The following is a 69,358-nucleotide window of genomic DNA, read 5'->3' on the forward strand; positions in this document are numbered from 1 at the left end:
CTGCAGCTGGGGCTTCCGTGATCTGGACTGGGAATTTCTGAAGCACAGGCAAACCCACGTGGTCTGGTTTCTAATGCCCAGCCAAGGGCGGACATAGGACACCCCACAAATGACACATTCATTCCGATCTCCAGAGCTGGGCTGTGTGGGCTGCAACAGCAGAGGAAAGGAGCACTGGGTATCCATCCGTCCCATGAGAAGACGTGTCCAGAGAGGTGCTGCGGACATGGGTGGGGCCGGGGGCCTGCCTCTTTCCTAAACGCTTGCCTGGGTGATCTTCAAGTCTGGTAAAGGCACACACTCTTCATCATGCCCTTCAGTGGAGCTGAGAGCAGACAGCTTCCCCCCACTTAACAATGGGAGATATGGAAAAGAAAAGGCAAGCTTGTGGCCTCGGGGGTTTTTGTTGTTTTTTTTTTTTTTTTTTTTAACCTCAGCTCTTTCTGCTCCAACCTACATCTAAGGGGAAGGGAAACCGTCCTTTGTTGTCACCCAATCTCCCTTAAATTTAAGAACAGCTGGGGATATTTTTCATGATTCATTAAATTCACATCATTCCAAAGAAATCTTCCTGCCGATTTATCTTTGCCTCAGCAGTTGGGGCTCCCAGACTGAGTGCTGCCAGCCTGGGTCCGCTGTTCGGGGCTGAGTCTGTGATCTCTCCTGCTGCAATATCCTTTTTGAGGGTGAAAGGGAAGGGGAAAAGAATTGGGGTATTGAAATGAATCTCTCCAGCCCATGTTTCTCTTTCGGGAGATAAAGAGAAAGTTGTGTGGCTGTCACAGCTAAAGACTAAACTCCTGCTAATGTCCACAGTGGGGGGAGAATAATTAGTAAAGTCTCTAATTAGAATCCGGTTTACATTTCTCTTTTCTTAGAGGCTAATCCTTGTGTTTAAAGAAGATAGCCTGCCTTGATTAAAACCACTGGCTTAAAACAGAGCCTCGGGGGATCCACAATGGTGGGCGCAAGGGGCTTCCTCAACCATTCATTCGGGCAATCATTCATTCATTAAAAGACAACAACAGCCCTAAGACAAACATGATTTCCACCCTATGGACTTGTATCCATCCTTCCCGCCAACTGTCATCTCTCAGAAGAGAGAACATCCAAGGTCACTTCCTAGTTCAAGAGCCCAGAGTTTACCTGGGTTACTGATATCTATTGCGGAGGTAGGAGACCCATTGTTTTATATGCTAAGTTTAAAAATTAAGTTTAAAATGTTTTAAAATTACTATGACAGGCAGTGGTGGTGCACACCTTTAATTCCAGCACATGGGAGACAGAGTCAAGTGGATCTCTGAGTTTGAGGCCAGCCTGGTCTACAAAGAGTTCCGGGACAGCCAGAGCTACACAGAGAAACCCAGGCTCAAATATGTATGTATATGTATATTGATATGCAATTCAAGAGATTGCATGTACTCAATGATAGATAGAAGGTTTCAGTACCAAAGAGAGAAGAGAACCAAAGGAAAGAGGGGAGGGGAGGGGAGGGAGGGGAGGAGGGCAAGAGAGGGGAGGAGGTAGCTGAGCTATTAAACCACAGTTAATTAAAGAACAGTTAATTAGCATATCATGATGGGGGATGTCCTTCTGTGTGCTGTGAATATATGTTTCTCTTATTGGTTGATGAATAAAGCTGTTTTGGCCAATGGACAGGCAGGAAGTATAGGTGGGGCTTCCAGACTAGGAGAATGTTGGGAAGGGAAAGACAAGAGAGTCCCCAGAGAGATGCCATGTAGCCCCCAAAAGGGTAACATACTGGGGCATTACAGGTAGCCACAGCCTCGTGGCAATACATAGTTTAAAAAGAAGTAGGTTAATAATTAAGAGAGAGCTAGCTAATAAGAAGCCTGAGCCACTGGCCAAACAGTTTGTGATTAATATAAGCCTCTGTGTGCTTATTTGGAACTAAATGGCTACAGAACTGGGCAGTAAACAAATTTCAGTCCACAAATGGTGCCCAGTGTGAGGCCCAAACCCACGACCCTGAGACTAAGGATCTCATGCTGTACCGACTAAACTAGCCAAGCTTTTTCTAAATCATTATGACATTTTCTAACAAAATGTAGACAGCTTTAAGCCCTAGGGCCCTAGGGCACAGGTCTCATGTCCATAAAGCCAGCCTAGCAGAGGCTTTCTCCACCATCTTGTGTCCAGAAAGGTCTGTCCCTGTCACACAATACCACATCTCCTCAAGAATCAAGTTATTTTTAAATATAATCACCTGGATTGACAAGCTTAAGAGGTGAATCACTCATGGTAGAGTGTTCAGCTGCTAGGGTGGAGTTCATCATGGCGGAGCTAAAGAACCATGCCAAGATTTCTTCACACACCATTTCTCCTTTAGGGGAAATGTACTACACACATGTGTGTGCATTTCCTGAATTGAGCTTGTTTCTTCTAAACCCATTCTCTCTGTCAGTAAGGTAGACATTATAGCATGAGTATGAGTAGCTCAACATGCCCCCTCCCTGGGGAGGGGCACATTAGCAGAGATTAGAAATCCACCAAAATAGTCTTAAGTGTGTAACTGAAGCATGGACTCTAGACATGCAGACACTCCATCTCTGAAAGACAGACTCCATGTGTTGACAACTCCAGGTGAGTTCAAGCCTGCCTGAGTTGGACCTTCTCAGTCCTGTTGAGCCCTTTAGGGTTGCTTTGGGAAGCTTCCAGATATTGTGAGGCCTGGGGGGGTCCCCACCGGCGGATGCTGAATTTGCAGGCATGTTGCTGGGACGGGGTGGTTGTGTGGTCAGGGAGCACAGCTCTAGGTGACTGTCACGTCGGACACCAGCTCCCACACGGTGAAGCACTGAGGAATACACCACGAGTGGATTGGAGAGTCACAGCCCGCTCGAGAGCTTATTAAGTTAAAGCCAGACTGGAGAGGAGCTTGCTAGCATCTGCCTCATTACAATATCTGAAATATTTGAAAGCAATGAAATCCCTGTGCAAAAGACAGGGCTATAGAGGAAGAGAGACTCGTCTGGCTTAACCCTGGAAGTCATCAATAAAATACACTATTGGTTCCGCCCCTTCCCCAATCCCAGGCTCTGCCGACAACGGCCTGACCCCAATCACTTCCAATCACAGGACACACTCTCTCCCCTCCCTGCAGCTCAGCTGGTGAGTAACTGTTTTCACTCTGGCTGAAAAATTAATTCCTTTTCAGAAATATTCTCATCTTCTTTATTTTTTGCAGCGGGGAGGGGGTGGTTGCTACTGAGTGACAGGATTAGGAAGTGACCCCAGGGTCAGAAGGAGACTTTTCTCTTTCTCATGAAAGAAATCAATACCTGAGTCCAACTCTCTTAAAATAATGTATTCTCGTGGCACACACGCAGCTTTTTTTGATCTGCTATGAAAAGAATAAGAAGTAAAGAGGATCAGAGGTGGCGATGAGATGTTATAATCTGCCGCACTCACACATCAGCCTCCACTAAGTAATTTCAGATAAATTGAGGATTTACATATTTAAGATTAACTGGAGACGAGGTAAGGCAGATACTTACAGAAACACAGTTTCACTCAACAAGTTAACTCTTACAACTTCCCCGAGACTCCATGCTAGCATTTGCTCGACTTCCCAGCTTAATACTGTTAGTGAGTAACCAAGACACTACCTTTCAGATCAACTGCACTCCAACCCACCCTGAATAATTTTTTTTTGCCCTGCCCTCAGAAAATCCCAACTGCCCCGACAAGCAACAGTTAACTGCACACGACCATGTGTAAAAGCAGCAGATGGAAAACGGGAGGCAGCTGGGAGTGTCTCCCTCAGCGCTGTTTTCAACAGCCTGCACACAAATAATGCCTCTCTACCACGGAGATAAAAATAAGACATAAATATTGAGAAGGTCACTGGTCACAGCACAAGAAGCTGTTGCAGACCCGGTTCCCTGCCACACCGATGGCTCTAGATGATCCCCCACTTGGGGGTTCTCAAGAAACCCTGAACAATCAGATTCAGTTTTAGGAGTCTGACTTTACGGGGAGCTCAGCTGCACCCCAAGCTCTGTCCCCGTGCTGCTCTCAAGGGGCAGGCGCCTGACTGGATGACGTCAACAATCACTATTTCTCTAACTTCCCCGAGATCGACTCAGGGCACAGCTCGGCAGAGCAGGGCCTCTCCTGACTTGGATTCGATCCCCAGCACATGGGACTCATCACCCTCCAGATGCTTCGTGAATCCTACCCCAGCCCCTCTGGGGGAAAGAAGGGGCCAGGTTGGGAGGGGGGAAAACAATGAGGGATGACGACAAGCAAACTACAAGACAGAAATGTTTTAAACTGTCATCATGAGTGTACATCATTTTGTACAATGATATGCATGACTTAAAATTTTTAAAGCATTTTGCTATGTGTGGCATATGTATGTGTGTGTGGTGTATGTGGTGTATGTGGTGTGTTGTGGTATAAGTGCATGTGGCATATGTGTGTGCAATATATGTGCATTGTGACACATGTGTGTTGTATATGTATGTGGCATATGTATGTGGTGTGTGTGTATGTGTGTGGTATATGTATCTGGCATGTGTGTGGTGTATGTGCTAGTGACATGTATATGTAGTGTATGTGTGTGTGTGGCATATGTATGTGTGGTGTCTGTGTGCAGCATGTGTGTGCAGCATGTGACATATGTGTGAATGGTATATGTGTGGTATGTGTGGCATGTGTGGCATATGTGTGTCTATATATGAATAAGCATGTGACTTATGTATGTGTGGTATGTGTGGCATATGTGTGTTTATATTTATATATGAATGTGTGGTATCTGTGCATATGACATATGTGTACGTGGTATATGTATGTGGCATGTGTGTGGTATATGTCAATGTGACATGTATGTGATGTATGTGTGTATGGCATATGTATGTATGGTGCGTGTGTATGTATGAATGTGATACATGTGACATATGTATGTGGTGTGTTGATGTGTGCGTAGTGTATGTGCATGTAATATATGTGTGTTTGTCATGTGTGTGGTATATGTGCACATGACATATGTGTATGTGTTGTGGGGGGTGCATGTGTGAGAAAATAGAGAAGATTCAAGTATTCTCGCCTTTCCCTTTGAGGCGGGATCTCTCCCTGAGCCTGGAGCTCATGTTTTCAACGAGGCCGGGAGCCAGCCAACCCCAGAGCGTCTCCTGTCTCTGGCAAGCACAGTGCTACTCAGGGTGCAGCCCCTCCTGAGAACGTACCTGACTTGTGATGTAAGTGTTGGGGCCCAGGCTCAGGTCCTGTGGCTGCACAGAGAGCTCTCTTACACACTGAGCAGTCTCTCAAGTCCCTTAACAAAAACACTTCACATGTGAGACGTGGCTCTTCTATCTAAGGAGGAACCTCTGATAAACTCTCAGTCAGGGAGTGAAGTCTGAACTCTTTGTCCTATGATGATTGTGACCCTAGTCCTTACTCACACCGGAACAACCTTGTCTTCTAATCATTTATCCTTGAAGTAACTGACCAACTCACTGAGTCCAAACCCCTGAAGCAGGTATGGAGAGATGGGGTCTAATACGGTACAGACAACAGGGAATATACAAAATTACCCACATTTTACTTACAGACGTAGATGCTAGTTACTTACTTTCTCTTTATAATCACGTTTTAAGCAGGAGCACTTTTACAGTCTTGTGCTAGTTTTGAAAATTAAAAAATAAATAAATATGCAAAGGAAAACTCACCTGGCAAGGAAGTAATACCAGGAATACAAAGGTGGTCTTCTCAAGGTGAGGTTCATCCATTGCTCTCCAGGTATGCTGACCCCTGTCATTTCCCCAAACGCAGGAGACACAGCTTGAGGCAGTAGTGGCTGCATTTGTCCTATACCCTAAAGATAATTAAGAAAATCATGCAGAAGACTGAGAAAGGAAAAATTAACTCAGCAAATAAGTCTCTAATTTTGTGTGAAGATGATATGGAAAGGGCATCACATAGATAATCACATAGGAAGGGATTGGGGAGACCATCCATAAGATAAATCACTAGAGGGAACGAAAGGTCTACTGGGACCATCAGAAATAGTTTCAAAAGAAGGAAGTCATTGAACTGGATCTTGAAGGACACTTAAGAATTAAGAGTAGAACCATAGCTAATGGACACCAGGCATCACTAGGCATGGAGAGACCCCCCTCAGACAAGCAGAGATGGTTTACAGTGTAGATCGGACCATACAGGGCTAGGATGGAAGACGAAACTCAAAACTGAGGAGTTCAGAGTTTGTCCATGAACAAAGACAAGAGCTGAGATTAGGAAAGCACTTTGTGGGGGGAGGCTAGTGAGTAAAATGCTTGCTGTGGGAGCATGAGGACCTGAGTGCAGATCCCCAGCATTCATGTAAACACCAAGTAGCCATAACAGCCTGCCTGGAAGGCAGACACAGGAGCTTCCTAGAGGCAAGCTGGCTAGCTAGACTATCCAAATCAGTGAGCTGTGGGTGCCAACGAGGAAGCCCACCTCAACATAGGGTGGGGAATGATCAAGGAACACATTCAGCATTGACCCCTGGCTTGCACGCGCGCATGCACACACACACACCATGCACGCATACATATGAAAAAAAATAATGCCTCTAGACTACAAGTGCATTTAGAATTAATTTTGCAGTAATCTAGTGAGTGGGTTAAAATGGACAGAGCATAGCAGCATGAAGACCACGAGGTTATCACAGATTAACCTTGGCTTTGAGAACTTCAAAGTAGGGGAGAGAGGGGTGGCTCTCAGGAGGCTCTTAGAAACTCGGGGGCTTGGGTCCATTTGCCCGGAATCCCTCCTTCACCACAAAGCCTCTCTGCCTTTACTGAAATAAATGTCTCATCAATGCAGCCATTTAACTCTACTCAGACAATCTTCCCACATTCGTTCTGCTCAGCGTGGAAGACAAGCACCTCCCATTTAAAAGAGAAAGCTGTGCCTCTCAGCAGTTACAAGTACAGTTGCCGCGAATGTGACACCACCACAGTCACGGGTGTTCCTCCTCCTGCGTTTAAGTCTGACCTTCCCTTGCCCTTTGTGTCTGGGCATGTAGCTTGCATGGGCATGCTGCTGGTCTTGAGGCAGTTAGACACACCCATCTGTGTCTCCCTCCGGGTTCCCTATGCTTCTGGTCTTGAGGCAGTGTAGACACACCCATCTGTGTCTCCCTCCGGGTTCCCTATGCTTCTGTATAAAAGTTCTGGGTAGTTTCCATTCATTCAAGCTACTGACTATATCTCCTTTACTCTTTTACCTCTGAGTAAAAAAGCCACAATGTCACAAGCATTGGTTTTTCTCTGTCAGGCCCCATCAGCATATGTTAAAAACATGAGCACCTCGAGCCTGTTTGATGTGTTTACTCCTTTAATCTACAAATGAATTGAGCATGCAGAAACCATCTCTACTGATTGCTACCTAAGTAAGCGCTTTCCAGGAGCCCACAAGCATTGCATGTTAGAGCACACAGGCTTCCTTGTTGCTTCTAGTGGATCAGCCCTCCCCGACTGACTCTCAGACTGATACGTCGGATGGCTGACACACGGCTTTTTGTTACCGCTTAATGGTCGGTATCTTTCCTTTACCGACAAGGACAGTTTGAGGATAGACAAGGTTCGAACAGACTCCGTACCAACAGGAAACAATCCTTCTCCCCATGCGGCACAGGTTTGCTCAAGCACCCCACCGACGCGCCATCTTGATGACCAAGGGAAGCTTAGCACCGCTGGCTGGCTGGGAACACAGTGGTAGGTTGGCACACTCAGTTCTCGTGGTTCCTGGTGTATTTACCACGCTACTAGTTTCAGGTGCCATAGCAACAGGCCAGAGATACAGACACAATGAACCCCGGTTCCTCTCCTTGCAGGGCTCAGAGTACTTCCTGCCCTTCAACAAACTAGATGAAAAGTCCTCTTTTAATGTCTGCAGTTGGGGCTGGAGAGGCAGCTCAGGGGTTAAGAGAACTGGTTGCTCTTCCAGAGGACCTGGTTCAATTCCCAGCACCCATGTGGAGGCTCACAACCATCCGAAATTCCAGTTCCAGGGCATCAGACGCCCTCTTCTGAACTGGCACTAGACATGTATACGGTACACATAAACGCATACAAACAAAATTTTAAAATTTAATTTGTTTATGTTTTTGTTTTGTTTTTCAAGGCAGGGTTTCTCTGTAGCTTTGGAGTCTGTCCTGGAACTCACTTTGTAGACCAGGCTGTCCTCAAACGCACAGAGATCTGCCTGTCTCTGGGATTAAAGGCCACTGCTGCCCAGCTAAATTTTAATTTTTTTTTAGAAAGTAAACACCTGCAGAAGATCCAGAGTTGGCTCCAGGACTTGGTAAGATACTGGGGACTCTTTACAGAGAACTCAGTGTGTTGGTGGGAGATGTTGCCTGAGACTGGGGAGCCTGGGTCTTGTCTCCTGCTCTACCTCAGTGAGCTAAGCCACAAACACTGTGAACTGAACCAAGCTTGGCCCGGAACCCTGGTCTAGACCACATGTAGAGAAGTGAGAAAGATGAGGATATGCTGAGTTTTTCACTCAATTTAATTATTTCCTCAAGTGTGCTAACCGCTAATACGTCTACTTCTCTGATAATTAAAAAAAAATAGTAGTATCCTCAGTCAAGGACTATCAGAAGGTATGCTGATTCCATTAAACCATCCCAAGGTGCTTTTGAAAACATATTAAAAAATAAATAAAGAAACATTGGGGCTGGAGACATGGCTCAGTGGGTACCAGAACCTGCTGCTCTTTCCCAGTTTGGTTCCAAGCACCCATGTCTCACTAAAAACTGTAACTCTAGATCCAGATCTGGCACCCTCTTCTGGCCTCCACAGGTACTGCACTCATGTGCAGGTACATGCACATAGGTAGATAATACACACAAGTAAATAAAAAATCATGAAAATTGTCCACGTATGTGTGCATTCAAGTGTGGGAAAGCACATGGAGGTCAGAGGGAAACTTTGGGGAGTTAGTTCTCACCTTTTGCCTGTTGAGTCAGGGCCCCTCTTGTTATTGCTGCTGTATTGCTGGCTGAAATGCTAGTATTTCGGGCTAGCTGGCCCACGAGCTAGGTGTCAAGGCAATCTTCCTGTCCTGTCTCCCATCTCACCACAGGAGTTCTGCAATTACAGATGTGAGCTATCACATCCAGTTTTCCACACAGGTTCCAGGAATTGAACTCGGGTCTTTTGGCTTGTGAGGCTAGTTCTTTTACCAGCTAAGGCAACTCCCCTATTCTCAAAGGTTCTATTAATCCCCCTCAGACTTGATAGTTAACTAACCCAGTGTCAAATGAAAGGCTTAGCCAGTCGGACCCCTAGACTTCTCTCTGCTCTGCATTTTGGAGGGAGACAAGTTAATCTTACAAGGGTTATGTAACCTCAGATAAACTGTCTAGGGACTGAGTGACCTTGGAAAAGAGGATCTAAAGATACCCATCAGAGGTTCATACATATAGGTACACACCTAGATACTTAATGCATAATAGAAGAGATGTTTCAAGAACCATTTAGGTGGAAAAGGAAACTGGTTGGCCCCTCAGGTTGCTAAGGAGAATATTTCTAGGATTAGGAATGGGGGAAACAGTATGTTTTAAAAACATAACTCTTGCATCTAAGACAAAAAGAGGGATACATAAAGATGCAATCGATTCCATTCTATCAGAATCAGATGTATGCCAGCAGCAAGGGTGGGCCCACGTCAGGAAAGAGCAGAGAGTAAACAATGTAGGCATCAACTCTTGTGTACTTCCTTGACCTACACATCTCCAAGTCCCCCTATGCTATGTATATTTTACCACCACTTTAAAAACTAAAATGCGGGGCTGGAGGGAGGGCTCAGCGGTTAAGAGCTCTTGTTGTTCTTGCAGAGGACACGGGTTCAGTTCCCAGCACCCACATGGTGGTTCACAACCATCCACAACTCCAGACTCAGGGGATCTGATGCCTTCTTCTGACTTCTGTGCATGTGGTACACACACACACACACATACACACACACGGTGGGGGGGCAGGGAGAGAGGGAGGGAGAGGGATAAAGAGACAGACAGACACACACACAGAAAGAGAGAGAGACAGACAGAGACAGAGAGAGAGACAGACAGACAGACAGACACAGAGAGACAGAGAGAGATTGGACAAAGTTGCTAAGATTTCATTAACCAGAAAGTTAAGCAGGGTAGTCAAACACCGAATCTTGAGGTCTGTGCCATCCACAGAATATTTACAAAACTGCCAAAGAACAGATGGTGTATATTTTCACAGATGTGTCTTTAGCTATATTCTAAGCATTTCTATTTTCATCGTCATTAAAAATATTTAATTATAATGACGACCTCTAACCTTTTTTTCTTTTCCTTACAAAGCCCCTTCACAGCCACTCACACTGCTTTTCTCGGAGCAACACTGCGGAGGACACAGGATGGAAAGCGCCACCGCCCCCTCCACATAACTGTGCCAGCATCCACAGCACCTCTCCAGTGAGCGGCACACACTGACCACCCAGCGCCCCAGCTGTTTCCCTGAGACCTGCTGAGCTCATCATCTGTGCCTCAGTTTCCCCAGTTGCAAAAGGGCTACTTGGGTTGCTGTGCCCTTAAAAGGGTGCTTGGCATATATGACCCTCATTAGCACTAGCTGGACTTCAACAGGGCGACAACTGGGGAGAGGCCATGACTGTACAAGGGGGAGGGACAACCCGCCCGTAAGGAACACAGGAAGTGAGGACGGCAGAACAGGAAGTGGCTGCGTGCTCGCGCTCGTGAATAAGCACACCCAGACACATGTGGGCAGCTTTCTTGCACTGTGAGAACACATGTCCATGAGGCGGGCAGGACTGAGACCATGGCAACCTTATTTCTCCCTGAAAATCTGTGTCTTGGGCTCAACGTTCGTTTAAATGCAGTGGCTTAAGCAGGGGGGGAGCTGGCCACGGGGCTTGGAACCCCCAACTCGGTCGTTTGATCAGCTAGTCTGCAGTGGCACCAAGAGGGACAAAATTATCTAAAGCAAAGCAAGTAAATAAATCCTCAAGCAGTTAAAACTGCAATGCGAAGGGATGGAATGGAAGCGTGGGGGGGGGCAAGAACGGAGGAAAAGGAGGGAGGGGAGAAGGGAGGGAGACGAAGAAAGGAAAGGGGTAAAGAATTCAAGGAGGGCGGGAGGACTCTAAGAGAAGGGGTCAGGTTGGCAGTCTGCACTGAATTAGGAAACCCTGAAACGCTGAGTGTTGATTTAAAAAATTCCTTCACTGGGGAGACATTATGGATGTCCACCTCTCCTCCAAAGGTGCCAGTGACTACCCAGTGTACGACTCCACCAAAGTTCACACTGGGAACCAGTGAGTCCATTAGGCTCCCTTACAGAGAGAGCAGTGGGAGTGGTGGGCAGAGAATGGGTGGCCTTCGGGTAGTCACACTGGAAGGTCTACATCCAGCGTGGATGATGACTCCCCAAGGGCCACACAGATAACCACCCCCCTTCAAGTCCTCCCCAGCCTATACACCCCTAGCCCCTCCCTGAGGCACATGCGGTCAGGGCAGAACCGCACAGACCTGGCTGGGAGGAGCACTCGGGGGAGGATCTGACTCCTCCCCGCTCTGACAGTGGTCAGCAAACCCAGCTGCGGTGATCTTCTGCAAGCAGACACAGCTGAACTAACGATGATGGTGGCAGCTGGGCTCAGAGACTTGTCCTGTACAACCCCGAGATGTGAACCATCCTGGTGGCCCCACTGAGCTCTGAAATCCATTCCTCACCTGTTCCTGGGTCACCACAAAGGAAGCCTCCTCCTCCACGCCTCAGGTACAGAGACTTAGGGGTAACACCTTGAGTCTTCTGGTGCAGCACGACCCACAATCCCATTCCGATTCTTTGTCTGTTCTTGAGAAGAGCACCTCGCCCTCCACACCCTCCCTAGAGTTCAGAGAGAGCGCAGTGCGTGATGGGCTTTCTTCTCATGAGCAGGAAGCTCGCCTTCAGGAGCTTACACAGTGAAGGCGAAAGACCTCATGCTTGGCCCACTAGATTCGGTATAGGTTGGTTGTTCAGTCTTGAAGGTTTGGGGGTTCTGTTTGCAGCGCTGGAGTTGAACCCAAAGCATCATGCAAACTAAGCAAACAAACCGAAGGCCTCTTTGGTCCCGAAGCGGAAGGTTCATTTGGCGCTATTTAACACACAAAGCAAACCAGCGCATGCGTGGGCTCTTACGTTCTACAGAACATGGGTCCTCAGATCCAGACCGCAGTGCTAAAATATTCTGGAGACCTTCCCATAAGTCAGGGGCGCATGCTCACTCCAATGGGGGCCTCGCAGAGGACCCTACCGGCCCTGTGGCCCGAACCATAGTCTGGGCTCCAAATGGTTGCTCTCTTTACATCTTCACGTTGCATCTGGAAACCAGAAGTAGTCAAGTTTGGAAGTCCCTCCCTGTCCATTGGGTACAGGTGGCAGCCTAGTTTCAGAAGGGTGGAGACAAGCCCCGCCCTCCCGGGCACCCCAGCTCCCAAGCAGAGCCCCAGGGCCAGGCTACATAAAGCAAGCCAAAGGCGGTCCCCTGAATCAGCCCCTAGTCCACCGCCCAACTCTCAACCTCAATGAAACCAACTTGCCGGCGGCTCACAAAGGCTGCCCAGCGTTGAGAGGCGAGTTGGGCTTTTTCTTCAGTGTGCCTGCTTTCATTTCTGACCGTCTTTGATTTGAGCTGAATAAGCCACGGCAGATGGGTCCGGGCTGGGGTTTGAAAAGGCTTTGGTAGGGTGCGGGATACCACGTCTGCCCACGCGGAGTCGCCTAACCAGCAGCCACGTTTCAAGGCTTTCCTGCGCAGTCCAGTTTCTTAGAACTGTCCCACGGCAGCGCAGACTACAGAGGACTTCTGTCCTCCCCTGACCCTGCCGGCCTTCGCAGCTGGGGGACTCTGGGAACCACTTCCGGCACTGAAAAGGTTAATTGTCTCCCGCTGCGAAGTGGAAGCTGAGAAAAGGGTCCAGGGCAGGGGAGGAATTGCGGTAAATGAGATTTTCTTTATAGTGCGGGTTCATTCTCTCCCGAGATGAAAGGGCACTTTCGCTGGAAATTCCAAATCTGCTCAGGAAGCCTTCATTAGGATATTAAACAAGACTTAATAAGTGAAAGTGATTTGCATGGCTGATAATCACGGCCATTAATCAAGACAGCTTCTGTCTCTCTCTCTGCAATATGTTTCATGTTCCACTGAAAAGCCCCCTTAATTCTGGAGGGCTTCTTAAAGGGGAAATATTGCATTTAGCCATTTTTTAAATGATTTACTTAGCAAAGATCACTATAAATAATGGTCTCCCCCATTCACAGCTGTAACGATCAGAATAATTAATACTGGGAGGTTTGTGTCAGAGATGGGGCCAGATGTGTCCCATTTATCAGTCGCCGGCTGCACTTACTCTAATAGGTTCCCCGGCTTTTAAAGAGAACATTAAGTATGACCCAAAAAATGAAACATTCTGTACTCCTACTTCAACCGCCTGCCCAGCCAGGTCCTAGGTCACGGTGGGGGCTGACGCCCTTTCAAGTCAGCTTCTCTGCCTCTCGAATCCTCCGACGTCCAGCAATAAAACAAGACAACCTGTTTGAGGCGGTCAATAAAATTAGAAACAAATAAAAAGAAGGCTATTTAGGAGTGCGGCTGGCCTCCTTCCCTGGCAGCTGCCCCTCTTAAAACCAGTGGCTTAGGCATCCAGACACTTTCATGGGGGGGGGGGCAGGGTGCCTTATATCAATTTAGAAAGGAGAGAAATACGAGTTAATACTTTGGCTCAGGCGAGTAAAACATCAAGGGTTTTTGCTGACTTTTTTCTCTTTTCTCTTTCCTTTTCTTCTCTTTTCTTTTTAATTTCCTAGTTTTCAGCCTTACAAATGAATTATTTCCCAAGGTCTTAGGAACAAAAGATCAAGGCCATCTTATGACTCTTCATGGTTGCAAAATGTGGGGACACCAGGTTTTAGACGTCAGTGAAGTCAAGGGGGGATGGAGGGGTGATGGCCAGGGTTCTCCATCCAGGACTTCTGCCCATGGGGTAGGCCTTTGACTTGACTCCATGACAGTCCCTGCAGCTGCCTGTGGCACGTATGGACATCTGGAGTTTGTATGGAGACACGCTCTCACGCTCCATCAGGAAGGTTCTGTCTGTCAGCGTAAGCCAGTTTCTGCTTTTGCCCTACTTGGGTGACAAAACCAGTATACTGTCCCCTTCCCTGCTGTTCCCATGGCCTCACGTGTTAAGCCTCTGCTAAAATTAACTCACCCCAAACTCTGGAGGCTTGGGAGCTTATTTGGGGATGGCGTTGCTGGTGGTAACGAGGGACAGGATGGTTTCCGTACCCTGGGACTCAGTACACCATTTAATTCCATGCAACAGAGAAGAGCGGAGGAGTCCTGATGGGCAGCGACAGCAATGATGGTGGATGCATCCTACTCCCCAGTCCTTGCTTCACAGACCAGAGGCATTTCTTCCAGAGCTGGGCATCCAGCAGACAGAATTGAATTCCCAGCCATGGGTTCGATTGCTCTCTTTTATTTATTTTTTTATTTAGTTCTTTTCTTCTTCTTCTTCTTCTTCTTCTTCTTCTTCTTCTTCTTCTTCTTCTTCTTCTTAGATCCCTCAACCCCTTACTCCTCTGTATTATTTCTCTAGCTTGCCCTGCTTTACCTCACTGCCTAAGGTGGGTTCATCTTCCTTGTCAATTCGAATGGATTTATAATCACCATGGAAACACACTTGTGGGTATGGACCTCTGTTACGGGGTCTCCAGAAAGGTATGACTGAGAAAGAAGGACCCGTGGCAAATGGATCTCCAGTCCATGGGCTGGATTGCCAAATACAAAGGAAAAAGCTGGTCGCCACCATGGCTTCCCCTGCGTGGGGATGGACTGTGACCCCTCAAACTGTGATCCAGGTCAAACCCTCCCTCCCTGGAGGTCCTTCCTGTCAGGCATTTGCTCACAGTGATGAGAAAGGTAATGAATAAGTTGCCATAAAGACGCAGTGATCACCTCTGCCTGGGCACTTGTGAGGTATCAAAGTGCGGAGCGGCCCCAGGCCTTCTGAGAAAGCAGCAGCATCCTAACATCCAGGGCAGGAAAGGGTCCAAATGTACACAGCCCTGCAATGAGGCCAGATGGAAGTTGACCAGAGTTGTCATGTTCTCCAGATGCCAAACCTCAAACATCTTTTCAAAACCACCCTGTCCCTTGCTACCATGCCGGGCTAGAAAGGATGGCTATGCAGGTGTTAGGAGCTGATGTCATTTCCCTGGGCATCCTCAGTAAGTGCGCAAAGGTCCTCATAATCAGAAGAAAATAAAACCCACACAGCCATAGCCGTGCCCTCTGCCACCACCCCAGAATATACTGCAGCCTCTAACATCTCCTGGCTAATGACCAAGGTTGGCTGACACAAGACACAAGGCTGAGGAAATGGCTCAGTCAGTAAGGTGATTGCTGCATGAGTGAGAGGACCTGAGTTCTATTCCCTAGTGCCCACATAGACAAGCTGATCCCAGCACTGCGAGGGTAGAGACAGGCCATTCCTGGGGGCTAGCAGGCCAGCTAGTCTAGTAAGCTTTAGGTTCAGTGTCTCAAAATTGAGGTGGAGAATGATTGAGAGAGACACATGACATCATAACATCCTCCTCTGGCCTCCACACGGATGGGCACACATCACCCATGTCTAAAAAGCCCCCCACAGACACTCCCACAGTCCAACGTGATGAAGATGATTCCCCAGTGGAAGTTTCCTCTCACCAGGTAGGTCAGGCTGACAACCTACAGTAGTCATCTCAGACTGTGTACATGGACTGGACATCAGCCTCCTTCACGTCTCTGCTAACAGAACAAACTTTTAAAGAAAAATAAACCCATGAGAACAAAGGTTGGAGGGGAAGAAAAAAGCAAAATCTTATTTTAGAATCTTGACAGTTCATAAGTGATAAAAAGTCCTCAGATTTGGGAAAACTACTTTGTCACCGCCCCTGAAAAGTTCAGAGTCCATAAGGACAGACTCCCAGCTTGGTAGCAGCTGGTGCCATGGGAGCAGAGGTGTAGGGGCTAACAGCAGACCTGGGGCAGGGGCATGAATGCCCTGCACAATCCACCAAAGCCAAAGGACCACCCTCCCCATGTGGCCAGCAGGGCGCCTTCCTCTCTGGAGGCCTGGAGACTGGGGCAGGGGCTGGGGCAGGAGCCAGGAGGAACATCCTTGAGATGCAGTGCCAGACTGGAAACTGAACAAGCAGAGAAGGTTCCTATCAAGAATGGTATTCAGAGCCACCCTCATACCTCACCACTATTGTTCCCAGAAAACTGACTGACAGCAAGAAGGTCGAAGTCTCTCAAACAAGGGGTCTGATCAGTCCCCCCTCCCCAAAAAGGGCTGGAGATACCATCACAGTTCACCAAAGCAAAGTCCCGAGTCAACCACCACAAACACAACTGGGCACATACTGCCCACCCAGATGTGTTTTTTGTTTGATTGTTTGACTGCTCTCACTCCCCCCCCAGCTTTTTAAGACAGAGTTTGCTACATATCCCAGGCTAGCCTTAAAATCACCATCTTCTACCTCAGTCTCCCAAGTGCTAGGATTGTAAGAGTGCACGCCACCACATCCAGCTGTCCCACTAGAATCTTGTAGCTATGTTCTATAAAATTTGAGTAGGTAGCTGTTACTGGCATTTGGAAAATTTGTCTAGAATGAAGTCGGAGAACGAAAACGCAACCTTGAAGGTAGTAGAGGCCATGCCAGAAGAAACAACAAGACTAACCAACAGCATTCCCTAGCCCACAGCCATGACTCTTTCCAGAAATGAGAAATCAGAGCAGGACATTCTGAAAAAGGAGCAGTCAGAGAAGAAAAGGGAAAGGAGGACGGGCTAGGGAGATGGCTCAGTGTGGAAAGTCTTGCCAGTCAATCAGTGAGTTCAAATCCCCAGCACCCATGTAAGGTTGGACAATGTAGTTCATGTCTGTAATTACAACACTTCTGTGCCAAGACAGGATGTAGAACAGGAGAAGCCCAGGAAGCCCAGGGCCAGCTACCTGACATGTGCAGAGGCGAAGGTAAGAGACCCTGTCCCAAACAAGGTGGAAGAGGGAAGACAAGGGCCAACACCCGGGCTTGTCTGCTCACCTCCACATAGGCACATGTCGTGCTCTCTCTCTCTCTCTCTCTCTCTCTCTCTCTCTCTCTGTCTCTGTCTCTCTCTGTCTGTCTGTCTGTCTCTCTCTCTGTCTCTGTGTGTGTGTGTGTGTGTGTGTTTCTCTCTCTGTCATGCGCACACACATACACATACACACACACAGAGGGGAGACAGAGAGAAAGGGGGGATGACATCTGGTGGGGGAGGAACCTGAGGCAACAACTCAGAAAAAAAGCCACAAAGACAGACGAATAACAGATTAAGTATAAAATTAGAAGACTAGTATATGAGGCTAAATATCCCTGTAATTGGAGTCCGGAGGTAGAATAAAGGGAGAAGAGATGACAGTGAAATAAATAAAATCTCTCAGACACAAAGACAGCGATTCCCCAGATTTATAGGACCCACTGTGTACCTCCAATAAAGAGTAAAGGGGCACAGCACGTGAAACACCAGCACCATGACAACAAAAAGAGAATGCCTACAACCTTCTAGAGACGACACCAGGTACCCTAGAAGGCGTGAAGCCTGTGGGTAGGACCAGACTTGGACCCAGCAACCCTGGAGGGCTGGGAGGCACTGGAGAAATCGTCTCCAAGTGTTTAAAAGAAAATGATTTCCAGCCTAGACTCAGATGTCCAAGCGAAACTGTAAGTTAGGCATCAAAGTAAAACGAAGACTCCTTCAAACAGACATGCTATCAGTGAATTTATTCCACCTACACCCGGCCCAGGTAATTACCCAAGAATGTTCTAGAATTAAAGTGTCAAAAGGAAAAGGAAGACTGGACTGACTCACTGGGGGCTAGAGAGACAGCTCTGGGGTCCAGTGCACACTGCCCTTGCAGAGGGCTTGACTTATGCTCAGCTCCCGAATCAGGCAGCTCACAAGCACAGTGACTCCAGCTCCAGGGGACCTGACACGCCCCCTCTGGCCTTTGTGGGTACTGCACTCACACATGTACATGCCTCTCCCTAAAAACACTTACATTCACAATTAAACATAAAGTAAACCTTTGCAGAAGTAAAAAGAGTGGACACTGGAAACAGTGTGTCCATCTTTGAAAACAGTGTGTCCATCTCTAAAAACAATGTATCCATCTCTGAAAACAATGTATCCATCTCTGAAAACAGTGTCCACTGCTTGAGGAGATGAGGAGAATAACCAAGGTGATTACAGACAGACAGCTGCCCTCTGATATAGGCCGGAAGCCGCTCGAGAGGAGGAGCTAAAGAGAGTACCTAATGCATTTACAAGTGTGGGCTGGAGATTTTCATAACTGGGGAAAGAGAGGAACTGATGATAAACCCACAAAGCACCTAGCAGGTTTTTTGAAAACCTGTGTGACTATTGCAAGCTGACCCTAGGAAGTCACCCTGTACATCTGCATGGGCCCCTTGCTCCAATTATGCCCTGAACAGCAGGGCACAACGTGGGTCGAGCCCACAGGAACCTGGAATGAACAACAAGACAAGAGACACTAGAGAGACAGACAGCAAGGCAACATGGCTGATCAAGCTGTGTTTATTGAGGGTCCTGTGCAGGCTTATCCAGAGGAACGTGGCATTGGCCATGGGGCGGAGGTCATTAGATGGGAGACCCTAACCCTGAGAAGTGAGAGGCAGGGGGCTGTTAGGGGCAGGGGGTGTTTGATATGCGATGGGCAGGAGATCTCACCAGGGAGTGCAGGTGTTAAGGACTGGTTATCTCTATGGAGCCAGGCCATCTGTGGGAAGGCTCCTGAATTCCGGGAAGTACTTTGGGGCGAGAAATAGAGAATTACAGTGACCTGGTCCTCAACACAATTAGAAAAGAACGCATAATCAATCCCATATGGTGACTGTCAGTCTGGGGACCATGAGTGTGAGTGAGGTGAGGTCATGTTCCAGGGAATGCATGCAAGGGAAGCCTCAAGAGTTGGAGGCTGTGCTCCATGAATTTGTGAGGGGAAATACCTGAAGTCTCAGCTTCAAGAACCGAAGCCAGGGGCTGGGGAGTGAGGTCTTGGGTAAAGGACTCACTGTGCAATCATGAGGACCTGAGTTTGGATCACCAAAGTCCAGGCAATGCAGCACACACCAGTAACTCCAGAGCTGGAGTGAGCGTGCACTGAAACATGTAGCTTCCTGGAATTCACTGGCCCGCCAGCCTAACCAATGGGTGAGCTCCCCGTTCAGTGAGAGACAGACAGACGCTAACTGAAAACAGACGGTGAAGAGTGATAGAACAAGACAACTGATGTTGACATCTGGGCTTTACCAGCTCAGATTCCCCAGGACATTCCCAAACTGCAGATGCCCAAAGTCAACCAGTATGCACAGTTCCAACACTTGGAAATTAGTAAAGCTAGGGGTTTGTCCCCTTTGAAATACCCCCCCCCCCAAGCGGATGCCCAGGGACACACAGAACCAAAGGCAAGAGCCTACTGAACATGGACCAGTGAGCAAGTGCTCGGGTCCCATCAATGTCTTCAGTCAGATGCTCTCTGGGGCAGCTGAAGGAGTCACACAGATGGAATTAAGACAATGTGTCCCCAGATTTAAAAGACCTGATAACTCCCGTCTCATGATAATGCCAAGAAAGCCCAAGTCCACCTTCTAGTTAGTAAGACTTGACCCAAGTTAAGATGAGGGTGCCGGCACAGGCAAACTGCTTACAGCCCTGGCTGCTTGAGTGTACGACGGGTTCCCTGGGCGTGCAGAGCAGGCGATACTTGGCAAGCAGGTGCAGGACCGGGTCCTTGGGGTGTACAGAACAGGCAGGTGGTTCCCATAGGAAAAACAGGCTCACCAGCCTGAGAGTCTCTCTTCCTGCATATGTGGTAGGAACTGTCACCTTCCCATGAGCGAAATGTATTTTATCTGTGAGCAGGCTTTAACCAAACACACAGTGTGTCTGTGCTGGGACGAATCTGGCATGCTCCTTGTTGGCACTGTGGGATGAGCTGGCCTCGGTCCAGCAGGGAGGGCGGTTCATCTTTTTCACGGTGACAAGCAGCCTCTGGGAGTCCCGAGATCGGGCTCAGGAAGCTCGCCGGTGTTAATGTGGAGGATGCTGTTGCTGCTATCCGAGAGCACCATCTTCCCCCAGTGTCACCACGTCCATCACACTGTCACTTGACAAAACTCCACAGCGATCAACCTCGTCTGTCACATCTGTGTCAGCCCAACCCTGCTGGCACATCTGCAGCCAATACCCCCACAACATCACCCTCCACTCCATCATCTCTTTAATCGGAGCTGCCCCCTCCAGAGGCAGGGTCAGCGTATCAACCCCACCGCCCGTGCCCAGACCTTCCTTGTGGGAAGGCACCATCCTAGTGAACTCACCACCACCCCCCAAAAGCCAAGGAAGGCAGCAGCATGAACCTGGACAGCAGGTAACCAGGCTTACGCCCCACCTGGGAGCAAGCTATCTTAAACTCCTGAAACCTGTGTCTTACGGTCTGCAGAGCAGAAGAGGGGCAGCCGCTGGGTGAGATCAGGGCTGGAGGAGAGCAAGGGATCTATTGCCTCACAGAGAGAAGTCAGCACACTTTACCACCTGGGACCTAATGAACCCACCCACTGCGGGGGTCAGCTTTAGTCCCCAGAAGGGATGAGGCTTTGTTCTACTTTCCTTTGTGCTGTAATTAAAATGCCCTAACAAAGAACCGCAAAGGGGAGGAAAGGGTTTATTTGACTTTCAGTTCCAGGCTACAGCCCCTGATTTCCAGGAAATCGGGGCAGGAACTCAGGTAGAAATTCAGAGGTAAGCCTGCATAGCATTACCTCTGACCAAGGAACCTCATTTCACACCCAAGGGTGTGAGACATGGTTTGCCGGGTGACAGGCTTACACTTAGCTAGCTTTCTTATACAGTTCGGGACCACGTGCCTAGGGAATGGTGCCTCCTCAGTGGGCTAGGTCCTCATGCATCAGTTAATAACCAAGACATTCCTCACAGAGACACCGGTGGGCCTGTAATGTAGATGCTTCCTCATGATTGGAGGTCATGGGGAGCTGGCTCAACTCTGCCCTCGGGCAACTCGCTAAGGATTCCAAATGTCCAGAAACAAGGACACTCGCATCCCAGAGGGGGCTCCCCAAAGGAGCTTTGCTCATATTAATGTAGCCCCCTCACCCCCAGCACCTAGCCTCAAGCCCCGCCTACATCTAATCAACCTGGAGGGAAAGCATGCTCTGTCACTGCAGACCTTAAGAGGTCCTCTCAGAACTAAAGTCACAATGTGCCAATCTTCACAGCTTTAGCAAACCTCCTGTCCATGGGATCATGCGGCTCTTTCTCTCCTTCTCCTTCCTCCCCTTCACTAAAACCTAACCCTGTCCAATAGAGACGGCCTACGGAGCAAAGCTGCACTAAAATCTTCCGGGCAACCTGGAGGGAGGCTGCGCCGGGCTCTGGCTGCACGCAGGCTTGTCTCTCCATCTGAATGCAGCACAGAGCATCTCTAGCTGACAAAGCACGCTGACCTTGAACCAGCCACTTCTGTCCTGTCCTCCAGTGGGTGGACGATCAAGGAGGACACTGCGATGGGCTGTCTTTTGGGCAAGAAATCTATTAGGAGAGGAATTAATGCCACGGCACGGCAGCATGGTGGGAGCATTAAGGAAAGTGAGGTGCGCTTGACCAAGTGGGGGTTGGCCTCTTCTTATAGGCGGCAGAGGAAGAGGGGGTTCCGTTCTTCAAGGTTGGGAAAACTTCATAGCATGGCTTGCAGTCGGGACCTCTGATCTCCAGGCAGCAGGGGGAAGGGGTCCTGCATTTGAAGGAAGGAATGTGTGACCTTAAGGGTGTGGGGGAGGTGGAAAGAGAGGCCAATTTAGCTATTTGAAGTGTACCCTCATCTGGGGTGTATCACCAGTAGCCCCTCCTGGCTTGGAGTCTGGAAGCCAGAGGCACCACAGGGGGTAGGGGGGGTTAGGGGTAAGGGGTGAGGAGAGGTGGGGGAAGGGAGCGTGCTATACCCAGAATGAGCCATGAGGCTGAGGCGGGAGAGATGGGCATGGGTTCTAACAGACACACCCCTCTTTCTCTCTGATAGAGTTTGGGGTGGAAACCCCAGGAACTTGAAGAACTGCTGTATCAGATCCCTCCACACCAGCCCCAATAAATACAGCAATTGAACCTAGACCTACTTTTATTTTTTTTTTAAGGGATGTCCTATGTTCTTCAAAGGGGCTTTTCCTTCAAAAACGCATTTCCAACCAGCCGTTCTCCCCACCTCCTTGCGCGCCTCCGAGTTTTCTGTGGGGCAGATTTATCCTCTCCAGATGCTGGGTCGCTATAATTCCACCTGCCACATCTGGCTCTTTGGCACACCAGGCCGGAAGCTTCAAAGTTGCGTCTCTGCTCCATCCGTGGCCAGACTGCTGGCTCTGCTTCTTCATCTCCTTGGATGTAATTTTCCCTTTGATTCACCTATAATTCTGAAGAGTTGATGCATTTGTGTCCATTTTGAATAAGGTTCTATACAAACGCTTCATTTGATCTCCCAGCACATCCTTTTATTTCCTCTTCGGTGGCCTCGCCTTTAATTCAGGCGGAAACCTTAGAGCTCCGGGCCAGCCCGGGTGTCAGGCAAGCAGGTTTGTTTGTTCCACCCAAGTGCCCTGCTTCCTGTTCCTGGGGAAAGGAAAGAAAGTGGTGGGGGAGGGGAGGCAGACAGGTGCGGGCTGGGAGGTCCCAGCTCCCCTCTGGCTCATTCAGATGAAGCCGCCTGACCGGCTTTAAGGGCACACTCCTTCGTTTTCCTAGCAACCTTTGGGAAGTGCTGCCTAAAAGTTAAGTGAGCTCCTCCTTAAAATGCCCTAGAGAACATTCACCACCTAGACCGGTGGTTTCTCAACCCTTTAATACAGTTCCTCACTTTGCGGTGTCCCCCCCAACCACAAAATTATTTTCATTGCTACTTCATAACTGCAACTTTACGACTGTTATGAATCATAATGTAAATATTTTTCGGAGACAGAGGTTTGCGGAAGGGGTCATGACCCAAAGGTTGAGAACCACTGTTCTACATGCTGTGAGCACTGAGTCACGCTTCCATGGGATCAAGACTGCAGAGAATGTACTAAACACACTCCAGTTTTAGGGCAGGAGCCCCAGGCTCCCGCAGGAGCTCCCTTGGGCCATCCATCCCAATAAGCCAATTAAAGGGATGAATGCAAGTGAAAAGCAGAGGGGCAGTGATTTAATGGGAGGATGGAATGAATATGCATTAAAAGGAAGTTATTAGAATGGGTTATAATAATGTCCGACAATGTCTGGATGTATCCTGGAGAGGCTGAGAACCCCATGACTTCTCTGTTCACGAAACCTGGTGTCTCAGAAGACTTAACTCAGTACCGAAGGCCTGGAAGATCCTTGGAGAACTACTAGGTTTCTCTTCATTGGGAGCTGGGAGAGGCTGGGTTCAGATTCCGGTGGAGAGATGCAGCGCCAGGGCCTGCAGTGAGGAAGCAGGCGAACTCACAGGGAGAATGAAAGACAGTGAGGCAAAAAGTCAAGCTCCCCCTCAGCCTCCCTATTTGTGTTGCCGCTGGAGGCGCCTTCTACATTCGGGGTGGGTCTCCCCACTCCAAATAACCTGGTCCAAAGTCTCTCCCAAGTATGTCTGGCAACTTATCTCTTAGTTGATTCCAGATCCATCCAGTCCAGTTGACAACCCAGAGTAACTGTCATAGTGTCTGCTGGGGTGTGGGGTCTTTTTAAAGATTTATTATTTTTAATCTACGTATATGTGTGCATGCATGACTGGAGGGTTCATATGTGTACTGTTGTGCCCAAATTCTGAACCCCCAAAATCACCAAGAGACCCATTCAGATGGAAAAGCCAAGAGTTTTTTTTTTTATTGTTTAACCAGCTAACCCCATTAGCTCAGGCCCTTCATCCAGTCATCACAGTGGGTGGTTGGAGAAGGACCCCAAGGGGCTGTGAGGTGGGAAATATATGAGGTAGAGCAAGGGGAGTGTCTAGAGGTCTGCAATAGTCTCAGGATTGGTGTGCTTCCCGGCTTGGACCACCTGTCCTGTGTTGATTGGTCAACTGGTTGTTATGGCTCCCAGGGCGGTTGCTAGGCTCTGCACATCACTGTTGTGCACTTGTACCTTAGAGCACACCCAGAGCCCTAAAGCACAGCTCCTCCCCCAGCTAGCTTCTGATTGGTTCCTTCCCACGAGGAGGGCATCTGACCTCCTAACCACCAGGGCAGGCCCAGCAAGGTCAGGTGAGCACTTGTTGAGTCTTTTCTGCAGCCTGTCATGGCTGCTAAAGCAGGGGGCTGGTCCCTTCAGTACCAAGTGCCCTCGGAGGCCAGAAGAGGTCATTGGATCCCCTGGAGCTGTTGGCCATGATGTGAACACTGAGAACTGAACCCCCGTCCTGGGAAAAAGCAGTGAGCCATCTCTCCAGCCCCCACAGTGTGGATCTTTATGCACCCCAAAGGCCCATCCATGTGGTAAAGACTCGTCCACTGCGTGCTCCACACACAGAGGATGGGACCTTTAGCAAAGGGGCCAGTGGTAAATCCTTGGGTCGTCGGGAGGTGTGCCCTGGAAGGGATTATGGGACCTTAGCCTTTCCTCATCTTTTGCTTCCTAGCCACAAGGTAAATAATTGACCCTGCCACACGTAACTCCATTATTGCTTCAAGGTAGACAGCCAGACATTCAAAGCAGTGGGTGTGGCCCATCTTGGACTAGAATGGCAAAATAAACATATTCACTTCACAAACTCATCGCCTTATTTCAGTATGGCAGAGGAAAACAGCACCCTAAGACAATTACTTGGGAGTTAATTGTAGTTCGATGCCTCAATTCTGACTTGAATTCTGACTAAACAACCAAGAGCCTGTGCCTGTCCTCCTTATGCTTTCTTGGGTCAGCATGTTGTTGGCATGGAATTGCTACAGATGGGCTTCGTCTTTTCTAGATTAAAAACGTAGCAAGTTCAGCTGCTCACAAACGATGTCAAAGGCCACCGTGGGTCACTTCCTAGTTTTCCAGAAGCCATGAGCATGAGTTCAGATCAATGCTCTGCATCTCCTGTCTATGAAGTTAGAGTCTCTCCTTTCTGTGGGCAAAAATTCTGCAGAAATGAATAAAACTTTTCAGAATGAAATGTATTTATACCTAGAATCATTACTATAATGATATAATGCAAAAAGTTAAAAGCACTGGTTGTTCTTGCAGAAGACCCAGGTTCAGTTCCCAGCACCTACAGCTCCCAACCATCCAGTTCTAGGGATCCTACACTCTCTCCTGGCCTCCTTAAGTATCAGGAATCTATATATTACACCTTTGGGGCCTGAAGAGTTGGCTCCATGGGTAACAGTGCTCACTATTTTTCCAGAGGACCAATGTCAGTGACTCATAGTTATCTATAACTCCAGGTCCACAGTATTTGAGGCTCTCTCAGCCTCTGTAGGCTCTTACACACATAGGGCCTATATTCACAAGGCATACACTTACACATCTAAATAAAAACAAATCTGAAAGAAATAACTTTATAAAGACCTTGACCATTTTTTTTTTTGGTTTTTACGAGACAGGGTTTCTCTGTATTGTTTTGGAGGCTATCGGTCCAGCCCGGCCTCGAACTCACAGAGATCCGCCTGCCTCTGCCTCCCGAGTGCTGGGATTAAAGACATGCACCACCACCGCCCGGCTCGACCTTGACCATTTCTAAAATCACTGAGAGTCAGAGACTGTTTTGAATGTTTCCGTAATCTACAGCATTAACCAAAAAACAAAAACAAAAACCACAAAAATCTATGATATATTTGCTTTTATAGAATATTTTTAAAGGTCCTTAAATGGTGATGGTTAATTTTAATTGTCAACCTGAGTAGATTCACAAATGTCCATAACACCAGTGAGGGCCATCTTTGAGAGGATGTCTGTGAGGGTTTTTCCAGGAAGGATTCCCGAAGGTGAAGACCTGTCTTGACTGTGGGTGACTCCCTGCTGAAGAAAAAGGAGACAGTGACCTGAATACCAGCATTGGTCTCCCTTTCTCTGCTTCCTGATCCAGCTGGATGTGAACAAGCAAGCTCGAACTCTCACTGCCACAGCCAGCAGAGCCTCTGCTAATCCTTCCTCGTCAGGATGACTACATCCCAGAATAACCCCTGCCTCTTAAACAGTTTCCCATCAGGCATTCATTCACTGGAACAAGGAAGGTGACTAATAATGTTGCCTGCGTCAGTTGTTGGCCTATTTCCTTTAAATCAGTTCATCTCCTAGCCTGCCATTTTTCTATTTCTTCTATGAACAAGACAAATTTAGTAGAGCTGAAGTAACGTGAAAAACCAGGAACACATTAACAGAGCTTTGACAATAAACTACGGACTCTGTGATGCTGGCTGTAACAGATTCTTTCCGTCACTGTCCAATCAAGACTTCTAACGGTCGTACACAGTAGCAATGACAGCAAGGTTTCAAGTTCAATTTCCTACCAACACTTTGTCTCCCATTAAGAAAATAAGCAGTACAAATCTGCAACCCTTGGCTCTTATATAAGGAGTTGGAAGGCAAGAACTAAACCAATAGACCCCTGAACCCTTGGACTTTTACAAGCCAGGCAAACATTCTTTCACTCAACTTCATCCCTGGGCCTTGCTTTTTGTTTTAAAACAAGGTCTCACTGAATTAATTAGGCTGGCCTTGAACTCACCTGGTTGCTCAGGCAGGTCTTGAACTTACGATCTTTCTGCCTCTTATCTCTGGAGTCACTGAGATTGAAAGGAATAGGTCTGGCTGCCACTGTTATTATGATTTTCTGTGTTTGCTTTGTTTTCCCCCCATTTCAATCTGATGCAACTGGGCTATAGTGAGTAGAACCATCAGCAAGAAAGCAATGCTTCAACCCGGAAATGAACCACAACTTTTACAAAGCTTGTATTGAATAATGGAGGTCAGTAAGAAACTCACTTTCTTCACACTGAGAAGTGTTTGGACTCATCGCTCCACCCTTACAATGCAGTGTCATCGCTTTTTAGGGCACCTTCCAGGAGGACAAACTATCCCCTATACCCTTGTAATGTTTTCAGTGTTTAGCTATTACAGAAAAAAAAGTTCAAGGCTGGGATGATGGCTCAGAGAATAGGAGTGCATGCTATGCAAGCATGCAGATCAGTGTTCAAATCCCCAGTGCACACGTGTGCATGTACCACACACACCAACTTACACACACACAATAAAGATTGTCATGTACCACTCAGTCTACTTGGACTTTCTTCAACAGAAGCAACTACTAGTGCTTCTCCATAGCCCTGAAGATGTTTTCTTTTTCTTGTTTTATTTTTTTTATTAAAAGTCATAAACTTTCTGTCTCAACCAGCTGAGCACAGGATCATAGTTGTGCACCACCATAGCTGGCTGACCTCCTTTAAAAAAATTTACTTATTTTTATTCTAAAGATTCTCATGTTTGTCTGCATGTATGTGTGTGCACCTCATGCATGCCTGGTGACCATGGAAAGAACACAAGGTCCCCAGGAACAAGAGGGATGGACATTTATCAGTCACCATGTGGCTGATGGCAACTGGACATAGGTCCTCCACAAAAGCAGAAAAATACCCTTTACTGCTGAACCATCTCTTCAACCCCTTGGCTGGCTTTATTGACTTATTTTTATCAGAATGCCATTTTCAAGTATATCACATGTATTCAATCTTAATACAGAAAAAGTATTTTCTCTAGAGTTTAAAAAAATATTTTATTCCTTTAAAAAATGAGCAGTCAGGCTGAAATCTAGTGAAGTATGGCATTAATAATAACTAAGAGTTTGTATCAAATAACCACACCTCAATTCATAGTTAATTTCATTTTATGCCAACATTTCTAGTCTTATTTTTAATTTTCCATTGTTCAGCTTAACTTTTCTAGTGAGTATGCTACCTCATACAGGTTAAAAGTAATTACTTTAACAGCATTTAGTAAGCAGTCCATTATGCATCTCACAGTAGACCTAAGGTCAAATTTTATATTTTTCATTGAAATATTTCATCTTCAGTCGTATCTGGAAAACAACACTCAGACTTTGAAGTACCCAAGGAATGTCATCACTACCGGTTGATGTCATGTCTCTTAGTAACAAATGGAAATTCTGCATGGAACATGGCATGAAGACACGTCTGACTTCCAGGAACACTGGCAATATACCTTTCTCTGACCGATCATGTCAACTCCATCATGATAAGTGTGTTCTTGACTTTTTCAATTAGTGCCTAACTCTGAAGATGCTTTCTTCAATTTTTAAAATATTAATCTGTATCTAATCTGTATCTCAGGTACAAAAACACTAGAATTCTCACTCTGATTTCCCCCATCTTCTTCCTTAGATAATTCCAACATTATGTGTAGTAAACATTAGGCTTCAACACAATTCAATCCTGTGCACAATCTAGCTGGCATGCATGAAATGTTCCTGCTTCTATTTCATGTGGGATTACTTCTCTCTCATTTTGTAATCTTTTATGATAGGTAGCTTTGGCTGCAGTTAGAAAGAACCCCTAACCCTCAGTGTCTCACAAACATAGACATTTACCTTTGCCCACAGAGGTTGGAGGAAGGACTTGTGATCATACTGGGCCTGCCTATGGTCAACTTTTGGGCTCTGTGTCATAGACATTTCTTCACATTCTAGAAGGGATGCATGTGAATCTCATAGAAGGGATAGAGGACCAAAGGGTTGATGGACACAGGCCAATCCACACAGCTCAAGCGATGCCTCTCTCTCCTTGGATGGTCATGGAATGCCCACTCACATCTCTCAGGTGTGCTTTGGTGCCTCTGTTTGGTAGTTTGGAAAGTGCGATGAATGGCTCTCGCACAGAGAACGTCAGACTTCTGACAGCAAAGGCACCATCTGACACTAGGTGAATTCTACGAGGTGCCTATGACATTGGAGAAAGGCTGTTGACAGGCGAGGAGTGGGAGACACTCCTGCTTGGGAGGTCAACCTTGGTCGTCAACTTCACTGGGTTGAGAGCTGTCTGGGGGAGCTAAGTTGCCACTGAATGAGTTCTCCAGAGAGTGCCCATGAGAGGAACAGAGGAGAGAGCAGCCTGAAACATGAGCAGAGCCCTGCAGTAGGCTAGGGCCCAGGAGGGGTAGAAATGGACATCACCATTCTTCTAGAACAACAGTGTGAACTGAGGTTCAGGAGGAGAGTGGCTTGTTGGTGAAGTGTGTGAGGACCTGAGCTCGGACACCCCAGAACCCACGTTAAGAAGCTGGCGTGAGCCAGGCAGCAGAGGCGCATACAATCCTGGCACTGAGGAAGCAGAGACAGGCTAATCCCTGGGGCTTGTTGGCCAGTTAATGCAGCCTACCTAGTGAGCGAGCTCTGCTCCCGTGAGAGAGCCTATCTCAAAGAGCAGAGTGGGCTGCACCTGAGGAACAATATGTGAAGTTGATCTCTGGCACACGTGCCTGAGTGTGAGTGCACGTGTGCATACACACACACACACACACACACACACACGCATCCACACCCAGGTGTGAATACACACACATACACTCACTCATAAAAACAAAGCAAAACCGCGTTATGCTGCTGCCTCCTCGTTAGTCTTCAGCTTCCAGCATCATCAGCTTTTCCCAGAGCCATTCCAGTGACTCTCCAGGGAATTCCAGGCCTCCAGCCTCCTACTGGGGCTGCCTTGTTACACAGAGCAGGCTGGCCTCACACTCACAGCAGTGTACCTGCCTGCCTCTGCCTCTGAGTGCTAGCTAGGACTCAAGATGATCACAGTGCATTCAGCTGGGGCTCTCTTCCTGGTGTCTCTCTCTTGCCCAGGGGCCTCCAGCTTCTCGGAGTAAGCAGTCTATCAGTTCTCCACCTCCTAGTCCTGCAAGATGTCTGTTGTTGGAGCTTCCAGGCTCCCATTATTTATTGCCAAGCAATAAATCCTCTTCATGACGACTGTTCTTTGCAGTAAGATAGGCTCTGCTGGTCTAAAGAACCCCAGATAATACATTAAAACAGAGGCTCTCAAACTCTCCTATATGTTATTGTCAGAAACCGCCAATTAAACAAAACTCTGAACGTCTAGGGTACCTTTCCGGAAGTCAGCTCTTTCCAATAGGGGGGAAAAGTCTGTTTGGGAGGTGACAGCATTTTGAGATAAGCTGTGTCATTACCTGAGTACAAGCAATCTGTAAGTCTCTAAATGTAGCAGCAAGCTGGTACACAGTGAGACAAGGCAGGTAGCCAACGTGGCCAAGTAACAAATCTTTGTGTAAGAAAATTTTAAACAAATTTACCTTTTTTAAATGTCTCAAAAGGAAATTTCCAAGTAGAAGTCATTTAGTAATGGCTTTAACGAATAGATAAGCATCCCTTTAGGTTGGCACATTTAATTAAGAGGATGAATACTTCTGTCTGCCAGGAATTACTCACCAATAGAATGTAAGCAGACTTGAGCACAGGTGTTTTTGCTATTTTTAGAATTTTCCAACCAGGGGCGTCTGACTTGTTTCAATTTTTATTGTTTTGGTCAGTCAGTCTAAAGAAGAAACCAAAGAGACAATCACAAAGAAATAATGTTGCTGATTCCCAGAGCCTCTAGATGCTGTAGGTAGCGGTTAAACAACCTCATTGTTTCCCATGCTCCGGGAAAGGCTGCTCCAGGGTTCAAATGTTGGGACCTGACAAGGAAATCTGCAGCAGTGTCTTTGTAACCTGCCAACTTGATTGTGGAAACCTGTGTTTGTGGCCCTTAGGTCGGATCCAGTCAACTTGTCCCGTTCATCCCTGAGAGGGGGAGTGTTGATTGAGAAAGGGCAGGTGAAGACGAAAAGACAGAAACACCAGATAGAGTCAGGAGGGCAATCCAGTGAATACGGACATACCAAGTGTATTCTTCAACATTCTTAAGTACCCCAACCAAAAGGGGGGGACATGGCTAAGACTTCTATTAGCATGTATAAGGAGCAAACAGACTTTCTTCCCTTAATCCTCCAAGCATTTGGAAACCGCATCTGTTATCTGGCTTTGAGGGTCCACAGTAAACACACCTGAGCCCAAGTCAGCTGTTGTTTAGATAAGACATCCACTACCAAACATCCTCAGCAGCCAAGCCTTAGACCTTTAGCTCTCATGACTTACTGAGGACGGTTTTGAACTCTCTGACCTTGAGGCAAGATGAAACGGAGACATCTTTATGGGCCCGACACTTGATGACAGACCATCATTGCTTATCGATAGAGGTAAAGAGGCCCCAGATCATATGAGAAAGCCATCTGGAAGCTAAAGGACACCGCTTTAACTTGCCTCTCTGTTACTGTGAGAAACACTGACCCAAAGCATCCTGGGGGAAAAGGGCTTGCTTTATCAAACAGTTGCGATGCATTTCCAATGCGCATGGGCAAGGGCACCCACAAAGGTCCAAAGAAGACACCCAGTCTCCAGAAGCTGGAGTCATGGGAGGGTTGGTAGATGCCCTGTGTGGGTGCCTGAATGGAAAGAACTCTGGTCGTCTGGAAGAACAGTTAGCACTCCCAATGGCCCAGGGTCTCCCCAGCTCCTAGAAGTTCAACTTCTAAACAGACCCGCATGGAGACAGTTCACTGGGAAGGGACACCAGGGACGCTTAGTATAGATCTAAGTGATGCAGACCTTACTGCAGGCCTGTCCTTTAAGGCTCAAAATAATGAAAAGAGAATCCAAGTGAAACTTCAATAACTCACAGACGGAGGGATCACAAAACATCCAGATGTTCAACCATGCAAGGTTCATAACTTATGTCTGACAAAGACTCACAGTCCACCGTGCGGTGAGACAGCCAGCCTGAGACAGGGCCGCAAAGTCTCACGTGCCAGGCACATGACAGTGTAGCTGGTTTTCCATTCTGAGCACATCCAGTGTGGCTTTGCACAGGGACGGGACCTCATTAGCGCTCCCAGAAGCTGGCTGCTTCTCACCGTTCATTCATCCATCAGCTCACCAGAGAACTGAGCCCCACGGCTACCTGACAGCCGCCAGACCTTCCCATAGCAGTCACAGCCACAGTAGCCCTATATTGTTGTTACTTATTTGCCTGGGCATGCGGTTATTTCCTTCTCACCACTAATGCATAAAGCACAGGTCTTCCTTCGTCATTCTGCCTGAAGAACGGCACCAGACGCTGGTCGTGTGTTCTATAGACAGCCATCAGAATGCAGGCCGGAGCCCAGGGAGGACGAGGAGCATGGAGCAGTCTTCCCAAAGGACGCAGAAGGGGTGGGGGTTGGAGAAGACAGGACAGCGAGTGAGGACTCACCAAGGTCGCTTTTGACCCAGTGGAAGGACAGAAGGAAATGACCTTTCGGGGAGTAGAAGAAAAAGTCACAGACAAACAATTAAAAATAGAGAAGGAAAGTGACCTTGAATAGGAAGGTGTGGTCCAGTAGCCAGTATTGCAAGGGCAGAATCTGAGACATAAAAGTGAGTTTTGAAAGTTCAGGACAGAACTATGAGCAGGCGAGGGCATACAGGAACTATATGCTGACAAGCCTTTGCATGTCACCCTTTTAAAAATGTCTTTGTATTCCAGGAATAGTGACGCACACACCTTTCATCCCAGCACTCGGCAGGCAGAGCTTGAGGCCAGCCTGGTCTATATAGTGAGTTCCAGGACAGCCAGAGCTACATAGTAAGACCCCCATCTCAAAATAATTAATTAACTAACTAACTAATTAATTAATTAATTTTTAACCAGCCTGGCAGAAATGAAGATATTCTAAAGAGACACTTGTGTCTTCCAATCTATCAAACTGTTGACACATGGACCCCATCTAAACAGGACCTTCCCCAGGAATCTGTGCTGGGAGAAGGCGGCAGCCAGAGGCAGATCTTGTCTTCCTGAAAGAGATCCCACCCGGCCCTCACTTGTCAGTCCACCTTCCAGGAGGAGACTGAGGTTGGGGCAAGGATGGGTCAGTGGTGGGAGGGGCCACAGCTTGACCAGGACCTCTTAGCTGTGATATCCTTGACCTCTAAACTCTGGTTTCACTACAGGACACCAAATACTGACTTGAGGGTTCTCTGGATCCCTTTGTCTCTCTCCCTAGTGTGACCACATTAAATAACTCTCCTTTTTCTACTTCCCATTTTAATTTGGCTCTTGTAATCGACTTATTGAGGAGAGGTGGCTGAACTTGACTTGGGGCATAGATGGTGACCTCCACCTTTAATAACATTTTATTTATTCCTCTGTGTGTCTACATGTGTGTGGGAGGGGGGGTGGAGAGGCTGTGTGTGCATAGGTCAGGGAACAACTTTCGGGAGCTATGATTTTTTTCCTTCCATGACACGGGTGCAGGGAATCTAACTCAGTCTTGTAGTTTCGAAGCAAGTGGACCGGATGAGTTGTCAGCACTGTCTCAATTTTCAAGGCAATAGGAAACTAATGACAGAATTAAGCTTGTAATTAACCAGGTTGGTGTTTTGAAAAATGTCCGGTTTATGTCCTGGCTAATCTCTCCAAACACCACTGGATGATGCCTAGGCAGACTTCGATCCTGAGATAGGGAGACCAGCAAGGACATTAGGACTGTCACCTAAGGGTGAGTCCAGTGGCTTCAGCAAGGGACCTGGGTGAAGAGAGGGGCTTGAGTGTCCCCAATGCCTCACCCCATCAGTTGGAGCTGCCATCTCTGCCCTGCAGGTAGGTGCAGGTTTTTAGAAGGGCAGAAGTCACCTCCCTAATGACATTCCCTGTGATAACAGTGTTAACTGCAGGAGGTTGGGCTGCTGGGCATGCCTGTGAGGGACTGTCTCCATGGCCTTAACTGAAAGACCTGCCCTGGCTAGGATCCTGGGCTGCGGAAACAGAGGAAGGGCTGATCAACAGCAGGCATCCTTGCTCTCTGTTTCCTGCTTGTGGATGCTCAGTGACCCCCCCAACCCCGTCTTCAGGCTCCCGCTGCTGCCTCCACCTCGATGGTCTGGACAGCAGCCTTGAACCGTGAGCAACACTTTGTCCCTTCCTTTGCTTTGCTCTTACTCAGTCATAACAACCATCCCCAAGTGTCTGCCAGAATGAGTACCTGGGGAGGGGATAGTGATCAGGGTTCCTGTGGTTGAGAAAGACATTGGTGAAGTGAGGGAGGTGGGGGGTGGGGGGAGGGGGGCACTGGTAGGTGGGGGAAGGGCAAGCATCTCCACCAGGCTGTGAGGCTACTGCTGGTTGAACCAGGTGCTCCAAGACAGTGGCAGGATACACAGACAGACAGACAGACTTCTTTTCCATCTTAACTCTTCCCTTATTTCACGCAGACCTGTCTCTTTCCCAGGTTTCTGCACCCTAACTGTTAGCCTCAGACAGCCCAGGAGCTTCCAAACAAAGGCCCGGAAAGGAAATGGCAGGAAGAACTCCAAGACGTCTCTCCTCGAACATCTAAATGCTGGTTTTCCTCAAGGAGAAGGGCTCATTAAGCCCAAGACCCCTCGTTCAGTCATGGCCCTGTTTACTAAAAAAAAATGACAAGAGGGACTCTACAAAGCCAGCCTGAGAAGGCGGGGAGTCCACTTCGTGTCAAACCTCAATCCTGGAAATTGAATGTTTAATTCATAGAGTAAATTACAAGCGATTACTTCTGCAAGTAACGGCAATGTCCTTAAAATTATTCTTTAACTGAGGAAAAGTTTTTTTCCTTTGACCTTTGGAGAAAATGCTTGCTTCTAGCTATGACTAAAAAGAGGTCTTCTCCTCTCTCTGTTGTGTTAAGAACCGTTTCTTCTTTATAGAGAAGGCACCACAGTGATTTATAACTGTCATAAAAGCCTGGAATCCTTTTGAGGTTAAGCTACTCAGCTATTCAACTTTTACTACAGAAACTTTGAAATTCAAAAAGAAAAAATAATGTAAGTTTTTGAAGGACATGTGTTGCTGTAGGTGAGCCCGTTAATTAAAAGTGATTGCCTGCTAGGAAATCAGACTTTAAAAAGTTTCGCGAATTTATTAGAGCCTGAAGGTATCTTTGTATGCACAGAGCCGCACAAGCCGACTATGCAATTTGGTTTCAGATCTGCTTAAAGCCCTCCCTACACTCCCAGTGCAGCCAGCAGCTCGGAGAGCATTCGTTGTGTTTTGGCTAATTGAATTATGTGAAAATACACACTAATGAAGCCTTAGCAGGGGTGTTTGCCGAGTAGACTCCTCAGCTAATTTCCTGTGAATTAGCAGTGTCTTTTTTTTTTTAACCACAGATAAATGTTTTAGGGAAGGCTACCTCCTTGGGGGTTGGGGGAAGAAATGCAATGTAGAATATTAGGCTTCATTTTTGCATATTTAAAAAGTGTCCTGTACTCTGACAGCTACAGTGTGGGAGAAACCTAAATGGGATTTTTAATAATAATATCTAAATGCACCATTCTAGAAAAAATGTCATGCAATTATCCAATCAAATTAATAAGCAAATTATTAATCCTCTCTAAACCATTCAGAGTTCTGTTTCCCTCTCCTTTTCAAACACTTTTAAGAACGATTCTGTTTGGTTTGGGTTGGTTTGGGTTTAATGAGGATTATTATTTAATGGTCCTATTTGGTTTGGTTTGGTTTTTCAGCATGTCTATTTAGAAATATTGCCTCATAACATTTGTTGCTGTGATTCTGCGGTCCCTGGACGCCAGTATTTGAGCATCATGTTCTGCAAGCGCCGAGGCTGTTTTTCAGAGTAACGGGGGAACTATCAAAGTCTGTTTGCCCAGAGATGGGCAGAAGGAAGACTCCAGGCGCAGGGCTCACCCCGCTGCAATCTGCTAATTGCCTACCAGGAATGGGCAACCAGATCGCTCTCTGTGGTCGCCTGGAGGGTCACAGACACCCCTGGGGCTCGTTCTCCTCGCTCCCTTGCACGGATGAGGAGAGCCGGAGGAGCTGGCTGCCTGGGAGCTCTGAGCTCACAACTAAGCTACTGGCCCTGTTCAGAAAAGCATCGGGGTCCCTTGTGCACCAGGAGGACGATCTGAAAATCCGTGGAGCTGAAACTCGTTGGACAGATCCAAGGGCCACACATCCTGAAAACAGTCCCGGAAAGTTTACGTGTACTTGAGATATGGGACTGTACACACCCACACCTGAGACATAGTTGCCCCATGTGCAATTAAGAGGGATAAAGGACGCTTCATCAAACAAATATTAATAGGATTAATATTTTTATTATTTTTACTTTATTACTTTTGAGAGAAGGTCTCACCCTGCAGCCCAAGGCAGGCTTGAATTCAGTAGGTAGCCCAAGTTGGCCTGGGAACTGGTGATCCTCCTACCTCGGCCTACTAAGGGCTTCCATGACAGGTGTGTACACCAATCTGTACTGTACATGACACACTGTCTCTACGTGAATGCTTTGACTATGTGGGACCCTCAGAAACTGAAATGTTGCTTTTCATTTGAGGCCAGAGGAACAACCCCAGACTAAGACTTGCCCAGATACTCAGTTTTTACCATCCTGGCAGAAAGGGTAGACATGGTCAACATCTCCTTATCTCTGGTGACCACCGTCTGCCAGGATCTGCCAGCTGTGGCCCATACTCCTGCCCTGTCAGTTAACCCCAATAGATCCTTGTGGAGGCTCTCACCCTGCCTCCCTGTGACTTCCTTCTTCTGCTTTAGTAACAGCCCCCATTGTAATTTATTTTATAAGCTTTCAAGCCGTGTTCAGTAGTCCTCTCGATGGTCCTTCATTCTGCCACAGGCATCGGTTCCTCTCCAGGTCACCCGTCCTTGGCAGCCTCGGCTTCCCCACTTGGTCAAAGAAATGCCCTAAAGCAAGACAGTATTGTAGAGAAACACCATGCATCCCGGTCCAGCTAGGGCCGGACTTGGTCCCGACCTTGTTTTCCTATTTTAACTCTATCTCCGTAGCACACCATCAAACTATTGTGACCAGAGTCTCCCGCCACCAGCTGACGGCCAGCCTTGGAGAGTGTCCTGGGTCACAGAGTCCCTTGCAGTGTTTATTAGGGACTGCTCTTAATATCAACACCTTAGGGAAGGAAAAGAAGGAAGGGAGAAGCCAAGGCATGTGGAAGTCTCAAGGCCAGCTTCAAGCCTCCCTGCATGGAGTTCTGACTCTTGGATGCACCTCAGGGACTTTAGCAGCTGGCCGGAAGGAAGCGTCTTTATTCTCCAGGGTAAGCAGTGGTGGTGGTGCCTGGCCTTCCCTGGACCGGGGTTCTTCGGTAGAGGCTGTTGCTCCACACTGAGGGATTTGGAGGAACCCACATGGACGCTCATCACACTCATCTTCCACTTTGGGGTCTCTACTTTTGCCCTGCACTCCGGCAGGATGGACTGGTAATCTGGTCTCGTCTTGGGAGTTACCTAGGAGTCAGGACACATAAGCTATGGGTGTCTGTCATTCTGTGTCTGAATTTGCTGTGTGTCTCTATAGACTCAGGTGGCTGGCCTGTCCCCATTCTCCTATCCCTTCTTCACCCCCTTCCTATCCTGCTCTCCTACCCCTGACACACACACGCACAAACACACACACACACACACACACACACATGCACCCACCCACCCTCACACACACATGCATGCACCCATGCATGCACGCACTCACGTGTGGAAATCAGGGGCCAACCTCAGGGGTCAACCTCAGGTGATGCCCACCTTGTTTTATGGAACATTGCCCAGGCTCTGTTCACTCCTTTTAAAAGTCAATTGTGATGAAATAAACAGAACATGACAGTTAAAGTCTTGACTGCTCAGAAGGAAGTACTCAGTGCTGTTGAGCGTGCTCACATTATAGGGCCAATTCTTTTCGTAAGACGTGTGCACGGAAATGCACAGGCAGCTGTGATGGTCTGAATGAAAGTGGCCTTATGGGCTCATAAGGAGTGGTGGTGCTATTTGAAAGAATTAGGACATGTGGCCGTGATGGGGGAAGTGTGTTACTGGGAAGCCAGTCCCAGTCTCTCTCTGTCTCTCTCTCTCTTTCTTTCTGTGGATCCAGATGTAGAGCTGTCGAGCTCCTTCTCCTGCACCTTGTATGTCTGCATGAAGCCACGCTGCCTGACTAAACCTCCGAACTGTAAGCCAGCCCCAATTAATTTTTTTCTTTATAAGAGTTGCCACAGCAATAGGACACTGACTGAGACAACATCTGTCCATCCTTATTGATTTAAGATTTTTTTAACTTTTATTATTTATGTGTGTGTGTGTCTACATGTGTGCATACCTCCGTTTGTGTGCCCTCGGAGGTCAGAAGAGGGCATCAGACCCCCTGGAGCTAGAGTTATAGGCAGTTGTGAGTTGCTGTGTGGGTACTGGGAACTGAACTCCAATCCTCTGCAAGAGCAAGGTATGACCTTACCTGCTGAGTTATCTACCAACCCTTCAGTGACTTTTTCTTACATTTATTTATATTAGTGTGTGTGTGTGTGTGTGTGTGTGAGAGAGAGACAGAGAGAGACAGACAGAGAGAGAGACAGAGACAGAGAGACAGAGACAGAGAGACAGACAGAGACAGAGAGACAGACAGAGACATAGAGAGAGACAGAGAGAGACAGAGACAGAGAGACTATCACAGAGCACATGTGGAGGTCAGAGGACATCTTGGGAGTCTTTCCTTCACCTTTCTCTATCCGTACCTTTTGAGACAGGGTCGTCACTTAACCTGAAGTTCATCCATCCAGCTAGGCTGGCCAGCCGACGAGCCTCGGGGATCCACCTCTGTCTACCCTGGGGTTACAGCACCCGCATGGCTGGCTCTCCATGTAGGTCCTCAGGGTCCAAAGTCAGGTCCTCCAGCTTGCACAGCAGACATTCGCCTCACCAAACCATCTCCCAAGACTCACTCGTTTTCAGCTTTATCGCGTTATGTAACTATAATTTAATTTGATTAACATTACCCCCCCTTTTTTTGAGACGGGGTCTCTCTATGTAACCCTGGCTAACAAGGAACTGGCTATATAGTAGACCGAGCTGGCCTCAAACTCTTAGAGACCCACCCTCCTTTGCCTTCCTAAGTGCTGGGATTAAGGAGTGCACCGCTATGCCCAGCTTGTTTCCTAAACCCTTTCCACGATCTCAAAAGCAGCAAATAAAAGTAGAAGCTGCCCGGCAGCCCGTCCTTGTTGACATGTGCTTTGTGTTTGTTCTCTGATTTCATTTGCAGATTTTATTTCCTCCAGGAGTCACGGATTCCCTCTTGGAGCTTTTAGATGCTTCCTTTAGGGAATTTCATACATATTAAGTTTACATGGCAATGTCATCTGTACATATAAAAAGAGGAAGTTGCTCTAATCACTGCCGACAGCCTCCACTGTCCATCTTCCACAAATTGGAATGAGGACATTTTATTCCTTGCAAAGAACAGTACTAGACAGTGGTATTGTGGGAACATCTTTAGCTGGTCAAAAAGAAGGTGGCTTGGGGAGACTGTGCAGAGGCTGAGAGTGCTTGAAGCTCCTCCAGGGGGCCAAGCTTGGTTCCTGGCACCCACAGCAGGCAGCTCACAAATGCATGTGACTGCAGCTCCAGGAGATCTGACACCCTCTGCTTGTCAGCAGACACTCGACCCCCACCCCCCAAACTCATGAGTAAGGAGTAAGATAGTGTCAGTGCTGTGTGATCTGATGCATCTGGGAACTAGTCTCTACTGACAGGACAGTGTCTCCAGCACAGGTGACAGAACGGGTCAGAACAAAGCTGTCTATTCCAGTGTAGTTCTGGGTGTTCCTCTGGGGAGCAGTGGGAGCCAGTGGAATTTGTTCAGTCGCGCCCCTGATGGCTGCCTATGAAAGGGGAATTCAAGGCATTTCGTCAGTAGCAGGTCCTTGGCTTTGCAGTTAAAATTTATTTTAATCCAAAGGGAAACCAGGCCCAGGAATTCCATGGCTTTTGTTTTTTTTCAACAAAAGTTGTTACACCAATCTCCCCAAGCTGCCGAGGCTTCTCCTGGACGGCTGCAGCATGGCTTTTCTCACTGGAGGAGAGGGACCAGAGGACAACGATTTCTGGAGGGCGCCTTCAACTCACTCGCACTGTGGATTCATTCTCAGTGACTACCTTAAGCGAAGGAGTCAGGAGAGAAGTCTAACCCAGTCTCCCGGGGCCCTATAGGATGCAAAACCTTGGTTTCTTTCCCGATGCTGTGACAAAAGAGAAAAGAAAAAGGCAATTAAGGGTCTATCCTGCCTTAGAGTTTCAGAGGGACACAGTCCATTACGATAGACAAGGCAGCAGGCTGGGGAGGCACAGTGGCAGGAGCAGGAGGCTGACCGGTCACATTTGTCACATTGTGTCTGTACTCAGGGAGAAAAACAGCTGATTGCGCTGTGATATACATACATACATACATACATACATACACACATACATACATATACATATATATGATCTTATATATAATCACTGTATCACCCAGGGAATGGTCCCACATAGTCCCACTGAAATAACCCCCCATGGACATTCTCAGGGATACCTTAATCTAGATGATCCCTCATGCCTAGGTGCTTCTAGATAGCATCAAGTTGGCAGTGAGATTAATGGTCACGCGTGTTTTCCAAGTCAGTGAACACTGTCAAGGGCATAACAGGTTCTGATCCCCCCCCCCAGCGCTAGCGACACCTCCCTGCAGCTGCTGTGCTCCAATCCGGAAATCAGAGTCCCCAGAGTTGGCTTGTCCTATGTCGGAGAAAGCGGGAAGGAGACGAAACCAGATCTCAGACTCGACATCTGCTCGTAGCGTCCACTCAGTGTGGAATCTGTGTAAAGAGTCGATGGTCACAGTGTGTCTCCACTGTGTGAGTCTCACTGAGAGCTTGTATATGTGGCTGAGTATGAGTGTGCGTATGTGTGTGTGTGTGTGCAGTATGGTGTGGTGTGTGTGTGTGTGTGTGTGTGTGTGTGTTCTGTAAACAAGTATTTAACAAGAAGCGATTTAAGGGAGGGAGTGTCTATTCTGGAGCATGGTCTATTGTGGTAGGAAAGGCAAGAGGCGAGAATAGCTCCAGGCCGTGGCCATCATGATGAATGTGAAGCTGCCTGCTCACATCTGGGCTATGAACTTCAGGTTCCCACCCCTACCCCTCTACCCAGAGATCTACTCTCTCCTCAACCTCCCCAAACAGAAGCACCAGTCAAGAGCCAAGTGGTCAAACACGGGAGCCTGAGGAGCATTTACATTCTAACCACAGCACCTGCTTGTCCTGTATACAGGCGCGGTGTCTTCCTCCTCAGGCTGGCTCATGGGCTCGTACCTGGTAATTCACTCCTTCGCTTTCTCAGAATAAAAGACAGGAGCTCACCTCTGCCAGCAACCTGCCTTGTTGAATGGATCTTTTGTTCCCTCGAACCTGTTTGTCTCTCTTCCTCTTCCTTCTCTTCTCCTCCTCCTTCTCTGTGTGTGCATATAAGTGTGTAAGTGTGTGTATGAGTTGTGTGAGTGTGCGTGTGGTAAGTGTATTATGCGTGCATATCTGTATGTGTACAGCATGCGGGGCAGAGGCGGTATGCATGCATGTAGGTGTATGTGTATGTGGAGGCCAAAAAAAAAAAAAACTTCAGAAAATATTCTTCAGTCACGGTCCTCTGTGTTTTCTTGAGACAGAGTCTCTCTCTCTCACTGACCTAGAGTTTGCTAAGTAGACCAGGCTGGCTGGCCAGACAGCCTAAGGGAGCTGCCTGTCTCTGCTGGCCCAGTGCCAGGTTGCAAACACGCATCAGCACACCTTATTTTTCTATTGTTCTAGGGATTGAGCCCACATGAACCGAATGCTCACAAAGTAAGCACTTTAACCCCCATCCCTAGAAAATGTATTTTTCTAAGACATTATCCTGTCTATCTCAGGCATTTCCTCTGGGTGAGTTTTTGTACAACATAGGTTTCACTTTAACACCTCAAGGTTGTGGGCTCCAAATTTGAACTACAGTTTCTCCTGGTTCAAGTTGCAGTGAGTGCTGGCAAAAATGTGACCTTTCAGTGGAAGAACAAAGGCTCTGGGGATGTCTTAGCTCTCAAGTTGCCCTTGCAAACGGAGATCCTGATGAGTGCAGTGTAAAAGAATCAGGCTCTTCAGGGTTTGGTTTCTCTTCTTGGGGAAAGGAGGTATTTATTAATAACACATATATGGGGTCTCCATTCCAAATGTTTGAAAGGAGATAAAGGTATTTTTCCAATACTACAACCTTGCGAGGTCCTCTATTCCTCTTCCTCCTCCTCAAACCAAGTCTGAGAAGCCGCATTAATTAGTCACAGGCTAGTTTTGTACTGACTAGGAAATGATAGCACGGCCCAACTTAGACATGAGGCAGAATCTAAATTCAAATCTTGTAACTAGGACAAGAGAAGATGTTCACATTTGTCACCTATGCTGGATTTTAGCAACCTTAAAACATGGACCTAGTTAGAGTGTGGGATACACATATATACTTTTAGTGCTTTTTGTTGAAGGAGAGCTGCCTATAGCTATAAATATTTCTTATGACTACCTCAGAAGGTTCCAGAGGCCACTGGCCTTTCTCACCAAATATGGGATTCTTCTGGGCTCAGAACAATCATTTACCTTTACACTTTTACTGTCTGGAATGCATTAGGGAAGCACTGAGAGGCACTGCGAGTTCTCTGACTCGTGTCGCCGTCCGACAATTAAGGGATATGGAGTCCTTAAAGGTTCGCTTGATGCTTGAGTTGGGGAGCAAGAAGAGGGAAAGACAGTCTACTCGGGGTTAATCATCCATGACTGGATCCAAGATTTTCACAGACCAAAGAACTTTGTGGGCAAGAACATTGCCACGACTTGAATGTGAAATGCCTCTCATAGCCGCATGTGTTTGAACACCTGGTCCCCAGCTGGCGGTGCTGGTTTTGAAGGACGTGGCACTCCGGGAGCATGGTGTGTAGTTGGTGGGCATAGGCCGCTAGGATCAGGCACCTAAAGGCTATGTTTGCCTCTGCTTCCCGTCTAGCTCCCTGCTTCCTGTGTACCCCATGCGAAACCCCACCACGGACAGCATCCATCACCCCCCACCAGGGACCAAAATAAAACCCCCAAACAAACAAACAAACAAAAAACCGCTCCTTTGGCTTTGCCCACCGTGGTGGACAGAAATCCTCTTGAAACCACCTGCCAAAATAAAATCTTCCTCCCTTGGGTTGTTTCTGTTCAGTGTTTTACGACAGCCGTGAGAAAAGTAACCAGTAAGATACACCCAGGATGACGCGTTTATGGTCACTAGCGCAGTGCACATTCTGAACACTCCCAGCATCACACCCTGTCACTTGACCCTGGCTGCCATCTTACCAGGCGGCATGCTAGCAATCACAATCAATTATACAAGAAAGGATCTCCACAGCCCAGAGACCTTGCCCAACGCCAAACAGGCCATACAGTCATCCAGAGCCAAGGTGGACTGCTCTGCCACCTGAATGCCAAACCTCTCCCCACCGATTCCTTCAAACCTGTGTGTGCATGCAAACATCAGTGCAAGTGTGTGTGCGAGCGTGCACATGCGCATGACCGACACAAGCCAAGAGTGGGGCTTGCTAGGTCAGCCCAAAAAGACTCAGGACTGTACTATTTCCCATGTGCTTTAACCTACATTTGAAAATACACAGTAGACCCTTGCTATGCACGACCCAGATTATCAACAATGTGTAAAAAAAATGCCTTTTCAGCGAGACGAGACCATTATTACCTCTAGGAATGCAGAAACGCCTCCCTGAAAGATAGATGAACTGAGTTCCGTATGCAGGAACTTAGGGGTTCTGTCTCTACTTCCAAGTGCTGGCATTACATAAGTGGGGGTGTCCAAACTCAGCTCCTTATGCCTGTACAGCAAACGCTGTATCTGTGAGTAGTCTCTCCAGCTCCTCCTTTCCGTGTCTTTTAAGAGCTTGCACCCATCCGCACCCACACCTCCCCACGGCCTCCACCCACTCTTGCTTCCAATCGCTGTGATTTCTTTGCCTTCCAGTCTGTCCCGACCTTCAGTACAAAGCCTGATCTCCACCACTCTGCATCTCATCTGCCTTCCTGGATTCTGGAAGCAGAAGTCCCCTTCCTGCTTTGATGGGGCCCAGGTGAACTAGCGCGACAAAAAAAAAAAAAAAAAAAAAAGGCTAAATAGAACCGCAATAAAAGCAGGAGAGGTTATTGAAAATGTTCTCTGGCCAAGTAGACACATCCCCCAAACATGCTCTGGGAAAGCAAGTGTGCAACTCTGGGGAGGAAATGAAACAATACAGAGATGCCTGACATCAAAGGATGCTCACATCGCAGCAGGATGGAAGGGCTGCTCACTAATGACAAACACGGGAATGGAGGGTCTGTGGCCCAGTCCTCTCGGAACAGCGGCCTGTACCAATAGCACCTGGTTTGTGGCAGGGGCACGCACACGCCCGCTACAGTGACTGAACACACCCAGCTCATTCACTGTGTCAGCACAGGAAGACCAAGTCAAAGTCGCATACGATGAGCCCTGCCAGGCCCTGGACCACCGTAAGAGGACACAGATCACAGAGAGCAGTAAACGTATGCTAATCGATGTGGCAAAACCCTATCTGGAACATCCCAAGCTTTTCTGGTAACTCCTATAAGAGACCCCTAAACAAGTGAATGGCAGGATCCATGCAAGGAAACAATTCAGCAGAAACTTGGAAGACAGTTGTACTCACACTCATCTCAAGAAGGAAAAAAACAACGGAAGCCGGGAGAAAGGGTTCCACAGTTCAGACCCCGTGCCGTTCTCGCCCAGGACCCAAGTTTGGTTCCGAGCACCCACGTCGGGCGGGACCAGACTTCCGTTCACAATGCACGCAAGTCCACGCACTCATGCACACACACACACGTACACAAAGCTTAAGTAATAACAGCAACAAAGAGCTGATGACTGACAGCTGGCCAGGCGACTCCGTGCTGCCAAGCCTGAAGACCAGGGCACAACCCTCAGGATCCGTGTAGTAGACGGACAGGAGTTCTTCAGTCCTCTAACCTTCACCCTTGAAGTGTCATCACACACACTCTCACACACACACTCACACAGACTCACACACTCACACACACTACACACACACTCACACACACTACACACACTCACACACTCACTCACACACTCACACACTACACACACTACACACACTCACACACACTACACACACTCACACACACTACACACACTCACACACATTACACACACTCACACTCACACACACTCACACACTCACTCACACACACACCCCACACACTCACACGAAACATGTTTTAAAAAGCAAGAACGAAAACTTGATGACTGAGGGTCACACAACATAACTCTAGATGCCTTCCTGGAAAGTGGACGCCTGAAGGCCCAAAGCTCCTCCCCTCCCCTCCGCCAATGTCTACCTTCTTAGGATGTAGGGAAAATGGAGGAGGAGGAGATGGAAGAGAAGCGGGGGAGGAGATTACTGGATGGGGGCAACTCGGTCCTTCACATGGCAGAGTATTAACCCCCATGCGGTTGAAACAAGCGTAGGAGAAGTTCCCGACTCTAGCGCCTGGAAATGTGGGCAGAGGTCACCATCCTCCTTGTCACTGTGCCCCAGTGTGAAGGTGGGTGCCTGGGCCGGGTGGACTTGCCCCACATCTCCAGCTGCCATCACTTGGGTTGCCTGAGCATTTAGAGTGTTTTTGAAATATTTCCCTGGCAGAAATTACCTGAAGTGAAAACGAGGGCCTCTGTGTCTACAAAAGCAATCTCCATGTTACACAGAGTGAACAGAATAAAAACAGAAGGTTAAATCGGCTTCCGGGTGGGGGGGGAAACGCATGCTTGTCTGGGAAGTTAGGAGAGGGCACCAGTGTGAGGGCTGGAGGAGCCTTCACTGTGACTAAGAAGAGGGCCTGGGAGCTCCTTCTACTTGGAAGCCACAGCATCTCCAAGGTACCCCCGGCTACCGTGTGTCTGTTACAAGGAAGATACAGCTGGAAGCTCCAAGCCTCTTGCCATGGTGTCCTCGCCCCCACAGCTGGCCCCAATCTGTGTCCCGTTCTTTGTGGTAAAGAGTCCATCTTGCTGATTCACCCTGATCATCCCTCCGGCCTGGGAAGTGTCACTTCTAATGAGCAGGAGATGGACTGAGATTCCTCGGTGGGGCTTGAGAGAATGAGGGAACTCCAGCTAAAGGCCATTCACACTTTAAATAGCCATTCAGACCATGACCATGGCTCCCAAGGGGCTAATCCTTCATTGATGTGTACGCAGGCCCCTTTCAAGGCCAGCGATCCATGCAACACTGGTGGTGATGGAATCTGACCTGTGGAAACCTGAACCTGGTTGGCTCAGAACAATGGGTCATTCTGGTTAGCCCTTGCAACCGACTCTTTCTCCAAACCCATGATGAGCCTTATTTCTCTTGAGTCTTGGTGACCACCATGCTGAACACTCTGTATACCGGCCTCCAAAATTACAAATGTAACGATGCAGGCGGCTGGCCCTTTACAGGCTGGAAACAACACACACCAGCCATGTCTTCTGTCTGGCTGTCAGTAAGGCTCAAAGGACTGGCTAGAGGGAGGAGCACACACTTAAACATATGTGGGGGGCACATTGGCTCCTGAAGGGGCCCAGGCTCACTACGCATGCTGGTGTGACTTTGGGTGAGTCACACCACTGCTGCTCTGAACAGTGGGTAGAATGTCAACCTTGGACACCACGAGGGGGGGGCACAGAAACTCTCTCTGCTTTGCTTCCGCTTCCTCCCCCACTAAAGCTCTGAACTAAACAATTGCTAAGTGTGTGTGTAGTGTATGTGTGGTGTGGTGTGTGTGTGGCATGTGTGTGGTGTGTGGTCATGTATATAGTGTGTGGTTGTGTGTGTGTGTGTGACGTTCAAATGGAACAGGTCATCATTCTCCAAGCACTGCCTCTTTTCGTCACTGTGGCTCTTATTTCCTGGGAATCCATCGAGTCAGCACAATCGGATTGACCTGATCTTATGTGTGAGCAAGTTGCTGCGGAAATCCCCTACGCCTGGCACTCCTTGCTTTACAAAGCTTGGGATGGGCATGACTGGGAGTGGGAGAGGAACTTGAGCGCCTCAGCCTTGGGTTTGAATCCCTTCTTCCCACTTCCCCTAACTGTGAACTCAACAGAACAAGGCCATTTCTCCAGACCAGTCAGGTGGAAAAGGTCACCTCCGGTCAGGTAGTTGCAGGTGTGCATTGCTGTGGGCAGACACGTGTGCGTGTGGAGACACCGGGGGGGAGGGGCTGATGACTCTGGTTTTTAGCCAGGTATCAGCACCGTGTCGATGCAGCCTCTCCCACACTTTGTCCTTTCAATAGGAATTGCTTACCTTATGAGAAACCTTAGTGGAAAGCCTCAAAGTATCCCTGCCTCCCCTTAGTGTGGAAGGAAGCAGAGAGTGAATAGACCTGGGAACACACTGCCAGTCGACACCAGGGCTGTCCCCTTTATCCCAAGGGGGCATGCTACATGCACCGGCATCTTACCTTCCTGGCATAGTGTCAGTCCTGCCGTGAAGGGACCTGCTGTCAGAGGGCCACTGCCACTGAGTGTTACGTCACCCCTGTGAAGTGGGGTTGTACCAGGTGACCTGCTAACCTGCCTGGTCCCCTTGCCTGCTCTGTCCCTGCCTTAGAGCCTGAGGGGGACAAAGACGTTTATCCATTTGGAACGCTGCTCCCTTGACCATCTCTCCCAGCACACACCACTTAACCCTTATCCACCAGATAACAGCTTTCCCTGCAGAGATACCAGAAGGCACAGTCAAGGAGGCAGAGGGACAGCATGTCTGCAAAACAGCCAAGGAGATAGCAGTTTCCACCTAAAGAGACACACAGATGTCCCTTAAGCAAACGACAATTTGTCATAGACAGTTTGCGGACGGCTTTGAACAGCCTCTCATAAGAACTCCATGTAGCCTACAGGGACATGTCACTGTTTAGTTCGTCCTTCTCCTGACTAGACCAAACACCCAGCGCAAAAGAAATCTTAACGTGAACTGAAGCGGGGCTTCCGAATGGCTCAGTCAGTGAAAGGTCTGCCATGCAAGCATGAGGACCTGAGCTTGTTCCCCAGGACCCACGTAGCAAAACCAGGCCTGGTGGCATGGGCCGGCAACCCCAGCACAGAAGGGATGTCAGCAGCAGGGCTTGCTCAGCTAGCTTAGCTAAACGGAGGAACGCCAGAGTCGGTAAGAGACCCCCCCCCCCCCCCTCTCTCTCTGGTTTTTCGAGACAAGGTTTCTCCGTATTGTTTTGGAGGCTGTCCTGGAACTCGCTCTGTAGACCAGGCTGGCCTCGAACTCACAGAGATCCGCCTGCCTCTGCCTCCAAAGTGCTGGGATTAAAGGCGTGCTCCACCAACGCCCGGCAAGAGACCCTCTCTTTAAACAAACAAGCAGAATGGAAAGCAACTAAGGAATACAGTCGAGATTAACCGCCGACCTTTACCTGTACAGAGAGAGACCCAGCTATTTCCAGACTTGCTTTGAGACACATCACGTTCTTAGATTCATGGAACTCAGCAAGAAGCCCTGGGTTCCAGGCCTTGCTCCAGTAAACCCAGAGCAGAGGCCCCCCCTCCCCCCAGCTCAGGGGCAAGAGGCGCCTGCCCTGAGACACTTTGGTAATTCTCCCCTTGTGTTAACGCTGAAGGTGCCCTGTCCTACTCGGTGGTTTTTGTGTGTTACGGAAGCACTCTGTCTATTTCTCTTTCTATAACTTTGCTATAGTCTGGATCATGTATTATGATAAAGCTTGGGGGGAACCTTACATGGCAGACGAGGGTGACCTAGGCTGAGGGACAAACATGCCAGGCAGACAGAGCTTAGTGAGAAGTTTTATTAGAAAGGGGAGGGAGGGAGAAGGAAAGAGAAAAGAGGTAAAGAGACACAGAGACAGAGAGAGGACAGAAGACAAGAGAGAGACAGGGGAACAGCAGGAAAGACAGAGGGAAAGAGAGAGTGGAAAGAGAGAGCAGAGAGAGAACTGGAAAGAGGGTGGGCGGGGGTCTTTCTTCTAAAGGGGTCCTTGTGCCAGGTGGCAGGGCAGGCCAGGGCAATGCCTGAATCCTTACAATATGAACCACAGCTTAGCATAAGGCCACGGCGAATTAGTCTGCAAGTTTGACCATATATATAATGATAAAGACCTAGCAATGTGAGCTTTAGTCCTGGACACACCAACAGGCCCGGTAAAGAGTCATGTCTGGAACCCAGCTTCTTGAGGAGCTCTGGGGAAGCTCATTCCCCAAGTAGGTAAAGTTGAGGTTAGAGCCAGAGCTCTCCTCCAGCTTACAACGCTGCAAATTTCCCAAGGGAAATCTTTTTCTTTTCTAGAAAAACAAATTATGTTCCGCCTGGCTTTACCCATCCTTGCCAGCCACAGGGAAGGGAGACGATGAGGCAGAGGCGGAGGGCTGTGTCCAGCCGTCTCCATGGACAGACTCTGGCTTCTGACATCCACTGTTGATTTTCTGTAACTGTCCTAGTAAAAGGGAGCAGATGGAGAACCAGATTAGACCGGCCAGCTCAGGCCTATCCATCATTTTATGAGTCTTCTGTGATTTTTGCCAGGCTAGCAAGGGTGATCTGGGAAGAGAAAACAAGGGAGACAGAAACTCAGAGGCGCTGGGCCAGGTCATTTGTGACCTGGGAAAAGGCCAGAGCAAAGCGGGGATGTCAGAGGTGGACAGACAGACAGACGCATTTCAGCTCCCATCACAAGCTTTGCACTGCCTGGCAAGCCGTTTGCCGTATGCGTTCGCTCCCCTGTCTGAAAAATGAAGCTATTCACATATTCCTTTCAGAGCTATTACAGGGGTTAAAAAACGCATGTGAAGCACATGGGTTATGAAAGTTGGCTATCTCAAGGGACTTTGGAGCACTGAAACTAATGATAGAACAATGTTCTGTAACAAATAATGCCTTTGCAAGTCAGTTAGGAGAGGAAAATAGGGAGGGAAGCGGCCTGCCAAATTCCATTCAATCTCAGTTTGGCTCTACATACATATATTAAGTACCTATCACGGAGCAGACTATGCTATCACCATAACTCAGCTCCTGGAGCCAGAAAGATCTGGGTTTAAATCCCACCTCTACCATTTCCCAGAGGTGTGACTTCAGGAAATGATAGACCCCCTGACGTGGCAGTGTATCCCTCCGAGTAATGTTTACGGCACCTGCCTCAGAGGTAGATGAGAGGAATAAACGAATTAATACTAATGACTCTGCCATGCTGTGAGGGCTCAGTATACTACACTTAATGTCATCTTTGTCATTGTCATCACCACAACTACCACTAGCAACTCTGTGTATCACATAAGGAATTAAAACAATGCATCAGGTGGGCTTGGGTGTAGCTCAGTGGTGGGACCTGGCCTAGCGTGTACAAACACCCAGCATGAAAAGTCAAACAAGCAAAAAACAACATGGGGTTAGATACATTCCCTGCCCTCAGGCACCTTACAGCTTTGCAGGTCCCTGGGTTTAGGAGAGGATCCTAGGATCGTGTGGCAAGGCACATGACCAATAAAGCCCTTATTGATATGCACTGAACGCCATCAGGGAGACGGAGGTCTTTGAAGTAAAGTAGGAAGCAGGAATGGATAATAGTAGAACTGACTCACCTACTCCGTACCTAACAAAACATAACGGGGCTGTTCTCGAGAGACTCCACGGCCTGCCAAGAACTCCAGGCTGGCGCCAGAGAGATGGCCAAGCAAATAAAAGTGCTTGCTACTCTTGCCGAAGGCCAGAGTTCAGGTCCCAGCACCTACAACAGGTGGCTCACAGTTGCCTATACCTCCAGCTCCTAGAGATCCAGCGCCCTCTCCTGGACTCCTCCTGCACCCCACACATGTGCACGCACACATAGATCAATAAGAGTAAATTTTGAGCCAGGAACTGGAGGTGCACGCCTTTAATCCCAGTACTTAGGAGGCAGAGATAATTGGGTCTCTAACTTTGAGGCCAGCCTGGTCTATAGGGTGAGTTCTGAGAGCCGGGGTTACACAGAGAAACCCTGTTTCTAAAAACACAACAACTACGACTACAAAGAAAACAAAAGTAAGTAAATAAGTAATTGGTGAATAAATAAATAAGTTTTGGGCCAGAGAGATGGCTCAGTAGTTAAGAGCACTGGTTGTTAAGTAGTTAAGAGGACCCTGGTTGGATTCTCAGCGCCCACACGGGGACTCACAACCAGCTGTAACTCCAGTCTCAGGGGATCTGTTGCACGATTCTAGACTCTACGGGTACCAGGAACAAGCATGGTGGACAGACAAAGCGCCCGTATACATAAATTTAAAATTAACTAAAATTTAAAAGTCTTGTCTTAAAAAAAAAAGAACTACAAGCTAACCTGGGGAACAAATATTTTATTCTCAGTATCTAGTGCACTGATCATTTCAGGACTAACAGGACTATTAGACACAGGACAGCAAAAAAGTGACCTCAGCAATGAGAACACATGTTCACAGGACAGGATGAGGTATAGAGGACCAGCTTCAAAGAAGGGGCCCTTTCCTGAGTCTCACAAGACCAATCCAGGTGGCTGCCCCTGGTGGTTAAAACACAATCCGTGTTCTGTGTCGTTTCCCTCACTCGCAAGCATCCCAGCCTCGACTCTCACCCTCGGATCTGTCATGGTCGTTTACGTCAATCCGTGGCTCCCTTACAGAATGATCGCCGTTCATATCTGCCCCCACTTGATCCAGGATTCCCGGGGGAGTGATCCTTTCGACAAGTATTTATTGAATAGTTGCTAAATAACACGGTGTATGACACTGTGATACGACAGGCTGGTCCTGACCCCTGGGAACCCAAGCAATTCAGGCCGATTTCCCCAGATAGAAATGAGCAGTCACAGCCCAGAGAGTGGATTGTAGGTACCCTCAAGGAAAGTGAACTACTCTGGCAGGAGGCAGTAAGGAAGATGCAGGAACAAGCTAACTTGGGGAACAAATATTTTATCCTCAGTATCTAGTGCACTGATCATTTCAGGACTAACAGGACTATTAGACACAGTACAGCAAAAAAGTGACCTCAGCAATGAGAACACATGTTCACGGGACAGGATGAGGTCTCTCAAGGTCCAGTGCCACAGACCAGGAGACAGAGGACCCGGAGGTGACATTTGCTGCCCGACGTCATGGAGAAGTTATAGAGAGCAAGGGAGATGGCTCAGCAGGTAAAGTCACAAGCCACCAAGCCTGACACCTGAGTGAGTTCAGTCCCACATGGCAGAAAGGGAGAACCAACCCCTGAGAGTCGTTCTCCAGTACACACACACACAGACACACACGCGCACACACACACACACAGACACACACGCACACACACAGACACACACACCTGATAAAATAAAATGAAGAGATTATAGTCACAGTTTAGACACTGTGTTCAGAGTTTAAATTTTACCTCTCCAGGAAAGGGATAAAAGTGACAAGTCGATTATTCAGGTATTTAACTCTCCTAAGAACTGTGATTTTGAAGGAAATGAATTTTGAATTCTGGTGAATTGTGACACAACTTTTCTCAGAAGCCACATTTCAAGTTCATAAAGTATGCAGTAATAAAACTCCCCTCCCGAGCTAGGCATGGTGGGCCACTCCTGCAACCCCTCAAGTGAGGGAGAAGATGAGGCTTCCCCCCAAGCCCCGCCCCTCCTGGACCCCACGGTGAGACCCTGTACCCACAAAACAAAACAGAACTCACAGGAACTACCTGAAGTCACTCAGGAGCACTTCCTGCTGTGGCCGGCAGATGGCAGAGGGTGACAAGGGAAGGAGGGAGCCACAGTCACCGCCCCGCCCCACCCCGCCCCGCCACCCTGCAGTCCTCAAGTAGAAAATCATCTGCCTCAGCCGTATTTGTTTAAAGTCGCTCCTCATCCCGAAGGGCAGTTTCTAGGGAGAGGACTGTCTGCTTAAAATTCTTTTGTCACCGTTTCCATATCACACCGGGAGACCAGGCATCCTCTCTGCACTCCACCAAGCTGTTGCCCCCTGCTGCTCTGACCCAACCTCTCCTCTGGTCACCTGACTACTTTAGCTGAGAGGACACTTGGGGTACAAGAGTGTTGACCAAAGCAAAGGGGTTTAGTGGTGTGAAAAGAGGTCAGTCCCTGTTGACTTTAGGAAAACAAAACAAACAAACAAAAACCCAAAAATCATCCTGGATAATTCTCCCTAAAAAAGGGGGATTTTAAGACCACCTCCTTCTCAGGGCCCCTGGGGAACAATGGAGCCCTATTCCGGTCAGTTTTCTGTTACTTTAATAAACATCGTGACCAAAAACTACTTGGGGTGAAAGGGTTTATTTCATTTACACTTCCAGATCACAGTTCTTCTAGGCAAGAACCTGGAGGCAAAGACTGTTGCTGAGTCTGTGGAAGAACCCTGCTTACTGGTTTACCTATTGACTCACAGGATGTTACCTTCTTTATGCAACTCAGGCCCACCTGCCTAGGGACGGTACCACCCACAGGTGGTTTGGTCCTTCTACATCAATTAGCAATCAAGAAAATGCCCCAGAGACGTCCATGTCCACAGGCCAACCTGATGCCCACAATTCTTCCATCGAGGCCCCTTCTTCCCAGGTGACTCTAGACTGTGTCATGGCGACATAAAAACTAACCAACCCCAACTAGCCAGAAACCAGAGACTTTTAAAGATCTCATAAATGGCCCGGCTACAGGGGCTTTATGAAACTCTCAAACTTCTCTCTGGAACTTCACCAGAGCCAAACTTCCATCATCTGCATTCCTGTCAACTCTCTCTCTCACCTCCCAGGCTCCCACAGAATATCCCATTATGATAGCTTCAAGTGCACAACAGCTTTTCCACACCAAATCCCAAACGCTTCCACGGCCCTCCCCCACACGATGCGATCAGGACTGCCACAGCCACAACCCAGGCTTTAGTACCCATTTCCGCCATAGTTCGTTTCCTTTTGCTGTGATAAACAGCATGACCAAAAGCAATTCAGAAAGGAAAGGGTCTGTTTGGCTCACCCGTCTCCATCACAGTCCGTCATTGACAGAGGTCAGGGCAGACACTCAAGCAGGAACTGAGACAGGAATCGCAGAGGATGGCGCTCCCTGGCTCTGCTCCCTGGCTGCTTTCTAGTACAACCCAGGACCACTGCCTAGGAAGGGCATCACTCACAGTGGGCTGAGGCGTCCCACATCCATCATCTGTAAGGGAAACATCCACAGATTGGCACACAGGTAACCAATCCCCCAGTTAAGGCCCCCTCTTCACATGATCTAACTTGTGTGAGCATTACAAAAGCTAACCGGCATACTCGGTTTTGTGTGTTTGGTTGTGTGGCTGATATTGCTATTGCTGGGGTTTTGTTTTGGAGTTTTGTTAAGTTTTATTTTATTTTTTTTTATTTTACTTACTTATTTGAGAAAAGCTCTCACGCTAAATTCCAAAGCCGTTCCCTGCCCGTGGGAAATCTCTATATGACTCAAGCCAGCCTTGAACTTGTGGCAATTCTGTTGTCTCAGCATCCCAGGGCTAATACAACAGATGTACGTGACCACATCCTGCAGGCTCACAGTTCCAGGGGTTCCAGTCCAGGTCAGTGTGTCCCCTTACTTATGGCCCAGTATAATGCTGCAGCTTGGAGCCTCATGTGACCCAGGAAGCTGCCCATCTCATAGTGGCCAGGAGATAAAGGCAGGAAGGGATTGAGGTCCCCCCAGCCCCCTTTAAGGGCTCCCACAATGACCTGTGCATTAGGGGCCACCCTTAAATGTTCCACTGCCTCCAAGTAACCCCATGTTGAGGACGAGAGCTTTAATCCAAGGGCCTTTGGGGGACACTTTAATTCAAACTGCAGCAACTTATTTTTGCACTTTTTAACTTTGAAAGAAGATAGGCATCTGGGAACTGGAGAAGCCAGGGGCTCCTTGCCTATCAGAGAACCGTTCTGTGTTCGGGCAGCTGCAGTGAAATGTGATGAGTCTCCAAAGATCAGATCACAGGAATTAACTCCGCCCTACCTGGAGTGTCACTGGGAAGTCGGACACTGACACAGTGTGGGGACACGCCCAGCGTGCCCTTCTGTCTGCTGAGAAAATCCTAATCCTTGGGTTTGATTTTGTAAACAAAACCACGGGATGATGGTGTTAAACAAATTCACACCTACGAAGGGCGGAGCCCCTGTTAAATGCCAGCTGTGCCAGAATCCAACACAGAAAGAAACATTTTTGAGATCTGGGGAGTTATTAAATGGCATTGGTTATTCACTCTATTTCACTGAGAAAAATTTATTGAATATCAACTATGTGCCAGGCCCTGGGCCAGGTTTGGGATAATAACAAGATCGTGCTGACCCCTGTCTGCCCTCAGGAGAACTCCCTCCTTGAGTATTTGGTATCTCTGGGGTTAGCCAGGGCTTCCCGCAGTGTAGGCAGAGTATGAGCCCCTACAGGCCAGTCTCTGAGACATCTCCCGGCACACCAATTAAAGACATGAGTAATGGGGGATGCCAAGGACGGAATTTAATATTTGGGGAGAGAAGGAACAGGAACAGACAGAACGGCCCAGTGGTCCCAAGCTGTCTTCATGGCACTGGCGTGGGCTTGGAGTTAAATAGAGGAGGAACTGGTACAGGGGACAAGGAGTGTGTGTGACTGAGCAGTCCTGGTGAAGAGGTGGCCTGGCCCAAGCCTGCTTCTTCAAAGGGTTTGAAAAGTCCTTGTTGCAACCGTCACTTGGAGGGAATGTGGTCCCTGGGAGGTGGTTACTCACATTCAGGGTGCCACCTCACCATTGTGGAAAATTGTCTCCCCATGTGTGGTGTGTGCTGCCAGGCTCTGCCATTCCTGGTATCCAGGGTTAGGATAACGACTTGGTTTTCAATCTTCAGTCTTGAAGGGGAGCTGACAGATATCCCTTAGTAGTTAACACACCTGTGTGGAGTCGAGCAGGAATCTGACTCAGGGTATAGAGAAGGTAGAGACGCCAAGCTTTCAGCCTACTTTGTGTTACCGTATGAGCCCCAGAAGAGAGTCCATGCTTGTCAGTAAAAAAGCAGAGTCTAAGTGCCTGATCAAGAGAGCATGTGTGTGTGTGTGTGTGTGTGTGTGTGTGTGTGCGCGTGTGCGTGCACACATGCGTGCGTGTACTTTCTATAATTAAATATGTAGTTTGAGGCCAGTCTGGTCTACAGAGTAAGTGCCAGGATAAGCTCCAAAGCTACACAGAGAAACCCTGTCTCGAAAAACCATATATATATTGCAAATATGACAATTGCTGCAGTTTTAAAGAGCATGGGAATTGTCCACAGACAGCAATCTTCCAGAGATGCGACACCAGTGAATAATGTACTGCACTGTTGGTAGGTTTTATTTCATCCATTATGAGGCACTGGAGACCAGGACAGCAGAGGAAAAGTCCACCCTTTGCACGCACACTGGGACCAAGTACAGGATCCCCTGTAAGTGAAACAGTGTTCACCCACACCCAGAATCAAGCTTCCCCAGGTCCTCCTGTGATATCAGGACCCGAAGCTATGAAGACGTCATGAGTGAGGGGAGGCTGCCTGGGATGCAACTGCAATGTAATCTTGGCTGGCAGCTTCCTGACTCCAAGCTTGAAAGCCTCTCACCGCCCTGCACGATCTCAATCCATAGCAAAAAATCAAACAATTGAGACAATGCACTGACAACAGGTTTGTTGAGCCAGCTCCCTGTCTAGTCATTTGATAACAATTTCTTTGAAACCTCCCAGTCAAGGCAGGGGAGGTAGCTCAGTGGGTAGTGGACAGTTTGCTCTGCATGCATGATGGCCTGAGTTTGATCCTTGGCACATATGCAAAATGCCAGGCATTGGTGAGTGTGCCTGTAACCCTAGCATTGTGGAATGGACATAGGCGGCTCAGTGGTTGGCCAGCCTAGCAAATGGAAAGCTTGAAGTTCAGTGGGAGACTCTGTCTCCTCTGCCTCAAGGCAGGTAAGGTAGACAGTAGTAGAGGAAGACACACACACACACACACACACACACACACACACACACACACACCCCGCACGCACCCATGCACCCATGCACAGAGACAAATCAGCTGTTCACCTAGTTGGTCAATTTGTTTTGAGACAGAATTTCATGTAGCCCAGGCTAACCTCAAGCTCCTCATTCCTCTGCTCCTACCACTCAAGTGTGGAATAACATGCTGTGTCCCCTACCCTACTTCCATTCACCTTTAACCTCCATTCATGGGCACAGATGGCAATGCAGTGACTTACAGGGTCGATGAACCCCACGCTATCTGTACATATTGTAGACAAAAGTGAGCAATAGACCACAAAGCCTCACTCTGGTGCTCTTGGCCTATAGAAGCAGTTAGAGCCCTCCCTTGCTGAGTGGAGGTGGTGGAGTAAGGCTGTCTGCTCCATGCTTGTGAAGAGAAGAGCGCGGAGCTGGACTGCAGCCCCCTGAGACCTAGAGACCCAGACTCAAGAGGACACAGGAGAACCGTGGTTCGGAGATGCCCTTGCTCTGACCCCTCGGGAAGTTGCCTTTGACTAAGACATCTTTTGAGGGAATGTTGGACCTGTTCTTCATCTGCTGCCTGTTTTTTTTTTAATCTTAGAAATAAGCCAACCCCAAATCACTTCACAGCAAAGGCCCTGAGTGTTGGTGGCTAGTGAAGGTAACCAGCAGGGAATTAATGGGGAGTCATGGGTCGTCATTAAAGAATAATTTTCATAACAGCTTCAGGTGCTCATTTGTAAAAATATGACCAGCTCTCAAGACTTTTCAGTTGCATTCCACACGGCTCCACTCAGATGTCTTATTTCTTGCCATTTTTAAGACTAAGTGAATAGGTTTTAGGGTGAGATTGAGTATACTCTATTTACGTTTGTTTTCAGTGAACAAGATGCCTCCGGTACTCCTCCACTCTATAACCGTTACAACCCTTTCTGTCTTAACGCTTATGTTGAGGTAAATGGACCCTAGAAAACATTCCGGAGAATTCCTGCCTAAACTCAGCAATTGCCACCCTGGACCTTCAGCCTCTGGGTTTCCCCCGCACACCCGCACATCCTTCCCCATCGCCCCCTCGTCCCGTCTCCCCCAGTCATCAACCCGTGCCTTAGCAGGCAATCCTTCCTCAGGGCAGGTTAGACAGGAAAGGCTTCCATCAACCCAGCAGGAATGCACACATCATCGTTCCCCTCCTTCCTTGGCCATCACCGCTACCCACATCATGGAAAATTCAGCCTTGCTGTGGTGAGAGATAATGTTGAGTTTTCTATGGATGAGTCATTGAAGGGAAAGCCATGGGAGGGGGGTTGGAGAGAATTCATATTAACAGGATGTCACTCTGAAAGTCAGCGAGACTGAACCCTTGGGTGGGAAACGGTCACTAGCAGAGAAAGCCACTCAGCACTCTGAGAAACTAGTGCTTTCCCTGAGAAATACGAGAAGTCTGGCTATAATGTTGAACCCTGAGGTTTATACCTGTAGGAAGTTGTCTCAGTTCTGCTGAGATTTACAACAATTATTAAGCATCACTTAGAGCCAGTGATATTGTTAAAGTGATGGAGAAGTAACGTGTATGTGTGTGTTGTATGTGCTGTGTGTATGTGTGTCTCTGTGTGTACGTGTGTGTCTGTGTGTCTATGTGTGTGTCTGTGAGTATTTGTGTGTCTGTGTCCATGTGTGTGTCTGTCTGTGTGTCTGTGTGTGTTGTATATGCTGTGTGACTGTGTGTATGTGTGTGTGTCTATATGTGTATGCATGTGTGTCTGTGTCTGTGTGTATGTGTATGTCTCTGTGACTGTGTGTCTCTGTCTGTATGTGTTGTATATGCTGTGTGTTTCTGTGTGTGTGTCTGTGTCTGTGTGTATGTCTGAGTATAGCTGCAATGATTTAAAAAATGCTTCTAACATGAATTCTCTACCCAGGAAAAACTGCCAAGCAGACATGAGGACAAAAACTTAATTTGAACATGCAAGGTCTCAATGTTTTCCTTCCATGCACTTCCCTTATGAAGCGTCTGTCATAAGACAAAGGAAAAATGGATCAAGGAAAAATGTGATATGACTTTAAAAGGGGCACCCACAGTCTTAGAACATTCTGGAATGTCTGTTCTGCTCCCGTCCAGACTGGACATGGCCTGGGGAAACTAGACAATCTGGGGCCAGGGACAGAAAGAAAGGGCAGTGAACACACAGAAAGTCAGGAGACGCGCGCGGTGGGAGTCAGGAGACACGAGGCAGCTATCAACGCCAGGAAGTCAGAAAGTTGCACGAGAGAAGAGAGTTCTGGTGAGCACATATGACTGATGTATGAATTGTATTCATGAAGTCAGAATATTATAAATTATGCCGAGTTTTAACTATAAATTACAAACAAAATTATAAATATTATACTGCATGTGGGAGTCAGCAATACTGGGAGGGTCGATGGGTGAGCAGGAAGCAGTGTGTATTTGGTGGAGGTAAACAGAGAACCCTTTAACCCTTTGCCTTCTGTGGTGAGAACTCACTGGATAATGCCTAAAACTGGAAAATTACTGACTACGGGACAAGCAGCTGGGGACAGAAGCGGGCAAAGCATTCGTCCTGGTTTCATTTAAGTCTCTGTGGTAAAATACCCAGGGAAACAGGGATTTGCTTGTCTATAATTCAGGTTACCGTCCATCATAGCATACAATTCACAATGGCAGGAGCGTAAAACTGATCACATCTATAGTCAACAACACAAAGAAATAGATGCCTGCAGGCCCACTTGCCTGTTTGGTTTTTCCTTCCTTTCTTCCTTTCTTCCTTTCTTCCTTCCTTCCTTCCTTCCTTCCTCCCTTCCTTCCATAGTTTAGGACGCCCTAGGGAATGGGACACTCCATATGGGATGGGTCTCCCACATCACTTCATAATCAGTACAGTCCCTCATAGACATGACCACAGGCCAACATGGTCAGATTGTTTTCCTCGTGATTCTACACTGTTTGAAACTGACTGTTAAAAACTAAATGTCAGTGTTGATTTTTAAAAATAAAAATCTGAAAAAAACCCACTTGATCCCTACATATTGACTGTTGTGTGTGTATTAAAAATTTTAAATAAAAGGTGTATATATACACACACGCATATATACATATACACATATATGTCACAACTGTATATATATATATATACATATATATATATATATCTGACTTACTGTCACTCAGAGAAAGTCCTAATCTTTCTTGAACCATAAATATTGCTATGGCTTCATAGAGACTATGAAATATCATCAAAAACTTCAACTCCAACTCAAACATTGCTGAATTCAAATTCAGGAATGCCAAGCTACTAATTAGGACCTTAAGGAAGAAATCTAACGTCCCTCAGCTGTAATTGCCTCATCTGTGAAATTAGAATAGTGGAGGTAACAACCACATTACCCAGTGCTATAAAGAGAAGGCACAGGCAGATCAGAGGATTCCATGCAAGTCCTGGTGGGTGAACCCTCCTCTTCCTCCTTCCTCTTCTCTATTCTGCCCTCTCCCTCCCCTCCCGCCTCCTCCTCCTCCTCCTCTTCAGTCTCTTCCTGCCCCTCCTTCAGCAGGCTTCTTCACTGTCTCTCCCCCTGCCCTCTCCCTCCCCCTCCGTCTCCCCACTCTTCTCACCCTTCTCCATTAGAAGCCACAAAAACTGAAAGAGATGCTATGCTGCCTGGGCCTTCACAGCTCTTTTTTTTTTTTTTTTTTTTTTTTTTTTTGGTTTTTCGAGACAGGGTTTCTCTGTAGCTTTGGAGGTTGTCCTGGAACTAGCTCTGTAGACCAAGCTGGCCTTGAACTCACAGAGATCCGCCTGCCTCTGCCTCCCGAGTGCTGGGATTAAAGGCGTGCGCCACCACACAGCTCTTTAATCCAGACTTCCCAGCCTCGTCCCTGCAGCCCTGATCTCTAGCTGCCGCTCTCAGCTCTCAACTCGCGGTCGGCTTCACTCTGAGCCCTGAGTCAGCACTAAGGAGGGCCCGTCTTCACCCTTCTCCTGGGTTCCCCAGGCTTGGGTTCTTCAGAGTTCTCTGTGTGTTCAGCTCTCAGCTCTGCCTCTGGTCCACTTCACAAGAGGCCCAGGGATCCACCTTCCTTATGGGATGTCACTCTACAGTTGAGCAAGCTACGGGGTGGGGTCAAAGGGACGCTGGGCCAGGACTGGTCTGTCTAGCTACCTGCCTGCCTTGCCATGGCCTGGAGCTGCAGACCGTCGGTTCAGACTCCGTCACCTGGGCTGAGTCACTCTGCCCTTCGCACTTTCTGAAGGACCTCTTTTAACTTATCTTCCAGAAAACAGCTCCTGTCGCTTCCCTGACCTTAAATCCTCCCTCCCGTGGCACACGGCTGACTTTCCACCTCTTTGGAAGTCTTCCCTTCGGGTCATGTTCAGATTTGAACTGAAGATAAAAGCATAGAGGGCTCTGACAGGATTTTCCCCACTTGGACCACTTCGTTGACAGGAAGCGAAAGCAAGATGGAGAAGACTTTAGGGTTCTGAGGCAGCCATAGCGAGAGGAGCCACCAGAGTCTCAACAGCTGTCACTTGGACGAGCTGTCCCCATCATTACGTTCAGACTGGGCCTGGCTGTAGGGGTCAGAGGAGCTGCCAGCTATCACTGACCCCTTAGTTTCCTTTAGTGCCCTTGGCTCAGGGAAGTGTGCTCCCCTTCCTTGATCAATTACCTCTTCCTCATCTCTTTTCTTTATCTTCTTGTACCCTCGTTGTCACGGCACTCAGCGTATAGTCTCCAACCTCTCATCGTTTCACTTTCTTCTTTTTATCTTTCAATGACCTTGCTTTCCTTGCTATGTCAGAGTTTCTTCCATTCCGTTTTTTAAATTATTAACTTGGCTCTTTCTGGTCACGGGTCACAGTTTCTATTTGGAAAGTCTGGTTTGGAGTGGTCGCAGTAGTACTCAAGTTACCAGGTACCTTCCAGGCTTCTGTTCCTGTTCAGTTGGGAACTATCTTGGGACTTTTTTTTAACTGTCTTTTCTTGTTCTGCAGGGCCTCACTCAGTTGTTGGGATACCCATTGATCCCAGGTCCAGGTCTTTAATAGCTCAAGTGCCCGGCAGCTATTGAAACTCCCTGGCTCAGAACTAAAAGGTTTAGAGTTGGGAATGAAGGGGAAGTGGGATGAAGCCAGGCTGTTCTTGGATGCAAGTTTTACAGAAAGCCATGGAGTTGAATTTAAGTCACATTGCGCTGCAGCCCCAACAGTCTCAAAAGGGGGTAGGGCAGCTGACTTTGAGCGCTGTGTTCTATGCAGCACTGGGGTGACTCAGCCCTTAAAGCACTGCTGTGGGCTGAGGGAGGCCAGGCTCTCCTCCATGAATCTAAGCCATCCTTCCTGAATCCCCGTGTTGCAAGCTAGAGTTTGTCGTCAGCATGTACCCTGGTTTCCTTTTCTGTTGATGTGGTAAAACATGGTGACTAAAACCAACTTGGAGTAGGATTTATTTCAGCTCACACTTTATAGTCTATCACTATGGGAAGCCAAAGCAGGGACTTAGGGCAGGGGCCTGGAAATAGGAACTAAAGTAGAGACTGTGGAAGATGCTGCTTATTGGGCTTTCTGTCTGTCTGTCTGTCTGTCTGTCTGTCTACTTGACTTAGTTTGCTTTCTTGTACATGCAGGATGACCTGCTGAGGAGTACCACCTACACTGTGCAGGGCCCTCCTACATCTGTTTTTAATAATAAAAAAAAAGTCCCACAGACTTGTCTACAGTCCAGTCTGATGGAGCCCAAGGGTCCCTCTTCACACATGACTTTATCTTGTGTCGAGTTGACAGAAACAAAAACCTAACCAGCTCAGCAAGCGTTAAAACAAAAGTGTGCTATAAGCTTGTCTCACCCTTACGATGGCCTCTACCTCCAGTCCATGTCCATTTTTTCTCTTTGACTGAAGAAGCAGCAATGGTAGGCAGGGGTGACACTGGAGAGATGGCCCAGCGGTTAAGAGCACTTGCTGTGCACTCATGAAGACCCAAGTTCAGATCCCAGCACTCAGGTAACAAGCTGGCTTGAGCTTCAAAGGACCTGATGCCCTCTCCTGGCTTCTGCTTGTGCACACACACACACACACACACACACACACACACACACACACACACACACACACACCCCACAAATTAAATAAAATAAACCTTACAAAAAAAAAAGAAATAGCGACAGAAGATGGAAAGTTATGGAGTGTGTGTAGTTGCCAGAGTGTTACAGAGAAATGTTGCAGGCAGAGCTATCTGCATTTTTCTAGAAGACACTGAGATTTCATCTGTATAGCAAAACCATAGTCAGTGAGATGGGGGTACCCCAAAGGCAATGCCAGATGCACACAGTGCAGTACTCGGGTATCGAGGAAGGTGATTGATATGCACAAAGACTGGACAACCCTCACCAATCAGACTTTTGCTGAGGCCACACTGGCCAGTCTGATTTGTTCCCTTGCCCTTTCTTCATTCAGTCTCAATATCCATCTTTCCCTCCTTCCCTCACTCAACAGAGGTCACTCCATTTTGGGCATGAGTTTAGCACCGTGAACAGCCTCTGTAAGTTCATTCAACACCATTTTTAGGACACTGGGCAAGCTACGTTCCCTCTATGAACTTAACTCCCTTATCTTTAAAATGAGAGATAATATAATATCTTTGCCATTTTTTGCTGATGACGTGGAAGACAGACATTTTAGGCATAGTAATTCCTGACATCAGTTCTCCACATGTGAGAGGAGACTATGTCCCCATTTCTGACTACTCAGACCCCATTTGCTTGAATTCACAGACTTTTCAGTTCTAGTATTTAATCTCCAACAGACTAGTTACAAAATATGGGGGATGGATCTCTTTCTTGAGTTACAAAATGACAACGCTCTGAAATTGGCCTCTGGGATGCTGGAATTTTCTCTGCCAGGAATAAAAAATAGAGTGAAATTCGCACCCTCGACAGCTGAGTTCAGGCCCCAGTGAGACTGGCGACTGTCAGCACATCACTGTGGGGACCCACTGACAGTGGGGAGGAGCACCGGGTGCCTGGCACAATGTGAGGTTTAATTGTAGGACCTTAACATCACTGGCCTTTTTGGCAGGCATGGCTCCCAGTGCAGATCAACCAGGACAAATAACTTGGACTTATTAGCACTTGACTTCACAGCCAAGTGTGCTCACGGGACACCTGCCCAGCGCTAAGCATGCAGCATCAGGAGGAATCCACAGAAGTAAAGAGGCAGACTGTTCCCTCGAAAAGCCAACCATCTCCCAAGACTTAGTGGCTTCAACATTCTTGCCTTAAGGTGGTGGTGCGGATCTGGACAAATTAAGACACAGAACCTCTTCACTTCAGGGTCTAGGGAACAGGAAGGTATGTAGTTCATGCAAAAATCATAGTAAGTAAAGGAAAATAGTTGCCTGTGTTGCATCATGCCTGTAATCTCAACACTGTCAAAGATAAGACTAGAGCATTGTTGAGTTCAAGGCCAGTCTGGCCTGCACATTGAGTTTGAAGCCAGCCTGGGGTACATAATAAGCTTGTGGTCAGTCTGGGATAGTTAGTGAGGCTTTGTGTCAAAAAACAGGGCTGGGTCTGGGAGGGGCAGAATGGATAAATGTCCCAATGGTTAAGAGCACTTGCTGTTCTTACAGATGACCCGGCTTTGGTTCCCAGCACCCCAAGCAGGAATAGGGTGCTCAGATAAATGAAGGCAAGAAATCTGATACATATTGAATTAAATAGAGATGATCATTTTCAAATGCTAGTTTCTGAATGCAGACTTAATAATAAAGTCCTTTCAAATCCTGTAACATCCTTTGATTACAGCCGGGGAGCTGAATGGGGCATGTTACACGAGGTCCCCTTTTAGCAAACAGGCAGATGCAGAAAGGATCCCCGAGGGAGACTGGCAACACAATGTGGCACAGGCAGTGTACAGACCACAGATGGTGGCTTCAGTGGCTTCCTTCACTTCTACAGTGAAGGTGGGAGATACCTCACACCAGGGCTCTGACCATCCTTGAGGACCTTTCGAGAAGCTCCTGGGAAGAAATACCCTGAGAGGGAAATCTGGTCTACCAGGATTTGGGAAGGGAAAGGGGTTACCTCATCCCCACATTAATAGCAACAACCTCATGAATATTCATAGATTGTTTCAAAAGCACAGTGAAGAACCCAATAGGGGGCTGTACCTGGCTTCCAGGGCTAGTCTGCCCCAAACGCTCTCTCCAGCATGTAGGCTCTGGGCTTTACTTCACTTAATAACTTTCTGCTCACACTGTCTGTTTCCTAACCGAGTTCTTTCCCCGAAGAAAAGAACTAAAAAGTCTTCACCCATTAACAGGGGCAGCAGGGGTTCAGTGTCAGCAGCTTCTCTTCTTTGCTTCCCTATGGGGCCTGTTTTTTCAGGGGGCTCCATCGGCATGATTTTCTTTCTGCAAAAGGTCACTTCTGGGATCCTTGACAGAAATGTCCAGAGTAACTGTAGAGGGAAAAAAATCCCTACAGACCAATGCCCAGAGAAGCTGCTCACATAAAACCTTCTTCAAAGAGTGACAGCCATAGCCGGGCGTTGGTGGCGCATGCCTTTAATCCCAGCACTCCGGAGGCAGAGGCAGGCGGATCTCTGTGAGTTTGATGCCAGCCTGGTCTACAGAGCGAGTTCCAGGACAGCCTCCAAAACATTACAGAGAAACCCTGTCTCAAAAAAAAAATGACATCCCTGATCTGGATTTCAAAGTCACTGGACTCTCCAGAGTGGGCCCTGAGGTAAGCTGTTAGCTTCCCAATGGTTTCATTCTTTTTGGGGGGGCAGTTACTACTGCACCTACATCTGGGCTATTTATGGTGTTAGTAACAGTGCAAGCCTGTAGTAAGTAGAAGAACAAACATCTCTAGTTTAGTCCCATCAAACTGATCCCCAACTATGAAATAATCCGCTTTCATTTAAGAGAGACATCGGGGCAGGAGAGACGGATGTGCGGTAGAGCACTCGTATCCATGGCAACAACCCAAACCTGGGCTCCTGGACCTGCGTGCTGAAGGAGAGAACTCATGCCCATAAGCTGTCCTCCGACCACACCAAGTGTGCCATGATGCACGTGTCCACAGCTCCTCCTGATGGAAGGGACAGAGCTGTGCCTTAACTCCTCTGTCCCGTGTGTAAAATCCCCAGTAACGTCCCGGTCACGCATGGCACGTTTTCCCTTCCCTCTTCCTCTGCCACCGTTAGAACTCTGCTCACACGTTTCCCCTTTTGCGTGGAGACTAAGTGGCCATTAGACGCCTTGCTACAGACTAACTCATGTCATAACCCCAGGTCACACACTGTATGGAGAGACAGGCTCCTTAAGACAGCGGTTGAGCATTAAAAGAGTGCAGAAGGTGGGCCCTGGTCCAACAAGGTTAAGGACCTCAGAGGAGGGTGAGGCCCTAACTGTGTATGCACAGAAGACCGCACGAGGCCACAGACAGACAGTGGCTACAAGTCACAGGAGATGCCCCACCAGACCACACAAGGCCACAGACAGTCAGTGGCTACAAGTCACAGGAGATGCCCCACCAGACCACATGAGGCCACAGAGAGACAGTGGCTACAAGTCACAGGAGATGCCCCACCAGAAAACAATCCTTCCATCATCACTTCGATGCTGGACTTCCGGGTTGCATAACTGCGAGAATACCCATTTCTCCTGTTTTAGGAAACCAGTCATCACAGCTCACCACCGTGAGTGCTCTAACAGCCAAACACAGATGCTCCCAACAAACTGAACTCTCAGCTCCCAAGATGCCAAGAGTGAAACCACTGTCGCTCGGTGAAGAGTGAAGCGATGGGAACCTCAGCTGTCCCCGTCTTAATGGGAAGTGTTTCAAAACTGTAGTTGCACAAAGCGAGCCGGGGGGGGGGGGGGCACTGGATCAGAGGGAAAAGCACTTGCCCTGCAAACACCAGGCCCTGAGTTCAAATACCCAGAACTAGTGTAAAATCAAGACACAGAGTGCCAGTGTCAGCAATCTCAGCAACGCTACAAGGAGGCGGAAGCAGAGACAGGGGAATGCCCGGGGTCACATTCTGCCAGCCTGGCATACACACCAGCAAGCCAGAGCCCCTGCTTCAAACAAGGAGGAAAGGGAGAACTGACCCCAGCTACCCCTCTTGCTTCCACACATGTGACATGTGCACCTGTGCTTCTACACATACATGTACGTTTTGCATAAGGGAGAAGGAAAGACAGCTAAATTTATGTGCCATCTATTATTTAAACTATCTGCATGACAAACGAGAAAGTCTACCTGTCACTCCACAGTGGAAACAATGAATTCTTCAGCATCGCGTTTGCTGCTGCGGTCTCCGTGAAGATGTAAGTTCTGGGGAATAATGTTTGGGGCTTCCCAAGTGTTCTTCATCTAAAGCAAATTAGTCAGAGGGTCCCAGTCGGAACAAATCCATCATTTTAGCTGTGACTCTGTGAATACAGCCGTGCTGAGGTCTGAGATAAATCTCCATGCCAGAAAACCTGTCACTTGAAGTGTAGTAAAAATAACAATCAGAGCTGGCCTCGGGGCAGCGAGAACATTGTGCTCCTTTGCAATGCAGAAGAAACCGACTTCCGCTCATCACAGGCCAACATGACAACCTGGTGTCTGCAAAACATCTGGTTGGCGCCAGCATAAAAATCTTCTGTTCTCTGGGAAAATTGTTTTTGCACACCATGGCTTGAGAAAGGTCACTGTCATGGGCACACAAACACCTTCTAGAGATGGCCTGGAAGTGTCACTAAGTGAGGTGGGGACAGATAAGGCCCTGTCTCTCCCTGTGGGTAAGCAGCTCTACTTAGATGTGGTGATGGCTGCTGTCAACACATCCTTCCTCTGGCTCATCTAAAGACATCTGTGGGACCATCAGTTGAGGAGAAGAAGTTGGCATGGGTGCAACGCAGATAAAATTGAAGAGATGAGGTAAAGTGAGAGGAAACATCTGGAGGCCCTGGCAAGGTCGGCCTCAGGCTCTTCGCCCAAAGTGGCTGGTGTTCGATTCCTCTCCACTGATGATTTCCACTCTGGTGTTTCCTGATTCTTGCAGATTTCTCTAAAAACAAGTCAGATGGGAGCAAACATTGCCATTTGCTTAGAAGACGCACAAGATGCCCCCTTGGATGTGGGGACCTCATTTCAGTGATTCGCAACTTGTTGAGATTTTTATTGGGTGGCGCCACAAGCTAGCCCAGCACTTCCACACAGCGGGAGGTTGTCCGTCTCCTGTCGCTTCTGCCTGATGGCTTCTGGGAGACGACACTTTTGACTGGTCCTCGTCAGGCTTGTTCGTCTTTTACTTCTAAGCAACAGTGCGCAGTTGCCTGGGATGTTCAGAGAACATATAGGGCATACCCTTCGATGGTTTTTAATTGTAGGCAGCTGCACAGCAGATTTCCAGGGTGCAGGGCTGGGTTGCCAGCTATGGATAAAATGCCACAGAACAGGCCAGACTCTGGCTGGACTTTGCTGGAACCTCTCTCATTGAGTAGCAACCTTCCCCCTCCCCTCAGCTTCAGGCCACTACCACGCCACTCTGTGTGTGTGTGTGTGTGTGTGTGTGTGTGTGTGTTGTGTCCCTCTATGACATAAGCAGTGGTTCCTTCCTGAAAAGCAATGAACTATCCAGTGTGCTCTCTCAGGTAGTATATCTTTAAATCAAGCAGGAAATTTTCCAACTGAGAGTCAAAAGCAATAAAAAAACCAACATAAATACAGTGTTATTTCTATTCCCTAGATAAAATGAAGATTTTAATATACGTACGGTATTTTCTCCAATTTTCTTGAGCATTTCTGACTTATCCTAGGAACATAATCTAATCCTAGGCTGATTTCCCTAAGGGATTAGTCAGCATTTATTGTAATGACTTTTAAATCTTTGGACTCATAAAATCTTACAACTCTCAATTTAAATCAAATCTTGATTTCCTGGAAATCCTGGTTGATGGCAACAATCCCTTAAGTCTTTGAAGGGTAGCTGATAACATGTGAACATATTAGAAGCAGGTAAACTATTGGGAACCACAGCTTTTCCACATGGAAAAGCTATACAGTTTTAACTCTGCTTTCCCATGGTCCTGGTTTGCTTTCTGTTACCGTGGTAGACACCACGCCCAAAAGCAACTAGAGGAAGAAAGAGTTTATTTCAGCTGACAGGGTATAGTCCATCACTGAGTTCTGCTAAGGCAGAAGCCCGAAGCAGAGGAATGCTGCTTTGGCTTATACTCAGA

At 47.9% G+C, this 69,358-nt stretch overlaps 2 long non-coding RNA genes across 2 annotated transcripts; both read right to left on the minus strand.

Annotated features, from left to right (window-relative positions):
• Positions 1 to 36,293: 36,293 nt before the first annotated feature.
• LOC121137069 lies at positions 36,294 to 37,762 on the minus strand. The gene is made up of 2 exons (XR_005874283.1): positions 37,717 to 37,762; positions 36,294 to 37,475 (listed from the first exon to the last, which is right to left on the minus strand). It is a non-coding gene; the product is annotated as an uncharacterized LOC121137069 (long non-coding RNA).
• A 2,172-nt stretch (positions 37,763 to 39,934) lies between these two features.
• LOC110343327 lies at positions 39,935 to 54,292 on the minus strand. Its single transcript, XR_002385577.1, has 2 exons — positions 54,116 to 54,292; positions 39,935 to 40,249 (listed from the first exon to the last, which is right to left on the minus strand). It is a non-coding gene; the product is annotated as an uncharacterized LOC110343327 (long non-coding RNA).
• Between the last annotated feature and the right edge of the window lie 15,066 nt (positions 54,293 to 69,358).

This window comes from Mesocricetus auratus, unplaced genomic scaffold (assembly GCF_017639785.1).
Source record: "Mesocricetus auratus isolate SY011 unplaced genomic scaffold, BCM_Maur_2.0 Super-Scaffold_100676, whole genome shotgun sequence".
In the NCBI taxonomy this organism is placed as follows: Eukaryota; Metazoa; Chordata; class Mammalia; order Rodentia; family Cricetidae; genus Mesocricetus; species Mesocricetus auratus.